General features: G+C 46.9%; 2 protein-coding genes across 7 annotated transcripts in view; one reads left to right on the top strand and one right to left on the bottom strand.

The window, feature by feature from the left end:
• Nucleotides 1–33,566: 33,566 nt before the first annotated feature.
• LOC124011584 (mucin-2-like) lies at nt 33,567–43,729 on the top strand. The gene is made up of 5 exons (XM_046325039.1): nt 33,567–33,696; nt 33,879–34,122; nt 34,262–34,409; nt 38,270–39,863; nt 43,554–43,729. Exons 1-5 carry the CDS (start codon nt 33,567–33,569, stop codon nt 43,727–43,729), a joined length of 2,292 nt encoding a protein of 763 aa, XP_046180995.1.
• An 8,126-nt stretch (nt 43,730–51,855) lies between these two features.
• LOC124010535 (dynactin subunit 4-like) overlaps nt 51,856–60,000 on the bottom strand; it is an 18,593-nt gene continuing 10,448 nt past the window's right edge. For all 6 annotated transcript variants that reach the window (XM_046323060.1, XM_046323059.1, XM_046323062.1 and 3 more), the window contains 8 exons: nt 59,452–59,525; nt 58,579–58,691; nt 56,497–56,606; nt 56,287–56,360; nt 56,125–56,179; nt 55,209–55,316; nt 53,505–53,602; nt 51,856–52,161 (listed from right to left, as the gene is read on the bottom strand). In XM_046323060.1, the coding sequence (XP_046179016.1) occupies nt 51,945–52,161; nt 53,505–53,602; nt 55,209–55,316; nt 56,125–56,179; nt 56,287–56,360; nt 56,497–56,606; nt 58,579–58,691; nt 59,452–59,525 (849 nt within the window). In that variant the 3' untranslated portion in view covers nt 51,856–51,944. The remainder of the gene's footprint in view (nt 52,162–53,504; nt 53,603–55,208; nt 55,317–56,124; nt 56,180–56,286; nt 56,361–56,496; nt 56,607–58,578; nt 58,692–59,451; nt 59,526–60,000) is intronic.

A 60,000-nucleotide genomic window follows, 5' to 3' on the forward strand; every position in this document is an offset into this window, starting at 1 on the left:
CACCACCACTACCTCCACCACCCCCCCCCACCCCACCACTACCTCCCCACCACTACCCCACCCCACCCCCTAACACCACCCCCTAACATCACCACTACCACCACCACCCCAACACCACCACCCCTTAACACCACCCCCACCCCACCCTAACACCACCCTCTAACACCCACCTCATTTGCTTAAATGAATAAGAAATTAAAATCTGGTATGAACAAGAAACTATTTGGTCAGAGATTTGATGTATTTTGATTTTGGTTATTACATATGTGTTATTTCATAGTTTGATGTCTTCACTATTATTCTACAATGTAGAGAATAGTACAAAAATAAAGATAAACCCTTGAATGAATAGATGTTCTAAAACGTTTGTGTTTTATGTGTGTTTAGTCTGCTTCTACCAGCAGAAAGGGGCTTGAGGTCTGAAAAAGGAGATAAACACAGCCTAAGTTTGTTCCTCTTTGGTGAGCGTGAATCCCTCTCTGACATCATGGTTCCGTTAGCACACAATTAGCTGGCGCTGGCTCTAACTGGGCATGACCAGGTGCTTGTATCAACAGAATAGGATGATGTATCCTCTGCTACATAACACTTTTTATACTTTCTTCACTCAAACATTTGACATTTCTGTAAGATTCAACAACATCGAAGCAATGACAGATTTGTAGGAACAAGCTGTAGAAATAGTATCATTTGTGTGGAGAGAGAGAGAGGCAGAGAGAGAGAGGCAGAGAGAGAGAGGCAGAGAGAGAGAGGCAGAGAGAGAGAGAGAGGCAGAGAGAGAGGCAGAGAGAGAGAGAGAGGGGCAGAGAGAGAGAGAGGCAGAGAGAGACAGAGAGAGAGAGACAGAGAGAGGGGCAGAGAGAGAGAGAGAGAGAGAGAGAGAGAGAGCAGAGCGAGAGAGAGGCAGAGCGAGAGAGAGAGAGAGAGAGCGAGAGAGAGAGAGAGAGAGAGAGAGAGAGAGAGAGAGAGAGAGAGAGAGAGAGAGAGAGAGAGAGAGAGAGAGAGAGAGAGAGACAGAGAGACAGAGAGACAGAGAGACAGAGAGACAGAGAGACAGACCTGTAGTGGGTCATTATACCAGTGGTATGTCATTGTTAGACAGACAGGAAGACCACCGCCTGGTATTAACAGCATAGTGCCTCTGCTTCACAAAATACTGCTGAGCTGCAGTCACAGGTTACGTCCCAAACGGAACCCTCTTCCCTACATTGGTCACTAACTTTGACCACGACCCATAGGGTTCTGGTCAAAGGGAATTCCCTATTTAGGGAATAGGATGCTATTTGGGATGCAGCCCCTTTAGTCATAGCCCACTGTGGAGAGCAGACCAACAGCACCATATCAAAGCACAGAGAGAGGAGAGAGGACAGAGGACAGAGAGAGGAGAGAACAGAGAGAGGAGAGAGGACAGAGAGAGGACAGAGAGAGGAGAGAGGACAGAGGACAGAGAGAGGAGAGAACAGAGAGAGGAGAGAGGACAGAGAGACAGAGAGAGAGAGAGGACAGAGAGGACAAAGAGAGGACAGAGAGAGGAGAGAGAGAGAGAGAGAGAGAGAGAGAGAGAGAGAGAGAGAGAGAGAGAGAGAGAGAGAGAGAGAGAGAGAGAGCGAGAGAGAGAGGAGAGAGGTCAGAGAGGAGAGAGGACATAGAGAGGACAGAGAGAGGAGAGAGGACAGAGAGGACAAAGAGAGGACAGAGAGAGGAGAGAGAGAGAGAGAGAGAGAGAGAGAGAGAGAGAGAGAGAGAGAGAGAGAGAGAGAGAGAGAGAGAGAGAGAGAGAGAGAGAGAGAGAGAGAGAGAGAGAGAGGACAGAGGAGAGAGGACATAGAGAGGACAGAGAGAGAACAGAGAGAGGAGAGAGGACAGAGAGAGGACAGAGGACAGAGAGGAGAGAGGACATAAAGAGGACAGAGAGAGAACAGAGAGAGGAGAGAGGACAGGGAGAGGAGAGAGGACAGAGAGGAGAGAGGACATAGAGAGGACAGAGAGAGAACAGAGAGAGAACAGAGAGAGGAGATAGGACAGGGAGAGGAGAGAGAGAGGAGAGAGGACAGAGAGAGAAGAGATAGGATAGAGATGACAGAGAGAGTAGAGAGGGCAGAGATGACAGAGAGAGTAGAGGGCAGAGAGGACAGAAAGAGGAGATAGTATAGAGAGGACAGAGAGAGGAGATAGTATAGAGAGGACAGAGAGAGGAGGTAGGATAGAGAGGACAGAGAGAGAAGAGAGGATAGAGAGGACAGAGAGAGGAGAGAGAGAGGACAGAGGATAGAGAAGACAGAGGGGACATCACAGTAGCTATAAGTGTCTGTCTGTGAGTGGAGATTGGAGAGATTGGAGTGAAGAAGAGGAGGAGGAGGAGGAGGTAACACTGGTACGGTGATGATACTGTTGAAGATGTGGGTTCTTTCAAACACATGGTAACAGCAGTAAGCCTTGTCCAAGCCAGAATGGACCATAGGGCAGGAGCATATCTCCTGTTTCTGTACTGTCAGGCAGCTTTGATGTCCAAGTACTCCCCCTGTACAGGACACTAGTTTACAATTTGAATTGATTTGATTAGTAAAAATAGTAGGATACTCAAAGTCTCTGTCATGAGGCCTACAGAACACTGTCATAATAAGATATAACAGATATCGATAGGTATTAATTGCCAAGGAAACGGGATGAAGAGAACATCTTATGTAACGTTTCTTAAAATCTATTTGTCTTTAGATTTAATGTGGTAGCCATAACAATAACAACAACTCCTTATGAGTTTCAAGGCCTTGGAAAGGCCTGGGAAAGACCAGAGAAAGGCGTGAGAAAGACCAGAGAAAGGCCTGAGAAAGACCTGGGAAAGACCAGAGAGAGGCCTGGGAAAGACCAGAGAAAGGCCAGGGAAAGACCAGGGAAAGGCCTGGGGAAGGCCTTGGAATGGCCAGGGAAAGGCCTGGGAAAGACCTGGGTAAGACCTGGGAAAGACCTGGGAAAGGCCTGGGAAAGACCTGGGAAAGACCTGGGAAAGGCCTGGGAAAGACCTGGGAAAGACCTGGGAAAGACCTGGGGAAGGCCTTGGAAAGGCCAGGGAAAGACCTGAGAAAGGCCTGGGAAAGGCCTTGGAAAGGGCTGAGAAAGACCAGGGAAAGACCAGGGAAAGGCCTGGGAAAGACCTGGGGAAGACCTGGGAAAGGCCTGGGAAAGGCCTAGGAAAGGCCTGGGAAAGGCCAGGGAAAGACCAGAGAAATGCCTGGGAAAGGCCAGGGAAAGACCTGGGAAAAGGCCTGGGAAAGGCCTGGGAAAGACCAGAGAAAGGCCAGGGAAAGACCAGAGAAAGGCCAGGGAAAGGCCAGGGAAAGACCTGGGAAAAGGCCTGGGGAAAGGCCTGGGAAAGACCAGAGAAAGGCCAGGGAAAGACCAGAGAAAGGCCAGGGAAAGACAAGAGAAAGGCCAGGGAAAGACCAGAGAAAGTCCTGGGAAAGGCTAGGGAAAGACCAGAGAAAGGCCTGGGAAAGGCCAGGGAAAGACCTGAAAGGCCTGGGAAAGACCTTGGAAAGACCTAGGGAAGGCATGGGAAAGGCCTAGGAAAGACCCGGGGAATACCTGGGAAAGGCCTAGGAAAGGCCTGGGAAAGACCAGAGAAATGCCTGGGAAAGGCGAGGGAAAGACCTGGGAAAGACCTGGGAAAGGCCTGGGAAAGACCTGGGAAAGACCTGGGAAAGGCCAGGGAAAGACCTGGGGCGGCAGCGTAGCCTAGTGGTTAGAGCACAAGGTACAAATCTGTCGTTCTGCCCCTGAACAGGTAGTTAACCCACTGTTCCCAGGCCGTCATTGAAAATAAGAATATGTTCTTAACTGACTTGCCAGGTTAAATAAAGGTAAAATTTAAAAAAATAATAATAATATTCCAGAATCGTCCACTAAAAAACAAGGAAATAGACTGAGCCAAAACACATCACCTTCATGACTAAGATTCAAACGGTACATGTGCTGCCAATGGTACAAACAACCTGGACCAACCAACCAGGATCAACCAACCAGGACCAACCTGGACCAACCAACCAGGACCAACCTGGACCAAACAACCAGGACCAACCAGGACCAACCAACCAGGACCAACCAACCAGGACCAACCAACCAGGACCAACCAACCTGGACCAACCAACCAGGACCAACCAACCAGGACCAACCAACCAGGACCAACCAACCAGGACCAACCAACCAGGACCAACCAACCAGGACCAACCAACCAGGACCAACCAACCTGGACCAACCAATCAGAACCAACCAACCAGGACCAACCAACCTGGACCAACCAACCTGGACCAACCAACCAGGACCAACCAACCAGGACCAACCAACCAGGACCAACCAACCAGGACCAACCAACTAGGACCAACCAACCAGGACCAACCAACCAGGACCAACCAACCAGGACCAACCAACCAGGACCAACCAACCAGTACCAACCAACCAGGATCAACCAACCAGGACCAACCAACAAGGCCAACCAGGACCAACCAACCAGGACCAACCAACCAGGACCAACCAACCAGGACCAACCAACAAGGCCCAACCAGGACCAATAAACACAGAGAGAACAGCCCTGGCCTGTCAAGTTCAGTATGAGTCTGTTCTGTTCTGTCCAGACCAGTGTTCAGTCTGTCCTGTTCTGTCCAGACCAGTGTTCAGCCTGTTCTGTTCTGTCCAGACCAGTGTTCAGCCTGTTCTGTCCAGACCAGTGTTCAGCCTGTTCTGTCCAGGCCAGTGTTCAGTCTGTTCTGTCCAGACCAGTGTTCAGTCTGTTCTGTCCAGACCAGTGTTCAGCCTGTTCTGTCCAGACCAGTGTTCAGCCTGTTCTGTCCAGACCAGTGTTCAGTCTGTCCTGTTCTGTCCAGGCCAGTGTTCTGTCCAGGCCAGTGTTCAGTCTGTCCTGTTCTGTCCAGGCCAGTGTTCAGTCTGTCCTGTTCTGTCCAGGCCAGTGTTCAGTCTGTTCTGTCCAGACCAGTGTTCAGTCTGTTCTGTCCAGACCAGTGTTCAGTCTGTTCTGTCCAGGCCAGTTCTATAAGTGAGCATTGTGTTGTGTGTCACAGTAGATCACATGGACCAGACAGCAGTGGAGCATGTAACTAGCTGTGATTAACTTTGATTAACAGGAAGTCACAATGACACCACATCCTGACTGTCTCCTGGCTGCCCCCAGCTGTTGACACCACTCTGTCCTTGGTGCTGGGCTGGTTATACTCTGATCAGTGCAGTGTGTGTGTGTGTCCAGCTGCCCCAGTCATGTTGTCATTCCAGCACATTTGCCAACATTGTCCTGGTTCTGCCAATAAACATAAATCTGCAGCTTGCATCCTTTCAGAGAGTTGAGTGTGTCCTTCTCTAAAGTCTTGCTGCCTAGAGTGAAGCCAGGAGAAGAGGGGAATACAAAATGGGGCCTTCTGTTCATCTGAAAGGTTGGTGTGTCCACTGGGGTGGGATAACAAGCATGAAATCAGGTGAGGAAGGTTGTTTTTGTCAATATAACGTACCAGTCAAAAGTTTGGACACACCTACTCATTCAAGGGTTTTTCCTTCATTTTCCTGCATTGTAGAATAATAGTAAAGACATCAACACTATGAAATAACACATATGGAATCATGTAGTAACCAAAAAAAAAGTTAATCAAATCAAAATATATTTTAGACATGAGATTCTTCAAAGTAGCCACCATTTGCCTTGATGACATCTTTGCACGCTGTGTGTGTGTGTGTGCGTGCCACAGCCAGGCGTTTAGGATCCTCTGACAACTGACACTAAGGGACGTAAATATGACGTCCCAAAAATGTACTTCACAGAACCAACCATAAACCACAATAACCTTTTAGTGTGACAGAATCCGAGGGAAGAATTCCAGGCAAAACAACTTGACAAGAGAAGCAACACGTGTTGCAAAGTGAACTTTAGTGCCGTTTCACAAATACATCAATATCCATTTTCCCCTTTATCTTTCATCAGCCTCAATTATCAACATTCAGCAAATATTTTATGAAACACAATATCAAACCAAGACAACAAGAACACCAGATAACAATAATATTTTGTATGTTATCTCAATACTTTGTTATATACCCTTTGTTGGCAATGACAGAGGTCAAACGTTTTCTGTAAGTCTTCACAAGGTTTTCACACACTGTTGCTGGTATTTTGGCCCATTCCTCCATGCAGATCTCCTCTAGAGCAGTGATGTTTTGGGGCTGTTGCTGGGCAACAGACTTTCAACTCCCTCCAAAGATTTTCTATGGGGTTGAGATCTGGAGACTGGCTAGGCCACTCCAGGACCTTGAAATGCATCTTACGAAGCCACTCCTTCATTGCCCGGGCGGTGTGTTTGGGATCATTGTCATGCTGAAAGACCCAGGCACGTTTCATCTTCAATGCCCTTGCTGATGGAAGGAGGTTTTCACTCAAAATCTCACGATACATGGCCCCATTCATTCTTTCCTTTACACAGACCAGTCGTCCTGGTCCCTTTGCAGAAAAACAGCCCCAAAGCATGATGTTTCCACCCCCATGCTTCAATGTAGGTATGTTGTTCTTTGGATGAAACTCAGCAATCTTTGTCCTCCAAACACGATGAGTTGAGTTTTTACCAAAAAGTTATATTTTGGTTTCATCAGACTATATGACATTCTCCCAATTTTCTTCTGGATCATCCAAATGCTCTCTAGCAAACTTCAGACGGGCCTGGACATGTACTGGCTTAAGCAGGGGGACACGTCTGGCATTGCAGGATTTAAGTCCCTAGCATCGTAGTGTGTTACTGATGGTAGGCTTTGTTACTTTGGTCCCAGCTCTCTGCAGGTCATTCACTAGGCCCCCCGTGTGGTTCTGGGATTTTTGCTCACCGTTCTTGTGATCATTTTGACCCCACGGGGTGAGATCTTGCGTGGAGCCCCAGATCGAGGGAGATTATCAGTGGTCTTGTATGTCTTCCATTTCCTAATAATTGCTCCCACAGTTGATTTCTTCAAACCAAGCTGCTTACCTATTGCAGATTCAGTCTTCCCAGCCTGGTGCAGGTCTACAATTTTGTTTCTGGTGTCCTTTGACAGCTCTTTGGTCTTGACCATAGTGGAGTTTGGAGTGTGACTGTTTGAGGTTGTGGACAGGTGTCTTTTATACTGATAACAAGTTCAAACAGGTGCCATTAATACAAGTAACGAGTGGAGGACAGAGGAGCCTCTTCAAGAAGAAGTTACAGGTCTGTGAGAGCCGGAAATCTTGCTTGTTTGTAGGTACTTATTTTCCACCATAATTTGCAAATAAATTCATAAAAAATCCTACAATGTGATTTTCTGGATTTATTTTTCTCATTTTGTCTGTCATAGTTGAAGAGTACCTATGATGACAATGACAGGCCTCTTTCAGCTTTTTAAGTGGGAGAACTTGCACAATTGGTGGCTGACTAAATACTTTTTTACCCCAATGTATCTCTGAACGCCATCCAGTCCCATCCTTCAGCTACCCTCAACCCCTCCCATCTATCTCTGAACACCATCCAGTCCCAGCCTTCAGCTACCCTCAACCCCTCCCATCTATCTCTGAACACCATCCAGTCCCAGCCTTCAGCTACCCTCAACCCCTCCCATCTATCTCTGAACACCATCCAATCCCAGCCTTCAGCTACCTTCAACCCCTCCCATCCAGTTTTGATTTATTTGCCAAATATTTTTCAACTGTTTCACAAAAGTTCTGAACCTTTCTATCCTCATAGTTTATACAGATTGTAAATTAAGATTAAAAAAAACATTTGATAAGAGTATTATTATATTATTGATCGATTGACTGTGACTTTTTGAATCACCCAGTAGTGCTACTTGCAGAGTTAGCTCCAGGGGTTTTAATCAGTGAGTCATAATAATTATAACAAATCTTTTTCTTTTTTTACAAGTCCCTGTTTCCTGCATGTCTGAGACATGTCAGAGCGGCTATTAGATCCACATAAAACAACTGTGTGGTTTTATTTATTTAACCTTTTTTTAACCAGGCAAGTCAGTTAAGAACAAATTCTTACTTTCAATGACGGCCTAGGAACAGTGGGTTAACTGCCTGTTCAGGGGCAGAACGACAGATTTGTACCTTGTCAGCTCGGGGGTTTGAACTTGCAACCTTCCGGTTACTAGTCCAACGCTCTAACCACTAGGCTACCCTGCCACCTCTACACTCTAACCACTAGGCTACCCTGCCGCCTCTACACTCTAAACACTAGGCTACCCTGCCACCTCTACACTCTAACCACTAGGCTACCCTGCCACCTCTACACTCTAACCACTAGGCTACCTGCCACCTCTACACTCTAACCACTAGGCTACCCTGCCACCTCTACACTCTAACCACTAGGGCTACCCTGCCACCTCTACACTCTAACCACTAGGCTACCCTGCCACCTCTAACACTCTAACCACTAGGCTACCCTGCCACCTCTACACTCTAACCACTAGGCTACCCTGCCACCTCTACACTCTAACCACTAGGCTACCACCCTCTAACCACTAGGCTACCTGCCACCTCTACACTCTAACCACTAGCCACCTCTACACTCTAACCACTAGGCTACCCTGCCACCTCTATACTCTAACCACTAGGCTACCCTGCCGCCTCTACACTCTAACCACTAGGCTACCCTGCCACCTCTACACTCTAACCACTAGGCTACCCTGCCGCCCCTCCACCTCTACACTCTAACCACTAGGCTACCTGCCACCTCTACACTCTAACCACTAGGCTACCCTAACCACTAGGCCACCTCTACACTCTAACCACTAGGCTACCCTGCCGCCTCTACACTCTAACCACTAGGCTACCTGCCACCTCTACACTCTAACCACTAGGCTACCCTGCCGCCTCTACACTCTAACCACTAGGCTACCCTGCCACCTCTACACTCTAACCACTAGGCCACCCTGCCACCTCTATACTCTAACCACTAGGCTACCCTGCCACCTCTACACTCTAACCACTAGGCCACCCTGCCACCTCTACACTCTACCCACTAGGCTACCTGCCACCTCTACACTCTAACCACTAGGCCACCCTGCCACCTCTACACTCTAACCACTAGGCTACCTGCCACCTCTACACTCTAACCACTAGGCTACCTGCCACCTCTACACTCTACCCACTAGGCTACCTGCCACCTCTACACTCTAACCACTAGGCTACCTGCCACCTCTACACTCTAACCACTAGGCTACCTGCCACCTCTACACTCTACCCACTAGGCTACCTGCCACCTCTACACTCTAACCACTAGGCCACCCTGCCACCTCTACACTCTAACCACTAGGCTACCTGCCGCCTCTACACTCTAACCACTAGGCCACCCTGCCACCTCTACACTCTAACCACTAGGCTACCCTGCCGCCTCTACACTCTAACCACTAGGCTACCCTGCCACCTCTACACTCTAACCACTAGGCTACCCTGCCACCTCTACACTCTAACCACTAGGCTACCCTGCTACCTCTAACCACTAGCCCCTGCCGCCTCTACACTCTAATCACTAGGCTACCCTGCCACCTCTACACTCTAACCACTAGGCTACCCTGCCACCTCTACACTCTAACCACTAGGCCACCCTGCCACCTCTACACTCTAACCACTAGGTCACCCTACCACCTCTACACTCTAACCACTAGGCCACCCTGCCACCTCTACACTCTAACCACTAGGCTACCCTGCCACCTCTATACTCTAACCACTAGGCTACCCTGCCACCTCTACACTCTAACCACTAGGCTACCCTGCCACCTCTACACTCTAACCACTAGGCTACCCTGCCACCTCTACACTCTAACCACTAGGCCACCCTGCCACCTCTATACTCTAACCACTAGGCTACCCTGCCACCTCTACACTCTAACCACTAGGCTACCCTGCCACCTCTATACTCTAACCACTAGGCTACCCTGCCATCTCTACACTCTAACCACTAGGCTACCCTGCCACCTCTACACTCTAACCACTAGGCTACCTGCCACCTCTACACTCTAACCACTAGGCTACCCTGCCGTGGTAATGTAAAAGGTAGATAAGTTCTTCCCTCAGCGACCAGCTCCATATCTAACAGCTGATCTGAGGTACCTGTTCAGATAATAATACAAAAAAAACCACATGGTGTCATATTGTCGAGCAGAGAGGGAGGGAGACGGAGGGAAAGATAGCAAGACAGAGACGCACACTGGCAGAGAAACGGAGGGACAGAGAGGGGAAGCCAGCAAGATGTACTCTGGGAGATGTAGAAAGGGGTTTGAAAAACCACTTTTGTGATTAACAGCAAACTAATGCCTATTTTCTATGCCTTCCTCAAAGCTTCTAGAACTTTGGAAAACTCAAGGGAACCAATAGAAAAAGGGCAAACTACCTGCCCTCCAGGACACCTGCAGCATCCGATGTCACAGGAAGGCCAAAAAGATCATCAAGGTCATCAACCACTGGAGCCACTGCCTGTTCACCCCCTTTAATCCTGAAGGCGAGGTCAGTAGAGGTGCATCAAAGCAGGGACCGAGAGACTGAAAAACAGCTTCTATCTCAAGGCCATCAGACTGTTAAACAGCCATCACTAGCACATTAGAGACCGCTGCCTGTCGGCATAAACTAGAAATCACTGGCCACTTTAAGGAATGGATCACTAGTCACTTTAATAATGTTTACATATCTTACATTACTCATCTGTAAGACAACGGAATGGATCGCATGCAGCGACCCAAGGAAACGACTCCGAAAAAGAGGGAAACGCGGCGGTGTTCTGGTCAGACTCCGGAAAAGGGCACATCGCGCACCACTTCCCAGTATTCTTCTTGCCAATGTCCAGTCTCTCGACAACAAGGTTGATGAAATCCGAGCAAGGGTGGCATTCCAGAGGGACATCAGAGACTGCAACGTTCTCTGCTTTACGGAGACATGGCTTACTGGGAAAACGCTATCCAGGGCGGTGCAGCCAACGGGTTTCTCCACGCATCGCGCCGACAGAAACAAACATCTCTCTGGTAAGAAGAGTGGAGGGGGCGTATGCCTCATGACTAACGGGACATGGTGTGATGAAGAAAACATACAGGAACTCAAATCCTTCTGTTCACCTGATTTAGAATTCCTCACAATCAAATGTAGACCGCATTATCTTCCAAGAGAATTCTCTTCGATTATAATCACAGCCGTATATATCCCCCCCAAGCAGACACATCGATGGCTCTGAACGAACTTTATTTAACTCTTTGCAAACTGGAAAACATTTATCCGGAGGCTGCATTCATTGTAGCTGGGGATTTTAACAAAGCCAATCTGAAAACAAGACTCCCTAAATTTTATCAGCATATCGATTGCGCAACCAGGGGTGGTAAAACCTTGGATCATTGTTACTCTAACTTCCGCGACGCATATAAGGCCCTGCCCCGCCCCCTTTCGGAAAAGCTGACCACGACTCCATTTTGCTGATCCCTGCCTACAGACAGAAATTAAAACAAGAGGCTCCCACGCTGAGGTCTGTCCAACGCTGGTCAGAACAAGCTGACTCTACACTCCAAGACTGCTTCCATCACGTGGACTGGGACATGTTTCGTATTGCGTCAGATGGGAATATTGACGAATACGCTGATTCGGTGTGCGAGTTCATTAGAACGTGCGTCGAAGATGTCGTTCCCATAGCAACGATAAAAACATTCCCTAACCAGAAACCGTGGATTGATGGCAGCATTCGCGTGAAACTGAAAGCGAACCACTGCTTTTAATCAGGGCAAGGTGTCTGGCAACATGACTGAATACAAACAGTGCAGCTATTCCCTCCGTAAGGCTATCAAACAAGCTAAGCGTCAGTACAGAGACAAAGTGGAATCTCAATTCAATGGCTCAGACACAAGAGGCATGTGGCAGGGTCTACAGTCAATCACGGACTACAAGATGAAATCCAGCCCAGTCACGGACCAGGATGTCTTGCTCCCAGGCAGACTAAATAACTTTTTGCCCGCTTTGAGGACAATACAGTGCCACTGACACGGCCTGCAACGGAAACATGCAGTCTCTCCTTCACTGCAGCCGAGGTGAGTAAGACATTTAAACGTGTTAACCCTCGCAAGGCTGCAGGCCCAGACGGCATCCCCAGCCGCGCCCTCCGAGCATGCGCAGACCAGCTGGCCGGTGTGTTTACGGACATATTCAATCAATCCCTATACCAGTCTGCTGTTCCCACATGCTTCAAGAGGGCCACCATTGTTCCTGTTCCCAAGAAAGCTAAGGTAACTGAGCTAAACGACTACCGCCCTGTAGCACTCACTTCCGTCATCATGAAGTGCTTTGAGAGACTAGTCAAGGACCATATCACCTCCACCCTACCTGACACCCTAGACCACACTCACACTCAACGTCAACAAAACTAAGGAGATGATTGTGGACTTCAGGAAACAGCAGAGGGAACACCCCCCTATCCACATCGATGGAACAGTAGTGGAGAGGGTAGCTAGTTTTAAGTTCCTCGGCATACACATCACAGACAAACTGAATTGGTCCACTCACACTGACAGCGTCGTGAAGAAGGCGCAGCAGCGCCTATTCAACCTCAGGAGGCTGAAAAAATTCGGCTTGTCACCAAAAGCACTCACAAACTTCTACAGATGCACAATCGAGAGCATCCTGGCGGGCTGTATCACCGCCTGGTACGGCAACTGCTCCGCCCTCAACCGTAAGGCTCTCCAGAGGGTAGTGAGGACTGCACAACGCATCACCGGGGCAAACTACCTGCCCTCCAGGACACCTACACCACCCGTTGTTACAGGAAGGCCATAAAGATCATCAAGGACATCAACCACCCGAACCACTGCCTGTTCACCCCGCTATCATCCAGAAGGCGAGGTCAGTACAGGTGCATCAAAGCTGGGACCGAGAGACTGAAAAACAGCTTCTATCTCAAGGCCATCAGACTGTTAAATAGCCACCACTAACATTGAGTGGCTGCTGCCAACACACTGTCATTGACACTGACCCAACTCCAGCCATTTTAATAATGGGAATTGATGGAAATGATGTAAATATATCACTAGCCACTTTAAACAATGCTACCTTATATAATGTTACTTACCCTACATTATTCATCTCATATGCATATGTATATACTGTACTCTACAACATCGACTGCATCCTTATGTAACACATGTATCACTAGCCACTTTAACTATGCCACTTTGTTTACTTTGTCTACACACTCATCTCATATGTATATACTGTACTCGATACCATCTACTGTATGCTGCTCTGTACCATCACTCATTCATATATCCTTATGTACATGTTCCTTATCCCCTTACACTGTGTATAAGACAGTAGTTTTTTTTGGAATTGTTTGTTATGCAGGTGAATGAGGACCCAAAAGCGACTTGGCGAAAACAGAGTCTTTAATCCAGTAAAGTAAAATACAATCAAAAAACACAACTTCCACTCGTAATGTCGAGAACCGACTGGAGACTTGATCTTGAACTGCAGGTTGCCTCGGGAAGGCACTTGAACCTAGCAGACTCAGACACCTGCTCACCACGCAGCATCTGAGGGAAACACGACACGACTGGGCGATACACAAACACAGCACGGTGACCAATACATACAAGGATCCGACAGGACAGGAACGGAACACAAAGGAAGAAATAGGGACTCTAATCAGGGGAAAGGATCGGGAACAGGTGTGGGAAGACTAAATGATTGATTAGGGGAATAGGAACAGCTGGGAGCAGGAACGGAACGATAGAGAGAAGAGAGAGCGAGAGAGTGAGAGAGGGAGGGGGAGAGAGAGGGATAGAAAGAGGGAACGAACCTAATAAGACCAGCAGGGGGAAACGAACAGAAGGGAAAGCATAATGACAAGACAATATATGACAAAACATGACATTGTTAGTTAGATTACTTGTTGGTTATCACTGCATTGTCGGAACTAGAAGCACAAGCATTTCGCTACACTCGCATTAACATCTGCTAACCATGTGTATGTGACAAATAAAATTTGATTTATTTATTCTATACTATTCTACTGTATCTTAGTCTATGTATTACTCATTTCATGTGTATATACTGTATTTTATGCTATTCTACTGTATCTTAGTCTATGTATTACTCATTTCATGTGTATATACTGTATTCTATACTATTCTACTGTATCTTAGTCTATGTATTACTCATTTCATGTGTATATACTGTATTTTATACTATTCTACTGTATCTTAGTCTATGTATTACTCATTTCATGTGTATATACTGTATTCTATACTATTCTACTGTATCTTAGTCTATGTATTACTCATTTCATGTGTATATACTGTATTTTATACTATTCTACTGTATCTCAGTCTGTTCCACTCTGACATTTCTCGTCCATATATGTATATAGTCCTAGTTCATTCCTACTTAGATGTGTGTGTATTGGGTAAATGTTGTGTAATTTGTTAGATATTACCGCACTGTCGAGGCTAGAAACACAAGCATTTCGCTACACCCGCAATAACATCTGCTAAACACGTGTATGTGACCAATAAAATGTGATTTGATTTAGGATAGGAGGGGCATTGTTGTTGATGCTGTTGATTCTACTCGTCAGCGCACACAGATAAATCACACATTCAGGCCTTCTGAAGTGAACAGAACCAGCCATCAATCCTACACTACACTCTTAGAAACATTTTTGCTATCTAGAACCTAAAAAGGGTTCTTTTGCTGTGCTCGTTTGAGAACCCTTTGAATAATCCTATTTTGTTCCAGGTAGAACCCTTTTGGGTTCCGTGTAGAACCCTTTCCACAGAGGGTTCTACATGGAACCTCAAAAGGGTTCTAAACTGGAGCCAAAAAGAGGTCTCATGTAGGGACAGCCGAAGAACACTTGTGTAACCTTTTTCTCTTTACTAAAAGTGTCCCACTAGCCAGACCACCTGCTGCCCTGACAGAGCTGTGGGTTAGAGAGATGCACTCTGTCCTACTCTGGTCTGCTACACTCTAACAGGCTATGGCTCAGTCCAGCTCTTTCTTTTCTGGTCATAGTGTTCAGGGCTTTTTACAAAGCAGATCCAACCCACTGGACCCTTGAGCAGTTACAGATGTATGCAGTGAAGAATGGGCAGGGAGAGAGGGGGGAGAGAGAGCAGTGAAGGAGACATTGGGAGGGGTAGAGAGTGTTGGTATAGGAGAGTGACTTATTGGATGCAGGATACTAAATCTAACACTTTCAACATCTTGGTTTACACCCAAAGACCATCGAGCTAGCATAGATGCTACAGCTAACCAACAGAGACAATTCATTGTGATCATTGAGGCCTGTTGGGTTGTTGTGAATGCCACAGTTGATTATCAAATGATGCTGCAGTAATCAACAGAACAGGTCCCCAGATACATACAGATACATCTTCATGAAGTCCTGGTAAAATCCTGAAGTCGATGATAAAGCGTTAGAAGACTGTAATCTGGATGTAATGAAATATAAGAACTATAGTTATTGTGTATCAGGCAGTCAGCCAAGTGTTGATGTGGACTTCCTGAGTCCTCTCTATCTTCCTGATGTGGACTTCCTGATTCCTCTCTATCTTCCTGATGTGGACTTCCTGATTCCTCTCTATCTTCCTGATATTGACTTCCTGATTCCTCTGTATCTTCCTGATGTGTACTTCCTGATTCCTCTCTATCTTCCTGATGTGTACTTCCTGATTCCTCTCTATCTTCCTAATGTGGACTTCCTGAGTCCTCTCTATCTTCCTGATGTGGACTTCCTGATTCCTCTCTATCTTCCTGATGTGGACTTCCTGATTCCCCTCTATCTTCCTGATATTGACTTCCTGATTCCTCTCTATCTTCCTGATGTGGACTTCCTGATTCCTCTCTATCTTCCTGATGTGGACTTCCTGATTCCCCTCTATCTTCCTGATATTGACTTCCTGATTCCTCTCTATCTTCCTGATGTGGACTTCCTGATTCCTCTCTATCTTCCTGATGTGGACTTCCTGAGTCCTCTCTATCTTCCTAATGTGGACTTCCTGAGTCCTCTGTATCTTCCTGATGTGGACTTCCTGAGTCCTCTCTATCTTCCTGATGTGGACTTCCTGAGTCCTCTCTATCTTCCTGATGTGGACTTCCTGATTCCTCTCTATCTTCCTGATGTGGACTTCCTGAGTCCTCTCTATCTTCCTAATGTGGACTTCCTGAGTCCTCTGTATCTTCCTGATGTGGACTTCCTGAGTCCTCTCTATCTTCCTGATGTGGACTTCCTGAGTCCTCTCTATCTTCCTGATGTGTACTTCCTGATTCCTCTCTATCTTCCTGATGTGTACTTCCTGATTCCTCTCTATCTTCCTAATGTGGACTTCCTGATTCCTCTCTATCTTCCTGATGTGGACTTCCTGATTCCTCTCTATCTTCCTAATGTGGACTTCCTGAGTCCTCTCTATCTTCCTGATGTGGACTTCCTCAGTCCTCTCTATCTTCCTAATGTGGACTTCCTGAGTCCTCTCTATCTTCCTAATGTGGACTTCCTGATTCCTCTCTATCTTCCTGATGTGGACTTCCTGATTCCTCTCTATCTTCCTGATGTGGACTTCCTGAGTCCTCTCTATCTTCCTGATGTGGACTTCCTGATTCCTCTCTATCTTCCTGATGTGGACTTCCTGATTCCTCTCTATCTTCCTGATGTGGACTTCCTGATTCCTCTCTATCTTCCTGATGTGGACTTCCTGATTCTTCTCTATCTTCCTGATGTGGACTTCCTGAGTCCTCTCTATCTTCCTGATGTGGACTTCCTGATTCCTCTCTATCTTCCTGATGTGGACTTCCTGAGTCCTCTCTATCTTCCTGATGTGGACTTCCTGATTCCTCTCTATCTTCCTGATGTGGACTTCCTGATTCCTCTCTATCTTCTTGATGTTGACTTCCTGATTCCTCTCTTCTCTCTGTTCTGTAGAATCAAGGCTTCCTAAATAAATAAACTCTATTCCATATGCACTTCTTTTGAACAAGGCCCATAGGGCTCTGGTCAAAAGTAGTGCACTATATTGGGAATAGGGCTCTGGTCTAAAGTAGTGCACTATATAGGGAATAGGGCTCTGATCAAAAGTAGTGCACTGTATAGGGAATAGGGCTCTGATCAAAAGTAGTGCACTGTATAGGGAATAGGGCTCTGATCAAAAGTAGTGCACTTTATAGGGAATAGGGTGCCATTTGGGAAGTAATCTAGATCTCAACTTCAGAATGAAGGTTATGAACTGTAGCTTCTTTTGACTGACATTTCTTTCTCCCGTGACGGAACGAGGCCGACCAACATCTTCAAACAAGCTACTATAAATATGTGGAAAGAGAAGAAGAACCCGCGCCCTGATCAACTCTCTCTCTCTCTCTCAATGACAAACTAGTCATGACAGTCATTATGGGAAGTGGAGTATAATCGTTTAAAACAGGACAGATAATGTAGTTGAATTTGATGATGGTGAGGGGGGGGCTTACAATGCTGCTAGATTATGTAATGGGGGGGACCGGAGACGAGACCACAAGCTTTATGATGAGTGACGTGTGTGTGTGTGTGTGTGTGTGTGTGTGTGTGTGTGTGTGTGTGTGTGTGTGTGTGTGTGTGTGTGTGTGTGTGTGTGTGTGTGTGTGTGTGTGTGTGTGTGTGTGTGTGTGTGTGTGTGTGTGTGTGTGTGTGTGTGTGTGTGTGTGTGTGTGTGTGACATGAAAACAAAATGTTTTCAGTAGTATGTTGTTGCCATGGGGAGTTTTCTTCATGGTTGCGAAAACAGCAACAATCCATTGATCGTCATCGTTGTGTCCATTTCTCCCCGCTGGGCAGCTGTCACTGGGGTTTGGCCCACGTCCCTGCCTCTCATCCAACACCCCAGACACGCTTTCATTTGATTCTCTGCATCTGGGATCAAGGCTGGAGGAGGAACATGAAAATAACCAACTCAGAGTGAATGCATTAGACTGAATCTGGACATGATGTCAGACCATTTTCTTCCAAATGGCACCCTAACCCCCAGATAGTGCACTACTGTTGACCAGAGCCCTATTTCACCCTATTCCCTATATAGTGCACTACTTTTGACCAGAGCCATGTGGCAAAAGCAGTGCACTAAAATAGGGAATAGGGTGCCATTTGGGACATACACAGACCACATTCTCTGTAACTTGCAATCTACTGATCCATACTGTAGTCTACTGCTCTATGCTGCTCTATACTGTAGTCTACTGCTCCATACTGTAGTCTACTGCTCTATGCTGCTCTATACTGTAGTCTACTGATCCATACTGTAGTCTACTGCTCTATGCTGCTCTATACTGTAGTCTACTGCTTCATACTGTAGTCTACTGCTTCATACTGTAGTCTCCTGCTCCATACTGTAGTCTACTGCTTCATACTGTAGTCTCCTGCTCCATACTGTAGTCTACTGCTCTATGCTGCTCTATACTGTAGTCTACTGCTCCATACTGTAGTCTCCTGCTCCATACTGTAGTCTACTGCTCTATACTGTAGTCTACTGCTCTATACTGTAGTCTACTGCTCCATACTGTAGTCTCCTGCTCCATACTGTAGTCTACTGCTCTATACTGTAGTCTACTGCTCTATACTGTAGTCTACTGCTCCATACTGTAGTCTACTGCTCTATGCTGCTCTATACTGTAGTCTACTGCTCCATACTGTAGTCTACTGCTATATGCTGCTCTATACTGTAGTCTACTGCTTCATACTGTAGTCTACTGATCCATACTGTAGTCTACTGATCCATACTGTAGTCTACTGCTCCATACTGTAGTCTACTGCTCTATGCTGCTCTATACTGTAGTCTACTGCTCCATACTGTAGTCTACTGCTCTATGCTGCTCTATACTGTAGTCTACTGCTCTATACTGTAGTCTACTGCTCTATACTGTAGTCTACTGCTCTATACTGTAGTCTACTGCTTCATACTGTAGTCTCCTGCTCCATACTGTAGTCTACTGCTTCATACTGTAGTCTACTGCTCTATACTGTAGTCTACTGCTCTATACTGTAGTCTAATGCTCTATACTGTAGTTTACTGCTCTATACTATAGTCTACTAATCTATACTGCTCTATACTGTAGTCTACTGCTCCATACTGTAGTCTACTGCTCTATACTGTAGTCTACTGCCCTATACTGTAGTCTACTACTCCATATTGTAGTCTACTGCTCCATACTGTAGTCTACTGCTCATACTGTAGTCTACTGCTCTATGCTGCTCCATACTGTAGTCTACTGCTCCATACTGTAGTCTACTGCTCCATACTGTAGTCTCCTGCTCTATGCTGCTCAATACTGTAGTCTCCTGCTCTATACTGTAGTCTACTGCTCTATACTGTAGTCTCCTGCTCTATGCTGCTCTATACTGTAGTCTACTGCTCCATACTGTAGTATACTGCTCCATACTGTAGTCTACTGCTCTATACTGTAGTCTACTGCTCCATACTGTAGTCTACTGCTCTATACTGTAGTCTACTACTCCATACTGTAGTCTACTGCTCTATACTGTAGTATACTGCTCTATACTGTAGTCTACTGCTCTATACTGTAGTCTACTGCTCTATGCTGCTCTATACTGTAGTCTACTGATCCATACTGTAGTCTACTGCTCTATGCTGCTCTATACTGTAGTCTACTGCTCTATACTGTAGTCTACTGCTCTATACTGTAGTCTACTGCTTCATACTGTAGTCTCCTGCTCCATACTGTAGTCTACTGCTTCATACTGTAGTCTACTGCTCTATACTGTAGTCTACTGCTCTATACTGTAGTCTAATGCTCTATACTGTAGTTTACTGCTCTATACTATAGTCTACTAATCTATACTGCTCTATACTGTAGTCTACTGCTCTATACTGTAGTCTACTGCCCTATACTGTAGTCTACTACTCCATATTGTAGTCTACTGCTCCATACTGTAGTCTCCTGCTCTATACTGTAGTCTACTGCTCTATACTGTAGTATACTGCTCTATACTGTAGTCTACTGCTCCATACTGTAGTCTACTGCTCTATACTGTAGTCTACTGCTCTATACTGTAGTCTACTGCTCTATACTGCTCTATACTGTAGTCTACTGCTCCATACTGTAGTCTACTGCTCCATACTGTAGTATACTGCTCTATACTGTAGTCTACTGCTCCATACTGTAGTCTACTGCTCCATACTGTAGTCTACTGCTCCATACTGTAGTCTACCGCTCTATACTGTAGTCTCCTGCTCTATGCTGCTCTATACTGTAGTCTACTGCTCCATACTGTAGTCTACTGCTCTATACTGTAGTCTACTGCTCCATACTGTAGTCTCCTGCTCTATACTGTAGTCTACTGCTCTATACTGTAGTCTACTGCTCCATACTGTAGTCTACTGCTCCATACTGTAGTATACTGCTCTATACTGTAGTCTACTGCTCCATACTGTAGTCTACTGCTCCATACTGTAGTCTACTGCTCCATACTGTAGTCTACCGCTCTATACTGTAGTCTACTGCTCCATACTGTAGTCTCCTGCTCTATACTGTAGTCTACTGCTCTATACTGTAGTCTACTGCTCCATACTGTAGTCTACTGCTCTATACTGTAGTCTCCTGCTCTATACTGTAGTCTCCTGCTCTATACTGTAGTCTCCTGCTCTATGCTGCTCTATACTGTAGTCTACTGCTCCATACTGTAGTCTACTGCTCTATACTGTAGTCTACTGCTCCATACTGTAGTCTCCTGCTCTATACTGTAGTCTACTGCTCTATACTGTAGTCTACTGCTCCATACTGTAGTCTACTGCTCTATACTGTAGTCTACTGCTCTATACTGTAGTCTACTACTCCATACTGTAGTCTACTGCTCCATACTGTAGTCTACCGCTCTATAATGTAGTCTACTGCTCTATACTGTAGTCTACTGCTCCATACTGTAGTCTACTGCTCCATACTGTAGTCTCCTGCTCTATACTGTAGTCTACTGCTCTATACTGTAGTATACTGCTCTATACTGTAGTCTACTGCTCCATACTGTAGTCTACTGCTCTATACTGTAGTCTACTGCTCTATACTGTAGTCTACTGCTCTATACTGCTCTATACTGTAGTCTACTGCTCCATACTGTAGTCTACTGCTCTATACTGTAGTCTACTGCTCCATACTGTAGTCTACTGCTCTATACTGTAGTCTACTGCTCTATGCTGCTCTATACTGTAGTCTACTGCTCCATACTGTAGTCTACTGCTCTATACTGTAGTCTACTGCTCTATACTGTAGTCTACTGCTCCATACTGTAGTCTACTGCTCTATACTGTAGTATACTGCTCTATACTGTAGTATACTGCTCTATGCTGTAGTCTACTGCTCTCTACTGTAGTATACTGCTCTATACTGTAGTCTACTGCTCTATACTGTAGTCTACTGCTCCATACTGTAGTCTACTGCTCTATACTGTAGTCTACTGCTCTATAATGTAGTCTCCTGCTCTATGCTGCTCTATACTGTAGTCTACTGCTCCATACTGTAGTCTACTGCTCTATACTGTAGTCTACTGCTCCATACTGTAGTCTCCTGCTCTATACTGTAGTCTACTGCTCTATACTGTAGTATACTGCTCTATACTGTAGTCTACTGCTCCATACTGTAGTCTCCTGCTCTATACTGTAGTCTACTGCTCTATGCTGCTCTATACTGTAGTCTACTGCTCCATACTGTAGTCTCCTGCTCCATACTGTAGTCTACTGCTCTATACTGTAGTCTACTGCTCTATACTGTAGTCTACTGCTCTATACTGTAGTCTACTGCTCTATGCTACTCTATACTGTAGTCTACTGCTCCATACTGTAGTCTACTGCTCTATACTGTAGTCTACTGCAGTCTACTGCTCCATACTGTAGTCTACTGCTCTATGCTGCTCCATACTGTAGTCTACTGCTCCATACTGTAGTCTACTGCTCTATACTGTAGTCTACTGATCTATACTGTAGTCTACTGCTCTATACTGCTCTATACTGTAGTCTACTGCTCCATACTGTAGTCTCCTGCTCTATACTGTAGTCTACTGCTCCATACTGTAGTCTACTGCTCTATACTGTAGTCTACTACTCTATACTGTAGTATACTGCTCTATACTGTAGTCTACTGCTCTATACTGCTCTATACTGTAGTATACTGCTCCATACTGTAGTCTCCTGCTCTATACTGTAGTCTCCTGCTCTATACTGTAGTCTACTGCTCTATGCTGCTCTATACTGTAGTATACTGTAGTATACTGCTCTATACTGTAGTCTACTGCTCTATGCTGCTCTATACTGTAGTATACTGCTCTATACTGTAGTCTACTGCTCTATACTGTAGTCTACTGCTCTATACTGTAGTATACTGCTCTATGCTGCTCTCTACTGTAGTATACCACTCCGCTTTAGCTGTCAGAGTGGGTGGATACAGGGAGGGTGGTTGAGTGGGTGGATAAAGGGAGGATGGATGATACAACTGAGGCAGAATAGTTGGCTGGATACAGTAGGTGGATGAATGATCTGGACAGATGACTCTCTAGTCCCTTGGTGGTAGAGAATGACGTGAGGACACAGAATAGATGGACTATGAAGAGAAGTGTGTGTGTGTGTGTGTGTGTGTGTGTGTGTGTGTGTGTGTGTGTGTGTGTGTGTGTGTGTGTGTGTGTGTGTGTGTGTGTGTGTGTGTGTGTGTGTGTGTGTGTGTGTGTGTGTGTGTGTGTGTGTGTGTGTGTGTGTGTGTGTGTGTGTGTGTGTATATATAGGAGCTTGGCACTACATGGAGATTTCCTTTACCCCCTGCTCCCAGACATGTTGTTTTAGTGTGAATACTGCAGCAAAGAGCTGTTCTGTCCTGTGTTTCAGGGGAAATCCCTTGTTCTCCCTCTCTCCTGCTCTGTCTCTCCCTCACTCCTGCTCTCTCACTCTCTATCCCACTCCCTCTCTCCCTCCTGTGTGCCTCTCTCCCTCCCTCTCTCTCTCGTGCTCTCTCTTTTTCCCTCCCACTCCCTCTCTCCTTCCCTCCCTCCCTGCCTCTCTCTCTCTCTCTCTCTCTCTTTCTCTGAGTCATTGTTCCACTCAGGCATGTCTAAGGCTACAGGCTCTATTAGTGAAAAGCAGTTACCTAACGTTCCTAAATCTGCCAAACACATTCTGAGTCAACGCTGGAAATTACCTGGGATTTTACTGTCCGATAGAAACACGTTTTCTTATATCCATTTCACTCAACATACCATATTTTACAAAACCCTGTACAATATAGTGTGTTATAAAAGGTACGAGGAAAACCATGGGTCTAGAATGTATTCAAATCCACTGATGCTTAGGATTTTTTCCCCCATCCAGATGGTCAGAGAATACCAGTATTGAGTACAGGTAAAGTATTGAGTACAGGTAAAGTATTGAGTACAGTAGGTAAAAGATGCTGAAAAAGAGGAAAATGTTGAAGCCTTTTCTCTGTGAAGTTTTGTCACGTTAGTCACAATGACCATGGATATTTTGGAAACAGATGGTTAAACCATTATGACACTATAACATTATGTTTGTTGTAAATATCTCAGAACGTAATTACAAGGTGAAAGAAGTTCAAGAACACTTTGGGTTTGTGTGACACTTCCAGAAATGGAGACAAGACCCAGCATTCAAAACAACAGATGTGTATTCGGGAAAGTATTCAGACACCTTGACCTTTTTCCACATTTTGTGAGATTACAGCCTAAATTCTCAAATGGATTAAATAACACATCTACATAAGTATTCAGACCCTGTGTTGAAGCACATTTTACAGCGATTACAGCCTCTAGTCTTCTTGGGTAATGACGCTACAAGCTTGGCACACCTGGTTTTGGGAAGTTTCTCCCATTCTTCTCTGCAGATATTCTCAAGCTCTGTCAGGTTGGATGGGGAGCATTGCTGCACAGCTATTTTCAAGTCTCTCTAGAGATGTTAGATCGGGTTCAAGTCCAGGCTCTGGCTGGGCCACTCAAGGACATTCAGAGACTTGTCCCGAAGCCACTCCTGCGTTGTCTTTCTGTGTGCTTAGGGTTGTTGTCCTTTTGGAAAGGGAACCGTTGCCCCAGCTTGAGGTCCTGAGTGCTGTGGAGCAGGCTTTCATTGAGTATCTCTCTGTACTTTGCTCCGTTCATCTTTCCCTCGATCCTGACTAGTCTCCCAGGCCCTGCCGCTGCAAAACATTACCTCCCTGACCAAGGCCCTATCCCCCGATTGCTCAGTTTGGCCAGGCGGACAGCACTAGGGAGAGTCTTGGTGGTTCCAAACTTCTTCCATTTAAGAACGATGGAGGCATTCTTGGGGACCTTTAATACTGCAGAAATATTTTGGTACCCTTCCCCAGGTCTGTGCCTCGACACAATCCTGTCTCGTAACTCTACAGACAATTCCTTTGATCTCATGGCTTGGTTTTTGCTCTGACATGCACTGTCAACTGTGCCTTTCCAAACAATATCAATCAATTGAATTTACCACAGATGGACTCCAATCCAGTTGTAGAAAAATCTTAAGGATGATAAATGGAAACAGGATGCACCTGAGCTCAATATTTCAAATCAAATCAAATTGTATTTGTTACATGCGCCGAAACGGTTACTTACAAGCACTCAATCAACAATGCAGTTCAAGAAATAATGTTAAGAAAATATTCACCAAATAAAATGAAATCAAAAAGTAACAAGAAAATTACAATAACGAGGCTATATACAGGGGGTACCGGTACCGAGTCAATGTGTGGGGGTACATGCTAGTCGAGCTAATTTGTAAAGTGAATATGCATAGATAATAAACAGCGAGTAGAGGCATTGTAAAAACAAAGGGGGGAGGGGATCTTTGTATCCAAGATGGCGCAGCAGTCAGACGTGTGTTTGTCTTGTCCCGTGTAAATAATCGTTTTCCTCATTGCTTTTGTATAGTTTTGTATATATTTTTATATAATTTTCCATCTATGGACTGAGTATACTCTACTGCAACCAGCCTCACCCAATGTGGTATGGAGCTGCTATTTTTATACTTTATAACCGGAACCCCCATCGGAAGCTAGCCAGCTAACTAGCTAGTATTCAGTTAGCCACTGCTAGTAGCCCCGCCGAACCATCACGACTGGTCTGCCGACGTAATCATCCGAGGTGGTTTCAACAGGCTTTTCCGTTGCGACGTTGCCGAAGACCCATCTGCAGGCCCCGGCCCGCTAGCTGTCTGAATCGCCGTGTCTCCAGCTCGCGTAGCGCGTAGTTGCGACTACCGAACGGCTCCCTGACTCACCTATTGCTACTCATTGGACCCTATGATCACTCGGCTACGCATGCCTCTCCCTAATGTCAATATGCCTTATCTACTGCTGTTTTGGTTAGTGATTATTGTTTTATTTCACTGTAGAGCCCCCAGCCTCGCCCAACATGCCTTAGATAGCTCTTTTGTCCCACCCTCCACACATGCGGAGACCTCACCTGGCTTAACTGGTGCCTCTGGAGACAAAACCTCTCTCATCATCACTCAATGCCTAGGTTTACCTCCACTGTACTCACATCCTACCATACCCTTGTCTGTACATTATGCCCTGAATCTATTCTACCACACACAGAAACCTGCTCCTTTATTTCTCTGTTCCCAATGCACTAGGCAACCAGTTCTTATAGCTTTTAGCCGTACCCTTATCCTACTCCTCCTCTGTTCCTCTGCTGATGTAGAGGTTAACCCAGGCCCTGTAGCCTCCAGCACCACACCTATTCCCCAGGCGCTCTCATTTGTTGACTTCTGTAACTGTAAAAGCCTTGATTTCATGCATGTTAACACCAGAAGCCTCCTCCCTAAGTTTTATTCACTGTTTTAGCACACTCCGCCAACCCTGATGTCCTTGCCATGTCTGAATCCTGGCTTAGGAAGTCCACCAAAAATTCAGAAATTTCAATCCCCAAATACAACATTTTCAGACAAGATAGAACTGCCAAAGGGGGCGCAGTTGCAATCTACTGCAGAGTTCTGTCATGCTATCCAGGTCTGTGACCAAACAATTTGAGCTTCTACTTTTAAAAATCCACCTTTCCAGAAATAAGTCTCTCACTGTTGCCGCTTGTAATTTGCACCCTGTAGCACTAATTAAAAAGTACCACAACCCTCCGTTTTAATAGCCAACTTTAATCTTTGGAAAACAAACTGGACGATGTACTATTAAGACTATCCTACCAAAGGGACATTAAAATCTGTAATATCTTATGTTTCACCAAACGTGACTGGATGACGACGCAGATAATATAGAGCTGGCTGGCTTCTCTGTGCATCGGCAGGACAGAGCAGCTACGTTTGGTAAGAAGAGGGGCGGGGGAGGGGTGTCTAATAATAAAGAAGTTATTGCTTGCCTGAATACCTTATGATAAGCTGTAGATCAGAATAGAAAGAGGAGTGAGAGGCCCCGGTGCACAACTGAGTTCTCATCTATATCATTCATAGTGATCTATTTACCACCACAAACCGAGGCCGGCACTAAGACCACACTCAATGAGCTGTATAAGTCCATAAGCAAACAACAAAACGCTCATCCAGAGGTGGCCGGGACTTTAATGCAGGGAAACTTAAATCCATTTCACCTCATTTCTACCAGCATGTCACATGTGCAACCAGAGGGGGAAAAAACAGAGATGCGTACAAAGCTTTACCTCACCCTCCATTTGGCAAATCTGACCATAATTATATCCCCCTGATTCCTGCTTACAAGCCAAAACTAAATCAGGAAGTACCAGTGATTCGCTCAATACGGAAATGGTCAGACACTGCTACACTACAGGACTGTTTTGCTAGCACATACTGGAATATGTTCTGGGATTCATCCAATGGCATTGAGGAGTTTACCACCTCAGTCATCGGCTTCGTCAATAAGTGCATCGACGACGACGTCCCCACAGTGACCGTACGTACATATCCCAACCAGAAGCCACTGGTTACAGGCAACATCTGCATCGAGCTAAAGGCTGGAGATGCCGCTTTCAAGGAGCAGGACACTAATTTGAACGCCTATAAGAAATCCTGATATGCCCTCAGATGAACCATCAAACCACCAAAGTGTCAATACAGGACTAACACTGAATCCTAATACACCAGCTCTGACGCTCGTCGGATGTGGCAGAGCTTGAAAACTATTACGGACTCAAAGGGAAACCCAGACGCCAGCTGCCCAGTGACGCGACCCTACTAGTGGAGCTAAATGCATTTTATGCTCGCTTCTGGGTGACTGTGTGATAACGCTCTCGGTAGCCGATGTGAGCAAGACATTTAAACAGATCAACCTTCACAAAGCCGTGGGGCCAGATGGATTACCAGGACGTGTACTCAAAGCACAGACCAACTGGCAAGTGTCTTCACTGATATTTTCAACCTCTCCCTGACTGAGTCTGTAATACCTACATGTTTTAAGCAGACCACCTTAGTCCCTGTGCCAAGGAAGCAAAGGTATCTTCCTAAATGATTACGGCTCCGTAGCACTCACGTCTGTAGACATGAAGTGCTTTGAAAGGCTGGTAATGGCTCACATCAACACCATTATCCCAGAAACCCTAGACCCCTTCCAAATTGCATACCGCCCCAACAGATCCACAGATGATGTAATCTCAATCACACTCCACACTGCCCTTTCCCACCTGGACAAAAGGAACACCTATGTGAGAATGCTGTTCATTGACTACAGCTCAGCGTTCACCATGGTGCCCATGAAGCTCATCACTAAACTAAGGACCCTGGGACTAAACACCTCCCTCTGCAACTGGATCCTGGACTTCCTGACGGGCCTCCCCCAAGTGGTAAGGGTAGGCAACAACACATCTGCCATGCTGATCCTCAACACTGGGGCCACTCAGGAGTGCATGACTAGTCGCCTGTACTCCCTGTTCACCCACGACTGAATGGCCAAACACGACTCCAACATCATCATTAAGTTTGCATACGACACAACAGTGGTAGGCCTGATCACCGACAACGATGAGACAGCCTATAGGAAGGAGGTCAGAGAACTGTTAGTGTGGTGCCAAGACAACAACCTCAATGTGAGCAAGACAAAGGAGCGGATCGTGAACTACAGGAAAAGACGTGCCGAACAGGCCCCCATTAACATCAACGGGATGTAGTGGAGCGAGTCGAGAGTTTCAAGTTCCTTGGTGTCCACATCACCAACGATCTATCATGGTCCAAACACACCAAGACAGTCGTTAAGCGGGCACAACAAAACTGTTTCACCCTCAGGAGACTGAAAAGATTTGGCATGGGTCCCCAGATCCTCAAAAAGTTCTACAGCTGAACCATCGGGAGCATCCTGACCGGTTCCATCACCGCCTGTTATGGCAACTGCTTGACATCTGACTGTAAAGGCACTACAGAGGGTAGCGCGTACGGCCCACTACATCCCTGGGGACAAGCTTGCTGCCATCAAGGACCTATATAATAGACGGTGTCAGAGGAAAGCTCATAAAAATGTCAGAGACTCCAGACCCCCAAGTCATCGAATGACCACCGGACTATCACAAGGACATTTATAAAACTTTACAAACTTTTGAATGGTAGTGTACATACAGTACTACTAGTACAGTCAGAGAGTCAGTCCCTATAAGAACTTCTGCATGTTTACTATAGATACGGCTGGGGATCAGGTTCTTCCTGAAGTATAACTGTTAGGTATTAGGTCAGTACACTATGTATGGCACTGCTACTTTGATTGATTGAATGTACAGCACAGTAAATCGTTCTGAATGTTTACTATAGATATGACTTGGTCTGAAGTATAACTGTTCTGGCATTAATTCAAAGGCAGAGGTGTCTGTGATTTGTATTGAATGTAACCCACTGTACAGTAAATTCTTCTGGATAAGAATGTCTGCAAAATGGCTGAATGGTAAATTGCAGACTTCACATGAAACATGAAACCAGGCTACTGTCATGAAACCAGGCTACTGTCATGAAACCAGGCTACGGTCATGAAACCAGGCTACGGTCATGAAACCAGGCTACTGTCATGAAACCAGGCTACTGTCATGAAACCAGGCTACTGTCAGGACAGGAACAGTGAAAGGGAATATGCTGTATATCTCTGTACGACTCCTCTCACACTACCCCCCCCCCCCTACAGTCTCCCACCTCTCTATCTCTCCAGCTCTCTCTCTCCTCTCTCTCTCTGTCTTCCCATCGCTCTCCTCTGTTAAAGGGTAATACAGGAAGGAGCTGCCATACTTCTCAATTGGTCCCAGACCAAAATATTCCACCCCCTTCATCAGCACAGGTCTTTTCTTCCCTCCTTCCCTCTGCTGCCATTTATTTCCTTCTCTGACCTACTTCCATGATGCACTCAACCCCAAAAAGAGAAAGAACACAGTCCTCCACTCCTCCAACACATGGCAGAGTCCTCCACTCCTCCAACACATGGCAGAGTCCTCCACTCCTCCAACACATGGCAGAGTCCTCCACCCCTCCAACACATGGCAGAGTCCTCCAACACATGGCAGAGTCCTCCAACACATGGCAGAGTCCTCCACTCCTCCAACACATGGCAGAGTCCTCCACTCCTCCAACACATGGCAGAGTCCTCCACTCCTCCAACACATGGCAGAGTCCTCCACTCCTCCAACACATGGCAGAGTCCTCCACTCCTCCAACACATGGCAGAGTCCTCCACTCCTCCAACACATGGCAGAGTCCTCCACTCCTCCAACACATGGCAGAGTCCTCCACTCCTCCAACACATGGCAGAGTCCTCCACTCCTCCAACACATGGCAGAGTCCTCCAACACATGGCAGAGTCCTCCACTCCTCCAACACATGGCAGAGTCCTCCAACACATGGCAGAGTCCTCCAACACATGGCAGAGTCCTCCACTCCTCCAACACATGGCAGAGTCCTCCACTCCTCCAACACATGACAGAGTCCTCCACTCCTCCAACACATGGCAGAGTCCTCCACTCCTCCAACACATGGCAGAGTCCTCCACTCCTCCAACACATGGCAGAGTCCTCCACTCCTCCAACACATGGCAGAGTCCTCCACTCCTCCAACACATGGCAGAGTCCTCCACTCCTCCAACACATGGCAGAGTCCTCCACTCCTCCAACACATGGCAGAGTCCTCCAACACATGGCAGAGTCCTCCACTCCTCTAACACATGGCAGAGTCCTCCAACACATGGCAGAGTCCTCCAACACATGGCAGAGTCCTCCAACACATGGCAGAGTCCTCCACTCCTCTAACACATGGCAGAGTCCTCCACTCCTCCAACACGTGGCAGAGTCCTCCACTCCTCCAACACGTGGCAGAGTCCTCCAACACATGGCAGAGTCCTCCACTCCTCCAACACATGGCAGAGTCCTCCACTCCTCCAACACGTGGCAGAGTCCTCCAACACATGGCAGAGTCCTCCACTCCTCCAACATATGGCAGAGTCCTCCACTCCTCCAACATATGGCAGAGTCCTCCACTCCTCCAACACATGGCAGAGTCCTCCACTCCTCCAACACATGGCAGAGTCCTCCACTCCTCCAACACATGGCAGAGTACTCCACTCCTCCAACACATGGCAGAGTCCTCCACTCCTCCAACACATGGCAGAGTCCTCCACTCCTCCAACACATGGCAGAGTCCTCCACTCCTCCAACATATGGCAGAGTCCTCCACTCCTCCAACATATGGCAGAGTCCTCCACTCCTCCAACACATGACAGAGTCCTCCACTCCTCCAACACATGGCAGAGTCCTCCACTCCTCCAACACGTGGCAGAGTACTCCACTCCTCCAACACATGGCAGAGTCCTCCACTCCTCCAACACATGACAGAGTCCTCCACTCCTCCAACACATGGCAGAGTCCTCCACTCCTCCAACACGTGGCAGAGTCCTCCACTCCTCCAACACGTGGCAGAGTCCTCCACTCCTCCAACACGTGGCAGAGTCCTCCACTCCTCCAACACGTGGCAGAGTCCTCCACTCCTCCAACACATGACAGAGTCCTCCACTCCTCCAACACATGGCAGAGTCCTCCACTCCTCCAACACATGACAGAGTCCTCCACTCCTCCAACACATGGCAGAGTCCTCCACTCCTCCAACACATGACAGAGTCCTCCACTCCTCCAACACATGACAGAGTCCTCCACTCCTCCAACACATGGCAGAGTCCTCCACTCCTCGAACACATGACAGAGTCCTCCACTCCTCCAACACATGACAGAGTCCTCCACTCCTCCAACACGTGGCAGAGTACTCCACTCCTCCAACACATGGCAGAGTCCTCCACTCCTCCAACACATGGCAGAGCCCTCCACTCCTCCAACACATGGCAGAGTCATCCACTCCTCCAACACATGGCAGAGTCCTCCAACACATGGCAGAGTCCTCCACTCCAACACATGACAGAGTCCTCCACTCCTCCAACACATGGCAGAGTCCTCCACTCCTCCAACACATGGCAGAGTCCTCCACTCCTCCAGCACATGGCAGAGTCCTCCACTCCTCCAACACATGGCAGAGTCCTCCAACACATGGCAGAGTCCTCCACTTCTCCAACACATGACAGAGTCCTCCACTCCTCCAACACATGGCAGAGTCCTCCACTCCTCCAACACATGGCAGAGTCCTCCACTCCTCCAACACATGGCAGAGTCCTCCAACACATGGCAGAGTCCTCCAACACATGGCAGAGTCCTCCACTCCTCCAACACATGGCAGAGTCCTCCAACACATGGCAGAGTCCTCCAACACATGGCAGAGTCCTCCAACACATGGCAGAGTCCTCCACTCCTCCAACACATGGCAGAGTCCTCCAACACATGGCAGAGTCCTCCAACACATGGCAGAGTCCTCCAACACATGGCAGAGTCCTCCACTCCTCCAACACATGGCAGAGTCCTCCACTCCTCCAACACATGGCAGAGTCCTCCACTCCTCCAACACATGGCAGAGTCCTCCACTCCTCCAACACATGGCAGAGTCCTCCACTCCTCCAACACATGGCAGAGTCCTCCACTCCTCCAACACATGACAGACTCCTCCACTCCTCCAACACATGGCAGAGTCCTCGAACACATGGCAGAGTCCTCCACTCCTCCAACACATGGCAGAGTCCTCCACTCCTCCAACACATGGCAGAGTCCTCCACTCCTCCAACACATGGCAGAGTCCTCCAACACATGACAGAGTCCTCCACTCCTCCAACACATGGCAGAGTCCTCCACTCCTCCAACACATGGCAGAGTCCTCCACTCCTCCAACACATGGCAGAGTCCTCCACTCCTCCAACACATGACAGAGTCCTCCACTCCTCCAACACATGGCAGAGTCCTCCACTCCTCCAACACATGGCAGAGTCCTCCACTCCTCCAACACATGGCAGAGTCCTCCACTCCTCCAACACATGGCAGAGTCCTCCACTCCTCCAACACATGGCAGAGTCCTCCACTCCTCCAACACATGACAGAGTCCTCCACTCCTCCAACACATGGCAGAGTCCTCCACTCCTCCAACACATGGCAGAGTCCTCCACTCCTCCAACACATGGCAGAGTCCTCCACTCCTCCAACACATGGCAGAGTCCTCCACTCCTCCAACACGTGGCAGAGTCCTCCACTCCTCCAACACGTGGCAGAGTCCTCCACTCCTCCAACACATGGCAGAGTCCTCCACTCCTCCAACACATGGCAGAGTCCTCCAACACATGACAGAGTCCTCCACTCCTCCAACACATGGCAGAGTCCTCCACTCCTCCAACACATGGCAGAGTCCTCCACTCCTCCAACACATGGCAGAGTCCTCCACTCCTCCAACACATGACAGAGTCCTCCACTCCTCCAACACATGGCAGAGTCCTCCACTCCTCCAACACATGGCAGAGTCCTCCACTCCTCCAACACATGGCAGAGTCCTCCACTCCTCCAACACATGACAGAGTCCTCCACTCCTCCAACACATGGCAGAGTCCTCCACTCCTCCAACACATGGCAGAGTCCTCCACTCCTCCAACACATGGCAGAGTCCTCCACTCCTCCAACACATGGCAGAGTCCTCCACTCCTCCAACACATGACAGAGTCCTCCACTCCTCCAACACGTGGCAGAGTCCTCCACTCCTCCAACACATGGCAGAGTCCTCCACTCCTCCAACACATGGCAGAGTCCTCTATCTCTCTCTCTGTTTCCCTCCCACCCCTCTCCTCTTCCAAAATGAAATTTCAAACTTTCATGTGAGAAAATCCAAAGTGGCAAGAATCCATTGGAAGGAGGAAGAGGGAGAACAGGCTAGCTCACCAGAGAGAAATTCTGCCCCTGGTCGGCAGATTGATGACAAGATCATTTTTCACAGACAGGAAATCAGACCTCCAGCCAGCTACCTCAACAGGAAATCAGCCCTCCAGCCAGCCAGCTCAACAGGAAATCAGCCCTCCAGCCAGCCACCTCAACAGGAAATCAGCCCTCCAGCCAGCCACCTCAACAGGAAATCAGCCCTCCAGCCAGCCACCTCAACAGGAAATCAGCCCTCCAGCCAGCCACCTCAACAATAAATCAAAGATAACAACATGCTTTAGATAAAAGCCCATGGACAACCAGAACCATGCTCAGAATTCCTCTCCCAGAGTTTTTCTCAGAGTCTCCCAGCCAACGTCCACTAAGGTTCCAGCCTGGCAACACAGGGAGTCTCACAGCCAACGTTCACTAAGGTTCCAGCGTAACAACACTGAGAGTCTGAGAGCCAACATCCACTAAAGGTTCCAGCCTGGCAACACAGAAAGTCTCCCAGCCAAAGTCCACTAAGGTTCCAGCCTGGCAACACAGGGAGTCTCACAGCCAACGTTCACTAAGGTTCCAGCGTAACAACACTGAGAGTCTGAGAGCCAACATCCACTAAAGGTTCCAGCCTGGCAACACAGGGAGTATCCCAGCCAACGTCCACTAAAGGTTCCAGCCTGGCAACACAGGGAGTCTCCAAGCCAGCGTCCACTAAGGTTCCAGCCTGGCAACAGGGAGTCTCCCAGCCAACATCCACTAAAGGTTCCAGCCTGGCAACACAGGGAGTCTCACAGCCAACGTCCACTAAAGGTTCCAGCCTGGCAACACAGAAAGTCTCCCAGCAAACGTTCACTAAGGTTCCAGCGTAACAACACTGAGAGTCTGAGAGCCAACATCCACTAAAGGTTCCAGCCTGGCAACACAGGGAGTCTCCCAGCCAACGTCCACTAAGATTCCAGCCTGGCAACAGGGAGTCTCCAAGCCAACGTCCACTAAGGTTCCAGCCTGGCAACACAGGGAGTCTCCCAGCCAACGTCCACTAAAGGTTCCAGCCTGGCAACACAGGGAGTCTCCCAGCCAACATCCACTAAAGGTTCCAGCCTGGCAACACAGGGAGTCTCCCAGCCAACGTCCACTAAAGGTTCCAGCCTGGCAACACATACACACACACACATTCGAATACCCGAGCTGACAAGGTGAAAAATCTGTCGATGTGCCCTTGAGCACAACATTTCATTGCAACAGTACATATATGATTTAGAGTCATGGAGGCCATTGTCTGCTAGACTCCTGTATCCTGATGTCTCCCATCTTCTCCCCTCAGCATTATCTTCCAGTGCTTTATTGATACCTCATGTTGTTTTTTGAAAATATGTAAACGGCCAAACATGCTAAAATGATCCGTTTTGTCTTACTGATATTCGAATGACATTGTTGGAGTCTTGGCTGACATGAGAAAGTAACTTAGAGTGTCTGTTCAGACGAGGAAATGGAACGAAACCCCCCTGTCGCTGCTTTTCAGTTGACTGGCGAGGAGTTTTGTCCCCAGCTGGCTGAAGCGTCTGTCCAACGGACATGGGTTCAGGTAGTATTTATTTTTTTTTTTTTTAAATTCAAATGCTTTTGCTGCGCTTGATCGAGCTTGCCTGGTTGCAGTACAACCAATGGGATAGCCTGACAAGTTCAAACCTTGCCCATCTGGCACCGCATGCAGTCTCAATCCAACGCTTAAAAATATTCGAAAGGAGAACAAATACTATTTGAACCTAGGACTGCTGTCCAAAGCTGGGTTTTCTTATGAGGGGTGTGTCCTGTACTCTGTCTCGTTCCCAAATGGAACACTGTTCCCTACATAAAGCCTCACAGCCCCCATTCAAAAGTAGCACACTATAGAGGAATAGGATGTAGTTCAGTACATTTGATTCCCAGCCCTCCCTCCTCGAAGATCCCAAATCCAAACCGTAGGAAGGATCTATGGAGTGAAGGGTAACGATGCTAATGATACAATAGTACCTGCTTCAAATCAGATCCATAATGCCTGCTTCAAATCAGATCCATAATGCCTGCTTCAAATCAGATCCATAATGCCTGCTTCAAATCAGATCCATAATGCCTGCTTCAAATCAGATCCATAATGCCTGCTTCAAATCAGATCCATAATGCCTGCTTCAAATCAGATCCATAATGCCTGCTTCAAATCAGATCCATAATGCCTGCTTCAAATCAGATCCATAATGCCTGCTTCAAATCAGATCCATAATGCCTGCTTCAAATCAGATCCATAATGCCTGCTTCAAATCAGATCCATAATGCCTGCTTCACATAATGTTTTTTTTTTTTTTACTTTCTGGTTATTTAAAGTATTTTTTACACAAACCATTTCTGATGACTTTACAGCAATATATAATCTTTCTAGCATTCTTTGGGCATAATCTTATGCCTTCCTATGATATGCTTTTTATTCCCTCTCTGCCACATATCCTGTGGTAACTCACATCCGTCTCCTCTGCCACAAGCAGCTGATATTTAGCTTTGACTCTTCAATTAGTTGCTGGCACGCACGCACGCACGCACGCACGCACGCACGCACGCACGCACGCACGCACGCACGCACACTGTTCACAGACTAATCCACAACCACCAACACCCCACATTAACCCCATGGGGATGGGGTTATAGTTTACAGTGTGTGCAAGGACCGCAGTCAGTAGTCAGGCAAGTAACCTTGTTGCTGTAATGACACACTGTAATGTTTCTCCCAATAGATATGTGTTTAAAAAAATTGATTTGTTTTCAAATTCTTTGTGGGTCTGTGTAATCTGAAGGAAATATGTGTCTCTAATATGGTCATACATTAGGCAGGAGGTTAGGAATTGCAGCTCAGTTTCCACCTCATTTTGAGGGCAGTGTGCACATAGCCAGATCTATCTCACTCTCTCTGATTCTCTCTCTGACTCTCTCTCTCTCTCTCTCTCTCTCTCTCTCTCTCTCTCTCTCTCTCTGAAACAGACAGTGGCTTTCCTATGAATTTTCGCTAACCATGCTTTAAAATGGTAGCTCCAATGGTGAGTGAAGGTTAGTTAGTCACAGCCCCTGTAAATAAGTGCTGCTATATTGACGTTTGATATTGAGACTAAACTATGTCATAACCCTGGGGCTGCGGTGGGAGAGGTGAGTGGTCTTTAAGGATGGGCTTTGTAGTTTACGGCATGTGGAGGATGCCTTGCATCTAGCACTCTCTGGACCCCTTGCATCTCTAGACCCCTTGCATCGAGCACTCTCTGGACCCCTTGCATCTCTGGACCCCTTGCATCGAGCACTCTCTGGACCCCTTGCATCTCTGGACCCCTTGCATCTCTAGACCCCTTGCATCGAGCACTCTCTGGACCCCTTGCATCTCTGGACCCCTTGCATCTCTAGACCCCTTGCATCGAGCACTCTCTAGACCCCTTGCATCGAGCACTCTCTAGACCCCTTGCATCGAGCACTCTCTAGACCCCTTGCATCGAGCACTCTCTGGACCCCTTGCATCTCTGGACCCCTTGCATCTCTGGACCCCTTGCATCTAGCACTCTCTAGACCCCTTGCATCGAGCACTCTCTAGACCCCTTGCATCGAGCACTCTCTAGACCCCTTGCATCTCTGGACCCCTTGCATCTCTGGACCCCTTGCATCTCTGGACCCCTTGCATCTAGCACTCTCTAGACCCCTTGCATCGAGCACTCTCTAGACCCCTTGCATCTAGCACTCTCTAGACCCCTTGCATCGAGCACTCTCTAGACCCCTTGCATCTAGCACTCTCTAGACCCCTTGCATCGAGCACTCTCTAGACCCCTTGCATCGAGCACTCTCTAGACCCCTTGCATCGAGCACTCTCTAGACCCCTTGCATCGAGCACTCTCTAGACCCCTTGCATCGAGCACTCTCTAGACCCCTTGCATCTCTGGACCCCTTGCATCTCTGGACCCCTTGCATCTCTGGACCCCTTGCATCTCTGGACCCCTTGCATCGAGCACTCTCTAGACCCCTTGCATCGAGCACTCTCTAGACCCCTTGCATCTCTGGACCCCTTGCATCTCTGGACCCCTTGCATCTAGCACTCTCTAGACCCCTTGCATCGAGCACTCTCTAGACCCCTTGCATCGAGCACTCTCTAGACCCCTTGCATCTAGCACTCTCTCTGTCCATTTCAATACTGTGTACTGGAAAGTTCCTGCTTTTCTTCTCGATCTCTCTTTGTATTCTTTGATGAAAAGGGTCTGGATTCCGTTGGCTATCCCCACTTGGAGGTTCGTGCTCTCTTTTTAAAATTTATTTTCAATCTTTATTTAACTAGGCAAGTCAGTTAAGAACAAATTCATATTTTCAATGACGCCCTAGGAACAGTGGGTTGCCTGTTCAGGGGCAGAACGAGAGATTTGTACCTTGTCAGCTCGGGGGTTTGAACTTGCAGCCTTCCGGTTACTAGTACAACGCTCTAACCACTAGGCTACCCTGCCGCCCCCCCTCTGCTTGGCTCATAGTCAAGTTGTCGGCCATAGAGGAGCATTGCGCTTCTACAACGACAGGTTCGCTGGTTCCGCAGCAGGAACCACTTATTGTCCTAGCAAGAGAAGGAACGGCCTCCTACTGTGATCAGTACCTATAGGTAGTCTATCAGCAGTCAGATTCTCTGTGTTTCATGCTTTAGTAAAATAAACATGGGGTCTACTTCACCCCCCCTCTGTGGCTTTCACCACTTGTAATGTCTGTTGTTATTTTTGGTCAGGTCTCTTTCGAAAAAGAGACGACCAGTTTCCAAGAGAATAAACCTGGTAGAATAAGTTGTGTTGTGGGGTTTGGATGAAGGCCTGGGGAAAGCTGAGAGAAGGAAACCAGACAGAGACCCACAGACCTCTCTGACAAACAACTAATGTATGTTTAGTCTGGTAGCATGGCTGTCTGCTAGGAGTGTGTAGTATTGCAGTAGTATTAAACTGGTAATAGAGTCATGTGATAAAGAACACACGCAGGGAAGGTTGAAACCACACCACACCACAGACCCAGTACCACCACAGACCCAGTACCACACCACAGACCCAGTACCACACCACAGACCCAGTACCACCACAGACCCAGTACCACACCACAGACCCAGTACCACCACAGACCCAGTACCACCACAGACCCAGTACCACACCACAGACCCAGTACCACCACAGACCCAGTACCACACCACAGACCCAGTACCACCACAGACCCAGTACCACACCACAGACCCAGTACCACCACAGACCCAGTACCACATCACAGACCCAGTACCACCACAGACCCAGTACCACCACAGACCCAGTACCACACCACAGACCCAGTACCACCACAGACCCAGTACCACCACAGACCCAGTACCACCACAGACCCAGTACCACATCACAGACCCAGTACCACCACAGACCCAGTACCACCACAGACCCAGTACCACCACAGACCCAGTACCACATCACAGATCCAGTACCACCACAGACCCAGTACCACCACAGACCCAGTACCACCACAGACCCAGTACCACCACAGACCCTCAACCTTCAGGACAGACCCAGTACCACCACAGACCCAGTACCACCACAGACCCAGTACCACCACAGACCCAGTACCACCACAGACCCAGTACCACCATAGACCCTCAACATCCACCACAGACCCTCAACCTTCAGGACAGACCCAGTACCACCACAGACCCAGTACCACCACAGACCCAGTACCACCACAGACCCAGTACCACCACAGACCCAGTACCACCACAGACCCTCAACGTCCACCACAGACCCAGTACCACCACCGACCCTCAACCTCCAGGACAGAGCCAGTACCACCACAGACCCTCAACCTCCAGGACAGAACCAGTACCACCACAGACCCAGAATCACCACAGACCCTCAACTTCCAGGACAGAACCAGTACCACCACAGACCCAGTACCACCACAGACCCAGTACCACCACAGACCCAGGACAACCACAGACCCAGTACCACCACAGACCCAGTACCACCACAGACCCAGTACCACCACAGACCCTCAAACTCCACCACAGACCCAGTACCACCACAGACCCTCAACTTCCAGGACAGAACCAGTACCACCACAGACCCAGTACCACCACAGACCCTCAAACTCCACCACAGACCCAGTACCACCACAGACCCTCAACTTCCAGGACAGAACCAGTACCACCACAGACCCAGTACCACCACAGACCCTCAACCTCCACCACAGACCCAGTACCACCACAGACCCTCAACCTCCACCACAGACCCAGTACCACCACAGACCCTCAACTTCCAGGACAGAACCAGTACCATCACAGACCCAGTACCACCACAGACCCAGTACCACCACAGACCCAGTACCACCACAGACCCTCAACCTCCACCACAGACCCAGTACCACCACAGACCCTCAACCTCCAGGACAGACCCAGTACCACCAGACCCAGTACCACCACAGACCCTCAACCTCCACCACAGACCCAGTACCACACCACAGACCCTCAAACTCCACCACAGACCCAGAATCACCACAGACCCAGTACCACCACAGACCCTCAACCTCCAGGACAGATGCTGCAATGTATTCCTGATCTATGTAGACTATGTCCTATAGCTATGTGTATGTACATGACATAGTTACTGACTTTTCTACGGACTTGATATTTCAGTCTTGTCAACATCTAGGCTCATTGAGACAGCTAGAGAAGATTTGGCCTGCATCGTATCTGACTGTGGTGTGTTAGCGGTTGCAGGGTCTCAGGCGCTTCGTCCTGTATCAATGACCTGTGAACCAGGGCCCGTATCCACAAAACATCTCAGAAAAGGTCCTAGGAATCCTGCTAAATCCGGTTTTAAGAAGGATTTAAAATTTTAAAAATCCCACCTCAGAGTAAGTTTTTAGGATGATGTTTAAAGACCACTGGTCAGACAAACTCTGAGGCAGGAGTAAAATCAACTGATAAAAGTTTACCTCAGCTGGTAATCGCGACAGTTATTAACGCAAAGGAAAGATGGTAATGACGCTCATTTACATCTCATTTACATCTCATTTATATCTGTCACGCCCTGGTCTTAGTATTTTGTGTTTTCTTTATTGTTTTGATCAGGCCAGGGTGAGACATGAGTTATTTTATGAGGTGTGTTTTGTCTGGGGGTTTGTTGTAGGTTATGGGATAGTGGTTAGTGGGGTAGTTTAGAATAGTCTATGGCTGCCTGGAGTGGTTCTCAATCAGAGGCAGGTGTTTATCGTTGTCTCTAATTGGGAACCATATTTAGGCAGCCATATTCTTTGAGTGTTTCGTGGGTGATTGTTCCTGTCGTGACGGTTTTTGTATTGTTCATGTTTGTTTCTGGTGTCCTTTGACAGCTCTCTGGTCTTGACCATAGTGGAGTTTGGAGTGTGACTGTTTGAGGTTGTGGACAGGTGTCTTTTATACTGATAACAAGTTCAAACAGGTGCCAGTAATACAGGTAACAAGTGGAGGACAGAGGAGCCTCTTAAAGAAGAAGTTACAGGTCTGTGAGAGCCAGAAGTCTTGCTTGTTTGTAGGTGACCAAATACTTATTTTCCACCATAATTTGCAAATAAATTCATTAAAAATCCTACAATGTGATTTTCTGGATTTCTTTTTCTCATTTTGTCTGTCATAGTTGAAGTATCATTATGATGAAAATTACAGGCCTCTCTCATCTTTTTAAGTGGGAGAACTTGCACAATTGGTGGCTGACTAAATACTTTTTTGCCCCACTGTGTATAGAGTTACCGAATTGTCTGTCTGACTGAATGACTGAATGCATGCATCCGGCCAGGACCTCTCCTGTCCACCATTACATAATTCACAATGACTGCGTCTCAAGCGGCATCCTATTCCCTATTTTGTGCACTACTTTCGACCGGGGCCCACAGGGGATAGGGTACTATTTGGGACATACCCCAAACATTCACTCCCATACCTCACCACCAGACTATGCTGCACAACACAGTAGAACAACAATAAGGAAAGGTAGACATAACACACCTGAAGGCAGTAAATCACACAGAACTGATCTAGACAGGATCTGTGGAAGAGCCTGGACATACACAGGGAAGTGATTGTAGACAGGATCTGTGGAAGAGCCTGGATATAGACAGGGAACACAGAACTAATCTAGACAGGATCTGTGGAAGAGCCTGGATATAGACAGGGAACACAGAACTAATCTAGACAGGATCTGTGGAAGAGCCTGGACATACACAGGGAACACAGAACTAATCTAGACAGGATCTGTGGAAGAGCCTGGACATACACAGGGAAGTGATTGTAGACAGGATCTGTGGAAGAGCCTGGACATACACAGGGAACACAGAACTAATCTAGACAGGATCTGTGGAAGAGCCTGGACATAGACAGGGAACACAGAACTAATCTAGACAGGATCTGTGGAAGAGCCTGGACATACACAGGGAAGTGATTGTAGACAGGATCTGTGGAAGAGCCTGGACATACACAGGGAAGTGATTGTAGACAGGATCTGTGGAAGAGCCTGGACATAGACAGGGAAGATGACAAGTACCACTGTGACTGCTGTAATTCAGTCATGTCCCCCCTCACAAATCAAATGCACAGCAGCTGTATACTGTCAGACACACAGAACACGGGCGTGTTTTCTCCAATAATAGAAATCATTAGAGAGAGCCACGGCCCAAATGATACTCAATTATTGTACTACTTTTGACCACAGGCCAATTAGTGGACTACAGAAGGAATATGGTGGAATTTTGGTCGTAACCCAGCTGTCAGGTGGGCCACTAGATATCCCACAGGGCCCTGGTGATGGCCTGGATACATCACCTCACCACCGGGGCCACCCAACCAACCAGAGAGAGGAGGGGGGGGGGGTCTGATACATCACCTTACCTCCGGGACCAACCAACCAGAGAGGAGGAGGGGGGTCTGATACATCACCTTACCTCCGAGGCCAACCAACCAGAGAGGAGGAGGGGGGTCTGATAGATCACCTTACCTCCAAGGCCAACCAACCAGAGAGGAGGAGGGGGGGTCTGATACATCACCTTACCTCTGGGACCAACCAACCAGAGAGGAGGAGGGGGTCTGATACATCACCTTACCTCTGGGACCAACCAACCAGAGAGGAGGAGGGGGGTCTGATACATCACCTTACCTCTGGGACCAACCAACCAGAGAGGAGGGGGGTCTGATACATCACCTTACCTCCGAGGCCAACCAACCAGAGAGGAGGAGGGGGGTCTGATACATCACCTTACCTCCGGGACCAACCAACCAGAGAGGAGGAGGGGGGTCTGATACATCACCTTACCTCCGGGACCAACCAACCAGAGAGGAGGAGGGGGGTCTGATACATCACCTTACCTCCGAGGCCAACCAACCAGAGAGGAGGAGGGGAGTCTGATACATTACCTTACCTCCGGGACCAACCAACCAGAGAGGAGGGGGGTCTGATACATCACCTTACCTCCGGGGCCAACCAACCAGAGAGGAGGAGGGGGGTCTGATACATCACCTTACCTCCGGGGCCAACCAACCAGAGAGGAGGAGGAGGGAGGGGGTCTGATTAATCACCTTACCTCCGGGGCCAACCAACCAGAGAGGAGGAGGAGGGAGTGGGGGGGGGTCTGATTAATCACCTTACCTCCTGGGCCAACCAACCAGAGAGGAGGAGGAGGGAGTGGGGGGTCTGATTAATCACCTTACCTCCGGGGCCAACCAACCAGAGAGGGGGGGGGGGGGGTCTGATACATCACCTTACCTCCGGGGCCAACCAACCAGAGAGGAGGAGGAGGGAGTGGGGTCTGATTAATCACCGCACATCGTTCTCTGCTCAGCGGACCATCACCAGGCTAATTACAGGTAATAGATGATGTCTGGGTCTGATGGATGGAGGGATACATACAGTCATCAGGGTCTCCTGTTCTGACGAGAACCTGGCCCAACCTGAGAAACCTCTGGAATAAATCAACCTTCTTCTCTCTCGCTTTCTCTTTTTTTTGTGGTCCTTCTGTAGCTCAGTTGGTAGAGCATGGCGCTTGTAACGCCAGGGTAGTGGGTTCGATCCCCGGGACCACCCATACGTAGAATGTATGCACACATGACTGTAAGTCGCTTTGGATAAAAGCGTCTGCTAAATGGCATATATTATTATTATATATATTATTATTATATATCATCCTTTCTTTCTCTGCCTCTTTTCCCCTCTATTTTCAATGTTGACCTTGGAGTGAAAAGGAACTCTGACCCCCCCCACACTTCAGCCCTCGCCCTCGATGCCCCCCTCACCCTTACCCTCTACAACTGTAACATCAGATACAGCTCTGGCCAGTGCCACAGAGAGGAGACGCCACTGGGGAGCCATTTTGGAGCCCCTAGGGCTCAAGTGTCTGTTATTATACTGCAGTATGGCTGTCTGGGAAGTCTAGATGCCCCTTAGTGGAAAGGTTGGAGAGAGGAAGGAGGGGAGATGGAGAGAAGGACAGAGGAGAAGAGGAAGAGAGGTGTCAGGGGTTGACTGAGTAAAAAGGGGATGAGGGTAGGAATGATGTGGAAAGGAACATGTAGAGGAATGTCTTAAGCTCTGGTCAAGAGGATCTGTTGATAGGATACAGGCTCAGCCACAGGTATGTCCCTATTGGCCCTGGTCAACAGTAGTGCCCTGTAAAGGGAATAGGGTGCCATTTGGGTCACACCCACAACATTCAGCTTCCTGTTTTGGGTTAGCAGTCGTCCCTGGGGTTTTCTCATGTCTCTCTGTTGTCTAGACACTGATGTGAGGTTGTTGACTGACGTTTGCCTGATGATGACAGATCACTATTCCACACAGCCTTTAAGTAGTTCTGTAGTATCAGAACAGTAACAGTAGTCGTATAATATAGTAGTTTAACTACTGAGTCTTAAAAACACAACTACCACACAGCTCAGCCACCCACATGTTAACCTGCCTGCCTTCCTGGCTCGGTCTGGCTCCATTTACTGAAATTAGTTTACAGAACATTTACCCTACCAGATGTGAGACCGTTATTATTTACAGTAGGGATACAACGGCCTCTATCATCAGCAGCTCTCTCTCTCTCTCTCTCTCTGTGTGTGTTAGTTGGATGTTTATCTTCTAGTGAAGCAACATCTCCTCCTCCAAAGTGTCTTTTTCCACAAAAGCGTAAAGTGTATTCCACTTACAAACAGCACCGACCTCAATTCCTTTTTCGGTAATGATTCATGTTTAATCTCTCCGTGGGGACTATTTTCTCCTAAGAAGACTTGTAATCATAATATTTTCAGTTTATTTTTTTGAGAAGCAAGAGAGAATGGATACTTACATCGTGGAGGATACCTACATTGGTCGGCAGGTTGCCTAGTGATGGGCCAGTAACCAAATAGTTACCGGTTAGGATCCCCGAGCCGACTAAGTGAAAAATCTGTCCATGTGATCTTGAGCAAGGCACTAAACCCTAATTGCTCTGAATATAGAGAACCTGCTAAATGACTCAAAATATAAAATTGTTCCTTAAAAAAAAGCAATATTCCAAATATAAATAAAGTACACACACAAAATAAATATATAGTGTTATTTTTTTTATAGACAACTGCAAACTTAGAGTAGGACATTCAAGGAGTTTATCTGATGGGAATCTGTTATGTCATCGACCTCCCTCTTTGCTACAAAAATAAAGGGTTACAAGGTCACTATTTTAGTCAAACGCACACAAGGCCAACCTGAAAATGTGACTTCTGCTTTTAACCCCAACCCCTCTGAAAGACACACAACAGAGGAGCAATAGAGACCCCCTCCCACTTGTGCCATACCATAACATACCATAACATACCATAACATACCATAACTACCATAACATACCATACCATACCACCACCACCACCACCACCACCACCTAATTTGACTTGAGTCTTTTGTGAAGTCAATCTGGTGTCAAAAATGAGGTGAAAAGGGAAACTGGAGTCCCCACTTTACCCCCGAGACAACTGTCCCTCTAATGTCAAAACAGTCACAGTTGATATACCTGTTACTGTTAGCACACCAGTCAGTCGACAGTGACTCGAGGCTGCCACCTACAGGATGTAGCATGTCGTTACACCATAAAAAAAAAAAAATAAATACAATTTTAAAAAACAGCTCCACCTTGTGGTGGCATTGTCTACATGCACTAAATGACACAGGCAAATTGATAAGACTAGTTTCTTGGAAGAAAAACAATAAAATGTACGAATCAAAAGGTAAAAAACACAATATAATACTTCTGTTAAAGGCCATTGACGGCCAAAAAAGTAATGATTTTAACTCAAATAGGAGAAATAAAGTATCACCTTTTTAAATTGTGAGCGAGAGTTGTGATTTTTTGGTTGGTTGGTTGGTCCTCGTCTCTCGTTGTGGGGGGGGGCGTTGAGCCCTGGTGCCTTCGATACCTCTCCAATAACACATTCAAACACAAGGTGTTTTTCTGACATTATTTTATTAGCCAGTAACAGGTTAACCGTGTTGTAAGACTAACAAAACCAGAAAAATTCCTTCCAGATTTCACACAGAGACAACAAATTAAAATGAGTGCCAGTGAACCACAATAAACAGCAACCAGCCACTGTTGGTCAAATCTTCAGCAGAAACCATCCAATGAATATATATAATACACTTTACATTTTATGAAAATGTACGATTGATCGATAGTGATTTTAGGGAATGTATCTTACCTCAGACAAAGACACGTTTACAGGTCTCACTACTTCTATACTGCTAATAGAACTCACTGACTTCAGTATTGAAGACAGCAAAAATGACTCCCAACTCCTTAGTCTCACCCTACCTTCAACCCAGAGAGAAGAATGACAGTCTCACCCTACCTTCAACCCAGAGAGAAGAATGACAGTCTCACCCTACCTTCAACCCAGAGAGGAGAAACAGTAATGACAGTCTCATCCTACCTTCAACCCAGAGAGGAGAAACCGTAATGACAGTCTCACCCTATCTTCAACCCAGAGAGAAACAGTAATGACAGTCTCACCCTACCTTCAACCCAGAGAGAAGAATGACAGTCTCAGCCTACCTTCAACCCAGAGAGAAACAGTAATGACAGTCTCACCCTACCTTCAACCCAGAGAGAAGAATGACAGTCTCAGCCTACCTTCAACCCAGAGAGGAGAAACAGTAATGACAGTCTCACCCTACCTTCAACCCAGAGAGGAGAAACAGTAATGACAGTCTCACCCTACCTTCAACCCAGAGAGAAACAGTAATGACAGTCTCAGCCTACCTTCAACCCAGAGAGGAGAAACAGTAATGACAGTCTCACCCTACCTACAACCCAGAGAGGAGATACAGTAATGACAGTCTCACCCTACCTACAACCCAGAGAGAATGACAGTCTCATCTTACCTTCAACCCAGAGAGGAGAATGACAGTCTCACCCTAACTACAACCCAGAGAGGAGAAACAGTAATGACAGTCTCACCCTAACTACAACCCAGAGAGGAGAATGACAGTCTCACCCTACCTTCAACCCAGAGGAGAAACAGTAATGACAGTCTCACCCTACCTTCAACCCAGAGAGAAACAGTAATGACAGTCTCACCCTACCTTCAACCCAGAGAGAAGAATGACAGTCTCAGCCTACCTTCAACCCAGAGAGGAGAAACAGTAATGACAGTCTCACCCTACCTTCAACCCAGAGAGGAGATACAGTAATGACAGTCTCACCCTACCTACAACCCAGAGAGGAGAATGACAGTCTCATCTTACCTTCAACCCAGAGAGGAGAATGACAGTCTCATCTTACCTTCAACCCAGAGAGGAGAATGACAGTCTCATCTTACCTTCAACCCAGAGAGGAGAATGACAGTCTCATCTTACCTTCAACCCAGAGAGGAGAATGACAGTCTCATCTTACCTTCAACCCAGAGAGAAACAGTAATGACAGTCTCAGCCTACCTTCAACCCAGAGAGGAGAAACAGTAATGACAGTCTCACCCTACCTACAACCCAGAGAGGAGATACAGTAATGACAGTCTCACCCTACCTACAACCCAGAGAGGAGAATGACAGTCTCATCTTACCTTCAACCCAGAGAGGAGAATGACAGTCTCATCTTACCTTCAACCCAGAGAGGAGAATGACAGTCTCATCTTACCTTCAACCCAGAGAGGAGAATGACAGTCTCATCTTACCTTCAACCCAGAGAGGAGAATGACAGTCTCATCTTACCTTCAACCCAGAGAGGAGAAACAGTAATGACAGTCTCATCCTACCTTTAACCCAGAGAGGAGAAACAGTAATGACAGTCTCACCCTACCTTCAACCCAGAGAGGAGAATGACAGTCTCACCCTAACTACAACCCAGAGAGGAGAAACAGTAATGACAGTCTCACCCTAACTACAACCCAGAGAGGAGAATGACAGTCTCACCCTACCTTCAACCCAGAGGAGAAACAGTAATGACAGTCTCACCCTACCTTCAACCCAGAGAGAAACAGTAATGACAGTCTCACCCTACCTTCAACCCAGAGAGAAGAATGACAGTCTCAGCCTACCTTCAACCCAGAGAGGAGAAACAGTAATGACAGTCTCACCCTACCTTCAACCCAGAGAGGAGATACAGTAATGACAGTCTCACCCTACCTACAACCCAGAGAGGAGAATGACAGTCTCATCTTACCTTCAACCCAGAGAGGAGAATGACAGTCTCATCTTACCTTCAACCCAGAGAGGAGAATGACAGTCTCATCTTACCTTCAACCCAGAGAGGAGAATGACAGTCTCATCTTACCTTCAACCCAGAGAGGAGAATGACAGTCTCATCTTACCTTCAACCCAGAGAGGAGAAACAGTAATGACAGTCTCATCCTACCTTTAACCCAGAGAGGAGAAACAGTAATGACAGTCTCACCCTACCTTCAACCCAGAGAGGAGAATGACAGTCTCATCCTAACTACAACCCAGAGAGGAGAATGACAGTCTCATCTTACCTTCAACCCAGAGAGGAGAATGACAGTCTCATCTTACCTTCAACCCAGAGAGGAGAAACAGTAATGACAGTCTCATCCTACCTTTAACCCAGAGAGGAGAAACAGTAATGACAGTCTCACCCTACCTTCAACCCAGAGAGGAGAATGACAGTCTCACCTAACTACAACCCAGAGAGGAGAATGACAGTCTCACCCTAACTACAACCCAGAGAGGAGAAACAGTAATGACAGTCTCACCCTAACTACAACCCAGAGAGGAGAATGACAGTCTCACCCTACCTTCAACCCAGAGAGGAGAAACAGTAATGACAGTCTCATCCTACCTACAACCCAGAGAGGAGAAACAGTAATGACAGTCTCATCCTACCTACAACCCAGAGAGGAGAATGACAGTCTCACCCTACCTTCAACCCAGAGAGGAGAAACAGTAATGACAGTCTCATCTTACCTTCAACCCAGAGAGGAGAAACAGTAATGACAGTCTCATCCTACCTACAACCCAGAGAGGAGAATGACAGTCTCACCCTACCTTCAACCCAGAGAAGAGAAACAGTAATGACAGTTTCACCCTAACTACAACCCAGAGAGGAGAATGACAGTCTCACCCTAACTACAACCCAGAGGAGAAACAGTAATGACAGTCTCACCCTACCTTCAACCCAGAGAGAAACAGTAATGACAGTCTCACCCTACCTTCAACCCAGAGAGAAGAATGACAGTCTCAGCCTACCTTCAACCCAGAGAGGAGAAACAGTAATGACAGTCTCACCCTACCTTCAACCCAGAGAGGAGATACAGTAATGACAGTCTCACCCTACCTACAACCCAGAGAGGAGAATGACAGTCTCATCTTACCTTCAACCCAGAGAGGAGAATGACAGTCTCATCTTACCTTCAACCCAGAGAGGAGAAACAGTAATGACATTCTCATCCTACCTTTAACCCAGAGAGGAGAAACAGTAATGACAGTCTCACCCTACCTTCAACCCAGAGAGGAGAATGACAGTCTCATCCTAACTACAACCCAGAGAGGAGAATGACAGTCTCACCCTAACTACAACCCAGAGAGGAGAAACAGTAATGACAGTCTCACCCTAACTACAACCCAGAGAGGAGAATGACAGTCTCACCCTAACTACAACCCAGAGAGGAGAAACAGTAATGACAGTCTCACCCTAACTACAACCCAGAGAGGAGAATGACAGTCTCACCCTACCTTCAACCCAGAGAGGAGAAACAGTAATGACAGTCTCATCCTACCTACAACCCAGAGAGGAGAAACAGTAATGACAGTCTCATCCTACCTACAACCCAGAGAGGAGAAACAGTAATGACAGTCTCATCCTACCTACAACCCAGAGAGGAGAATGACAGTCTCACCCTACCTTCAACCCAGAGAGGAGAATGACAGTCTCATCTTACCTTCAACCCAGAGAGGAGAAACAGTAATGACAGTCTCATCCTACCTTCAACCCAGAGAGGAGAATGACAGTCTCACCTACCTTCAACCCAGAAAAGAGAAACAGAATGACAGTTTCACCTAACTACAACCCAGAGAGGAGAATGACAGTCTCACCCTAACTACAACCCAGAGAGGAGAAACAGTAATGACAGGCTCACCCTAACTACAACCCAGAGAGGAGAATGACAGTCTCACCCTACCTTCAACCCAGAGGAGAAACAGTAATGACAGTCTCACCCTACCTTCAACCCAGAGAGAAACAGAATGACAGTCTCACCCTACCTTCAACCCAGAGAGAGAATGACAGTCTCAGCCTACCTTCAACCCAGAGAGGAGAAACAGTAATGACAGTCTCACCCTACCTTCAACCCAGAGAGGAGATATAATGACAGTCTCACCCTACCTACAACCCAGAGAGGAGAATGACAGTCTCATCCTAACTACAACCCAGAGAGGAGAATGACAGTCTCATCTTATCTTCAACCCAGAGAGGAGAAACAGTAATGACAGTCTCATCCTACCTTTAACCCAGAGGAGAAACAGTAATGACAGTCTCATCCTACCTTCAACCCAGAGAGGAGAATGACAGTCTCATCCTACCTTCAACCCAGAGAGGAGAAACAGTGACAGTCTCATCTTACCTTCAACCCAGAGAGGAGAAACAGTAATGACAGTCTCATCTAACTTCAACCCAGAGAGGAGAATGACAGTCTCACCCTACCTTCAACCCAGAGAGAAACAGTAATGACAGTCTCACCCTAACTACAACCCAGAGAGGAGAATGACAGTCTCACCCTAACTACAACCCAGAGAGGAGAAACAGTAATGACAGTCTCACCCTAACTACAACCCAGAGAGGAGAATGACAGTCTCACCCTACCTTCAACCCAGAGAGGAGAAACAGTAATGACAGTCTCATCCTACCTACAACCCAGAGAGGAGAAACAGTAATGACAGTCTCATCCTACCTACAACCCAGAGAGGAGAATGACAGTCTCACCCTACCTTCAACCCAGAGAGGAGAAACAGTAATGACAGTCTCATCTTACCTTCAAACCCAGAGAGGAGAAACAGTAATGACAGTCTCATCCTACCTACAACCCAGAGAGGAGAATGACAGTCTCACCCTACCTTCAACCCAGAGAGGAGAAACAGTAATGACAGTCTCATCCTACCTACAACCCAGAGAGGAGAATGACAGTCTCACCCTACCTTCAACCCAGAGAGGAGAAACAGTAATGACATCATCTAAGAGACATTTATTAGCAGGTAGATGTAGCCTGGCATGGCATGCAGGTAAATACTCTTCATCCTTCGGAGGAGGATGATGAAAATAGTGCCTAAGTTGAAGCGTGAAGCAGGAATGGGTCTCTGGAACTGCTTGGTGGTACAGAGAAGTGTTGCTAGTCGAGTACGTGTGTGTGTGTTGTGTTGTGTGTGTGTGTGTGTGAGAGATATGTGATCCAATGTATGTACGGTGTGTGTGTATTTGTCTGTTAGGTGTGTTCTCTCTCTCTCAACACTGCTCTACTATATATAATGAGCATACCAAACATTAGGAACCTGAGGTGCATCCTACCCCTCAGAACAGCCTCAATTTGTCAGGTCATGAACTCCAAAATTGACTCCATTCTCACAGTTGTGTCAAGTTGGCTGGATGTTCATTGGGTGTCGGACCCTTCTTGATACATACGTGAAACTGTTGAGCGTGGAAAAACCCAGCAGCGTTGCAGTTCTTGACTCAAACTGGTGTGCCTGCCACCTACTAACATACCCTGTCAAAAAGGCACTTAAATCTTTTGTCTTGCCGATTCACCCGCTGAAAGACACACATACACAATCCATGTCTTAAATTCTCTCAAGTCTTACAATTCCTACTTTAACCCGTCTCCTCCCCTTCATCTTCACTGATTGAAGTGGAGTTATCAGGTAACGTCAATAAGGGATCATAGCTTTCACCTGGGTTCACCTTGTCAGTCTGTCATGGAAAACGCAGGTGTTCTTAATGTTTTGTACACTCAGTGTATATATGTATTTTGTGTTTCTGTTAACGTGTGTGTGTGTGTGTGTGTGTGTGTGTGTGTGTGTGTGTGTGTGTGTGTGTGTGTGTGTGTGTGTGTGTGTGTGTGTGTGTGTGTGTGTGTGTGTGTGTGTGTGTGTGTGTGTGTGTGTGTGTGTGTGTGTGTGTGTGTGTGTGTGTGTGTGTGTGTGTGTAACTTCACGCTACGAGCGGCCCCAGGCTGAGCTCTACGTGGTGTGTGAGCCATATTGCCTCGGTTGGGGCATCGTCCTCCTCGCTGGGCCTTATGGGAGCCGCCAAATTCCGGAAGTCGTGGCGGATCTTAAAGGACACGGTGACATCCCCGTCCTCCTCGCACTGAGGGACCACCTTGATGAAGAAACCGATCTTATTGGATTTCCTGAAGGCCACCACACTGGAGGAGAGACAGGAGCAGAGAGGGCAGGTTAGGAGACCAGGGGCAGAGGGGGAAGGTTAGGAGACCAGGGGCAGAGAGGGAAGGTTAGGAGACCAGGGGCAGAGAGGAAAGGTTAGGAGACCAGGGGCAGAGAGGAAAGGTTAGGAGACCAGGGGCAGAGAGGAAAGGTTAGGAGACCAGGGGCAGAGAGGGCAGGTTAGGAGACCAGGGGCAGAGAGGGAAGGTTAGGAGACCAGGGGCAGAGAGGGAAGGTTAGGAGATGAGGGCCAGAGAGGGAAGGTTAGGAGATGAGGGCCAGAGAGGGAAGGTTAGGAGATGAGGGCCAGAGAGGGAAGGTTAGGAGATGAGGGCCAGAGAGGGAAGGTTAGGAGATGAGGGCCAGAGAGGGAAGGTTAGGAGATGAGGGCCAGAGAGGGAAGGTTAGGAGATGAGGGCCAGAGAGGGAAGGTTAGGAGATGAGGGCCAGAGAGGGAAGGTTAGGAGATGAGGGCCAGAGAGGGAAGTTGGGAGATGAGGGGCTGAGAGGGAAGGTTGGGAGATGAGGGCCAGAGAGGGAAGGTTAGGAGATGAGGGCCAGAGAGGGAAGGTTAGGAGATGAGGGCCAGAGAGGGAAGTTGGGAGATGAGGGGCTGAGAGGGAAGGTTGGGAGATGAGGGCCAGAGAGGGAAGGTTGGGAGATGAGGGGGTTAGGAGATGAGGGCTGAGGGGCTGAGAGGGAAGGTTGGGAGATGAGGGCCAGAGAGGGAAGGTTAGGAGATGAGGGCCAGAGAGGGAAGGTTAGGAGATGAGGGCCAGAGAGGGAAGGTTAGGAGATGAGGGCCAGAGAGGGAAGTTGGGAGTTGAGGGGCTGAGAGGGAAGGTTCAGAGATGAGGGGCAGAGAGGGAAGTATGGAGACGAGGGCCAGAGCTCCCCTCATCTCCTTATATTCCCTATGAAGTACATTTGTTTTAACCTAGAGCTAATGTAATTTCTCCACAGTTCTGACCATATCGTCACTTATAACGGTGTGTGTACCAGCGTGTGTGTGTGTACCAGTGTGTGTGTGTACCAGCGTGTTTGTGTGTACCAGCGTGTGTGTACCAGCGTGTGTGTGTACCAGCGTGTGTGTGTACCAGCGTGTGTGTGTACCAGCGTGTGTGTGTACCAGCGTGTGTGTGTGTGTGTGTACCAGCGTGTGTGTGTACCAGCGTGTGTGTGTACCAGCGTGTGTGTGTACCAGCGTGTGTGTGTACCAGCGTGTGTGTGTGTGTGTGTGTGTGTGTACCAGCGTGTGTGTGTGTACCAGCGTGTGTGTGTGTACCAGCGTGTGTGTGTGTACCAGCGTGTGTGTGTGTCTTACTCTGGGTCGTCCTTGAAGTCCTGTGGCTCGGCCAACTCGTCGTAATCTGCTGCAGCATCCTTCCCTGCCAGGACCAACTCCTTGGTAGGAACCATCACCTATAAAACATCATCATCATCATCATCAACAACATCCTTCCCTGCCAGGACCAACTCCTTGGTAGGAACCATCACCTATAAAACATCATCATCATCATCATCATCATCATCATCAACAACAACATCCTTCCCTGCCAGGACCAACTCCTTGGTAGGAACCATCACCTATAAAACATCATCATCATCATCATCATCATCAACAACATCCTTCCCTGCCAGGACCAACTCCTTGGTAGGAACCATCACCTATAAAACATCATCATCATCATCATCAACAACATCCTTCCCTGCCAGGACCAACTCCTTGGTAGGAACCATCACCTATAAAACATCATCATCATCATCATCATCAACAACATCCTTCCCTGCCAGGACCAACTCCTTGGTAGGAACCATCACCTATAAAACATCATCATCATCATCATCAACAACATCCTTCCCTGCCAGGACCAACCCCTTGGTAGGAACCATCACCTATAAAACATCATCATCATCATCATCAACAACATCCTTCCCTGCCAGGACCAACTCCTTGGTAGGAACCATCACCTATAAAACATCATCATCATCATCATCATCATCATCATCAACAACATCCTTCCCTGCCAGGACCAACTCCTTGGTAGGAACCATCACCTATAAAACATCATCATCATCATCATCATCATCATCATCATCAACAACAACATCCTTCCCTGCCAGGACCAACTCCTTGGTAGGAACCATCACCTATAAAACATCATCATCATCATCATCATCATCAACAACATCCTTCCCTGCCAGGACCAACTCCTTGGTAGGAACCATCACCTATAAAACATCATCATCATCATCATCATCATCATCATCATCAACAACAACATCCTTCCCTGCCAGGACCAACTCCTTGGTAGGCACATCACCTATAAAACATCATCAACAGATGTCAGGGGTGAGAGGTCAGCAGTAGGGTTACAAAGGAAGGGTATATTCCTGGAAACGTCTTAAATGTTCCAGTAAACTGGTTTCGTTCAAGGATTTTCTGTCATCTATAACAAGACATGAAGTGGCACTTTTGGATAGCCGTCTGTCCCTCCGTGTGGCCTTATATCACAATATGATTAAATAAGATGATTTTTTTAAAAACATTTAAAAGAAAAACAGAATGACAAAGATGCAAAATATCTAAATATAAAACATTAATTGAGTGAATAACATCGGTGTTTAATATGAAGGGTTCAGCACGAAATATAATTTATTTTATTTACTATGCTCATTTGCATGTTGTTGTCAAATGTTTTGTGGCCAAATTGGTCGTAGTTGTGATAAAAAGTCAACAGTCTGAAGAGATGCTGAGAGAAAATAATTTAAATGTTGATTTAAAATGCTTTTTCATTAATTACACTATTTTCTGTTGAACCATATGGTCAATCTACTAGAGACGTGTAACACAAAAAAATAACACAAATATATATATATATATATAAGAATACATTATTTATTCAAGTATAAATTACCAAAGTTGTGTGAGAAAATCTATGGCAATCTGTTAATTACAATAATGACTGAAGATTCTGGTATCTTTGGTAAATTACTGGTAGCCTCAGACAAACCTAGTCAGTAGTACCTTCGCAGTGCTGTTGATGTCCTCTGGGTCTCCTTCCTCACAGCCCACCAGGGTGACGTGGGTAATATTCTCCACAGGGTTGGTCAGGGTGAGCAGCACCTGGCACTCCTACAGACAACATGATACATACTGTAAGTCATTCTGCTACCCTACAGACAACATGATACCACTCATACTGTAAGTCATTCTGCTACCCTACAGACAACATGATACCACTCATACTGCTACCCTACAGACAACATGATACCACTCATACTGTAAGTCATTCTGCTACCCTACAGACAACATGATACCTACTGTAGGTCAACATGATACCTACTGTAAGTCATTCTGCTACCCTACAGACAACATGATTACCACTCATACTGTAAGTCATTCTGCTACCCTACAGACAACATGATACATACTGTAAGTCATTCTGCTACCCTACAGACAACATGATACCACTCATACTGTAAGTCATTCTGCTACCCTACAGACAACATGATACCTACTGTAAGTCATTCTGCTACCCTACAGACAACATGATACCACTCATACTGTAAGTCATTCTGCTACCCTACAGACAACATGATTACCACTCATACTGTAGGTCATTCTGCTACCCTACAGACAACATGATACCACTCATACTGTAAGTCATTCTGCTACCCTACAGACAACATGATACCACTCATACTGTAAGTCATTCTGCTACCCTACAGACAACATGATACCACTCATACTGTAAGTCATTCTGCTACCCTACAGACAACATGATACCACTCATACTGTAAGTCATTCTGCTACCCTACAGACAACATGATACCACTCATACTGTAAGTCATTCTGCTACCCTACAGACAACATGATTACCACTCATACTGTAAGTCATTCTGCTACACAACATGTTCCATTACTTGAATAATTGACTTGCCTTCTGGAAGCGCAGGTTTGGAATGGACATTATTCTGACCTCGGGGATGTAACTCCTTTGGGATTGAAAATCACATCACTTTACTGAGAAATAATACAATTCAAGAGTAGAAAACAAAGGTGAATGTGTTTCGGTTCAGAGGAGATGCTAAGCAATACTTACACAGCCACCAGCTGGATTTTGAACTTTATTGAAGTTGGGTTGAATTCTGGCTTGCTCAGATGGTGCTCACATTTCTAGGAAGAAAAGCAAAAAACAAAATGTATCACGAGTAATTAAGAGAAATTATGAACAAACAACAGTAATATAGTAGTAAAATGTCCTTCCTGAGAAGGTTAGTGTGGTGTAAAGTACTGTGTCTCGTAAACTGACCCTGCATCGCAGAGAGCGCTTGATCAACAGGTGTTTGTGTTTGGGGTGGAGCTGAGAGGCTCCGGCTGGCTGGAAGTCAGGCTGGAGCAGCCGCTGACGCAAGGATGTTACTGGAATACATAACACACACCAGGAAGTTAACACAACATGGTCAACTAGACCACAAAACATGGTCAACTAGACCACAAAACATGGTCAACTAGACATCAGAGAGAGTCAAACATAGACATCAGAGAGAGTTAACACAACATGGTCAACTAGACATCAGAGAGAGTTAACACAACATGGTCAACGAGACATCAGAGAGAGTTAACACAACATGGTCAACGAGACATCAGAGAGAGTTAACACAACATGGTCAACTAGACATCAGAGAGAGTTAACACAACATGGTCAACTAGACATCAGAGAGAGTTAACACATGGTCAACTAGACATCAGAGAGAGTTAACACAACATGGTCAACTAGACATCAGAGAGTCAACACATGTCAACTAACACAACATGGTCAACTAGACATCAGAGAGAGTTAACACAACATGGTCAACTAGACATCAGAGAGAGTTAACACAACATGGTCAACTAGACATCAGAGAGAGTTAACACAACATGGTCAACTAGACATCAGAGAGAGTTAACACAACATGGTCAACTAGACATCAGAGAGAGTTAACACAACATGGTCAACTAGACATCAGAGAGAGTTAACACAACATGGTCAACGAGACATCAGAGAGAGTTAACACAACATGGTCAACTAGACATCAGAGAGAGTTAACACAACATGGTCAACGAGACATCAGAGAGAGTTAACACAACATGGTCAACTAGACATCAGAGAGAGTTAACACAACATGGTCAACTAGACATCAGAGAGAGTTAACACAACATGGTCAACTAGACATCAGAGAGAGTTAACACAACATGGTTAAAACTATAATGTTGATATATGGATGGTCAATAATTAATTGTCCTGTATTAGCCTCATAAAATGGATATATAACTATAATGTTGATATCATGGATGGTCAGTCCTGTATCAATCTTTACCAATCACAAACTAAAATAGAACCTCATAACATGGTTATAACTATAATGTTGATATCATGGATGGTCAGTCCTGTATAGCCTCATAACGTGGTTATAACTATAATGTTGATATCATGGATGGTCAGTCCTGTATAGCCTCATAACATGGTTAAAACTATAATGTTGATATCATGGATGGTCAGTGATTTCATCGATAGCTCTGTTATTTAATTTGTGAGTGGTTACATTTCTCCAGACCCTTCTCTTAGCTTTACTTGCAAAACAGTGGTGGGGAGTATGTTTTGTTATCGTTTCAATTAAGGATTCTGGCTCTAAAAAAGTAGTGATCATTGTTTCCCTCGGGTAGGTTGATGGGTCTAGTGTAGGGTTAGTGTCGTGTTCCAGGTCAAGGGTTAGTGGTTAGGCTTAGGGTTAGTGGATATGGATATCTCTTACCCTCAGGTAGGTTGATGGGTCTAGTGTAGGGTTAGTGGTTAGGTCTTAGGGTTAGTGGATATCTCTTACCCTCAGGTAGGTTGATGGGTCTAGTGTGTAGGGTTAGTGCCGTGTTCCAGGTCAAGGGTTAGTGGTTAGGCTTAGGGGTGGATATCTCTTACCCTCAGGTAGGTTGATGGGTCTAGTGTAGGGTTAGTGGTTAGGCTTAGGGTTAGGCTGGATATCTCTTACCCTCAGGTAGGTTGATGGGTCTAGTGTAGGGTTAGTGGTTAGGCTTAGGGGTGGATATCTCTTACCCTCAGGTAGGTTGATGGGTCTAGTGTTAGTGCCGTTTCCAGGGTTAGTGGTTAGGCTTAGGGGTGGATATCTCTTACCCTCAGGTAGGTTGATGGGTCTAGTGTAGGGTTAGTGGTTAGGCTTAGGGGTGGATATCTCTTACCCTCAGGTAGGTTGATGGGTCTAGTGTAGGGTTAGTGGTTAGGCTTAGGGGTGGATATCTCTTACCCTCGGGTAGGTTGATGGGTCTAGTAGGGTGTAGGGTTAGTGTCGTGTTCCAGGTCAAGGGTTAGTGGTTAGGCTTAGGGGTGGATATCTCTTACCCTCGGGTAGGTTGATGGGTCTAGTGTAGTAGTCTTCAGGCAGTGGTTCCACCTCGTCTAAGGCCTGGGCTGGCTCTATGTTAATCTCCTTTTGGTCTTCACCTTCCTTCAGACTGGAATAGCAGAAAGGGACAGACACAGTGAGGGCCATTATAGGAGACAGGGACAGACACAGTGAGGGCCATTATAAGAGACAGGGACAGACACAGTGAGGGTCATTATAGGAGACAGGGACAGACACAGTGAGGGCCATTATAGGAGACAGGGACAGACACAGTGAGGGCCATTATAAGAGACAGGGACAGACACAGTGAGGGCCATTATAGGAGACAGGGACAGACACAGTGAGGGCCATTATAGGAGACAGGGACAGACACAGTGAGGGCCATTATAGGAGACAGGGCCAGACACAGTGGGGGCCACTATAGGAGACAGCTGTATTTATTAACTCTAACACAAGGCAGTGGCTTTATCCCAAACTTCACGCCATTCCCTAATTTTTTTATATATATATTTTTTTTTTTTTAACCTTTATTTTACGAGGCAAGTCAGTTAAGAACAAATTCTTATTTTCAATGATGGCCTAGGAACAGTGGGTTAACTGCCAGTTCAGGGGCAGAACGACAGATTGTGTACCATGTCAACTCGGGGATTTGAACTTGCAACCTTCCGGTTACTAGTCCAACGCTCTAACCACTAGGCTACCCTGCCGCCCCAATTAGTGCACAACTTTTGACCAAATAGCCTATACAAAAGTAATGCAGTACATTGGGCGCCATTTGGGAACTCAGTCCTTGATTCGTCAATTCAAATGTACAATAAATATTATATGAGGATGTGATACTCGTTTTTGTATATTCATGTCATACTCACGAAAGACCAGCCAGACTGGTGATAGGAGCTCCAGGTCTCTGTCTCTGTAGTCTGGTACCCAGACCATACTTCTCCTTTTACAGAGCAACACATCCACAAATGGCAAATAACTCACAGACAAGACACCACCACCATGTGGTAGACTTAAGGGGGAAGACACACAGGCATTTCTATTGATGACTGATTGTTTATTTTTTCCTAATAACACATTTTCAAAAATCTAAATTAGGTAAACATGAACATAAATGGCAAAAAAAAGAGAAGAAAAATGGGATTCGAAACCAATTCTAGAGAAACATTTGGTTTTAAAAACGAGAACACAAACATTTATGTCAACAGTGGGATAATTACTACTCCCTAATATATACTACAGACTAAAACAGCATTAACTGTACACTGCAATAGAATGCATCCTATTGATCCCCCCCCCCCCCCCCCCCCCCAGTCAACATAAAGTATCCTACTCTGCTCCCTCCTGATAATATCTTTCTCCTGAGGGGACACTCATGTGATTAGGGAGGTCACTCAGTTACAGATTAGATACGGAGA

Source organism: Oncorhynchus gorbuscha, linkage group LG23 (assembly GCF_021184085.1).
Source record: "Oncorhynchus gorbuscha isolate QuinsamMale2020 ecotype Even-year linkage group LG23, OgorEven_v1.0, whole genome shotgun sequence".
NCBI lineage: Eukaryota > Metazoa > Chordata > Actinopteri > Salmoniformes > Salmonidae > Oncorhynchus > Oncorhynchus gorbuscha.

Excerpts from the sequence above, each read along its gene's own strand:
- LOC124011584 (XM_046325039.1), top strand. The coding sequence starts at position 33,567 with ATGGACAACCAGAACCATGCTCAGAATTCCTCTCCCAGAGTTTTTCTC. Across the intron at positions 34,123-34,261 it reads ACGTTCACTAAGGTTCCAGC|CCTGGCAACACAGGGAGTCT; the intron begins GTAACAACACTG and ends CTAAGGTTCCAG. Across the intron at positions 39,864-43,553 it reads TCCAGGACAGATGCTGCAAT|CCCTCGCCCTCGATGCCCCC; the intron begins GTATTCCTGATC and ends CCCACACTTCAG.